Source organism: Hippocampus bargibanti, linkage group LG11, assembly GCF_051943395.1.
Source record: "Hippocampus bargibanti isolate YZ-2025 linkage group LG11, ASM5194339v1, whole genome shotgun sequence".
NCBI lineage: Eukaryota > Metazoa > Chordata > Actinopteri > Syngnathiformes > Syngnathidae > Hippocampus > Hippocampus bargibanti.
Window position 1 is genome coordinate 7,253,559 of NC_142744.1, and position 72,089 is coordinate 7,325,647.

Sequence of the window (72,089 nt, forward strand, 5' to 3'; positions counted from 1 at the left end):
AGCCAGCTCTATTGCTAAGCTACCTTGATAGCTAAGCTAGCTTGATAGCTAAGCTATCGTGACAGCTCAGATAGCTCGATAGCTAAGCTAGCTCTATAGCTAAGCTACCTCGATAGCTAAACTAGCTTGATAGCTAGCTTGCTAGCACTTGTTTTTTCTAGCTGGCTAGCTCGTTTTATCTAGCTAACTAGCTTGTTTTATCTAGCTAGCTGGCTAGATAAAACAAGTGCAGACTGGATATTGCTGGTGTATCGAAACTTCATAACATAAATGGGTGATTGTTTTTATTTATTTGTTTTTGTTTTTTTGTTTTCCTTACGACATGATCGAAGTAAGAAACAATTACAGCTTGGTGCCTTGTGCACCTGTCTTGGAAACGGGACATCACCAAGCTTGAGTTTTGATCTGCCTGAACCACAAATAAACGCCTTTGTTCTTTCAAAGGCGCGAGAGGCATGGGCACCTCAACACATTGAGTGTGTTGGTGTGTGTGTGTGTGTGTGTGTGTGTGTGTGTGTGTGTGTGTGTGTGTGTGTGTGTGTGTGCGTGCGTGTACATATGTGTGTTTTCGAGAGAGTGAGAGGAGACAAAAGGCAAGAACAAGCAGGCTCAGATCAAGGGTGCACTTCTTAAACGTCTTTGAGTGGGAGACTGAGGCTCAGCTACCCACAATGCTTTGCTTCACCTTTTGCAGCCCACTCAGGTTTTTGGGTGCGCTCACTTTCTGGCCTCCCTCTTCAGTCATCACCAGCTATTCTCAGAGAGAATCGGAAGGTAAGTTGGCGTCAACATGGCTCTCTGATCTTCCACTTGTGTACTTTTGCATTTTATTTGGCAAAGTGTGCAAGAATCGGTCTTGGGTGCCATTGGGGAATCGTTCTTCCTTTTCTACTCAATCTCACTCGGGGGGGTTATTTTAAGATGCAAACAAATGTGTGTTTTCACATTGAGAAGGTAAGCCGTGACATCTCTCTCTCTCTCTCTCTCTCTCTCTCTCTCTCTCTCTCTCTCTCTCTCTCTCTCTCTCTCTCTCTCTCTCTCTCTCTCTCTCTCTCTCTCTCACACACACATAATCCTTAAAGAACAACCGACACCATTTTTTTGTTTCCGAACTGACATCAAAAAAACGTTTTCTAGCATCTAAAATAGCCAAAACACGCAGGCTGATATTTTTAGTCAAATGCAAAACACCAATAAAAATGAGTTAAAGTGTCCTAAAACTACTTCAAAATGACCTCGGAGATGACGAGTTTCAGAAGGTCCCGCCCCCTTGTTCGTGATGTCACGGCAGGACGTCTTGTCTTGCTCTAGAATCAAAACAATGGCTTCAGATTCGGAGAAGATGCTTTCTTGTTACTCATCCAGTTATGAATATGATTCAAATAGTTCTGAAGAGGAAAGCATAAATGTTTGCAAACCATTAAAGAAGTCCTTCCATATCAATTCGAGCTGTCAGGACTCCAATGTAGTGTCCCAGAAAATGCACAAGATGGCGCCCAAGCTCCGTTGGAATTGGGCTGATTTGTCTGCTGGGAATTTGTGTCAACTAGTATCAAATAGTAGTCTTGGTGCAACACACAACGATTCACCATCGCGTTATTTATGTTTTCCTTCCAATTTCGCCATCAACACGGACCGACACGATGTTTTCAGACCAAACAAAGTACCCAAAATGCATTGTGTCGCTTTCTCGGTCAGGGGCGGTCCTGACGTGACGTCACGTCAGGAAACATCAAACTCGAAAACAAGACTTTCTGAATATTCAGGGCCAGTCTTAAAATGTAAAATATAGCTATATGCGGTGGAATCTTATTAAAATACGCTCAGTAGAAGTCATTTGAAGTGATTTTACAAATTATGGACACACCTTATCCGGCGGCGTCGGTTGTCCTTTAAAAGTCTGTCAGTGTCTTGCGGCACTGTTTATCTCCGGCAGCATGAAGAAAACATCACCATTGATTTCTAATCCTAATCCCCCCCCTTCTACTGGTTCACCGCTATTGATCATCTATCCATCCATTAATGAGATGAAGGGAAATAGCAATGGAGGACTGATGAAGGACGAAGCGAACACGTACGCTTCTGGTCGGATACGCTGAATATCGAGCGTTCGTGATATGGATGAATGCGTTTGACATACAGAAGGGCACTTTTGTGCATACACACACACATGTACACACACATATGTACACACACACTCATACACACACAGTATTAAATTGAGTCCAAATAATGGTGACGCTCTGTTCTGTGATAATGAGCCCCCCTTCGATGGTGATTGAACACAATCCCAGGATCGTTTTCTCAACAACTTGATCCTAAAACAACAGCAGTGAAGCTGCGCAGATAGAAAGTAATTGTGGATAATAACGCATGCTTGCCCTCGGTGGTCTGTGCCGAGCTGCGATTGGTTTGAATTCACTTTGAAGTTCAAAGTGAACCTGAGAAAAAAACAACAACCATCGCCTCCCCAAACGCCAAAAACGAATTTCTATACATGGTGGGTTTTTTTTGGGCCAAAACTGCTTTACGATACATGGTATTTTTTTTTCAGCTAAAAACATCTTACTATATATCAGGGGTGTCAGTCATTTTTTGCCACGGGCCACATTGTAATTATGGTTTCCTTTCGAGGGCCGTTATGAATTTGGGGAACCCATTAGAATGTTTAAATCCCTTCAAATATTACATAGAGAGCACACAGCAAATTAATGACTAACTTGTTTTCAAATCTGAAGTCAAGAATAATGACTTTTATTGTGGTTGACATCCAAAAATATGAAATTTTGGTTCAGATTTTAGCAACCATCATGGAATTTAACAAGTTTGATTTGCTTTCGCGGGCCAAAAAAAATGATGTGGCGGGCCGGATTTGGCCCGCGGGCCTTGACTTTGACACCTGTGCTATATATGGTTGTTTTTTTCCGGCTCAAAACGCCTTATTATGCATGTTCGTTTTTTTGGGGCAAAAAAAAAAAAACAACTCCTTACTATACATGGTTGTCTTTTTGGGCAAAAAATGCCTTACTATACATGGTCTTTTTTTCAGCCAAAAACACTTTACTATACATGGTTGTTTTTTTGGGCAAAAAATGCCTTACTATACATGGTTGTTTTTTTTTCAGGCTCAAAACGCCTTATTATACATGGTTGTTTTTTCGGCTTACTATGCATGGTTGTTTTTTTTTGGGCAATAAACGGCTCACTATACATGGTCTTTTTTGGGCAAAAAAACTGTTTTTTTTTTCAGGCTCAAAACGCCTTATGCATGGTCGTTTTTTTTGGGGGGGAGGGCAAAAAAACGCCTTACTATACATGGTAGTTTTTTTTTGGGCTAAAAACGCTGTACGATACATGGTCTTTTTTGGGCAAAAAAACGCCTTACTATAAATAGTCATTTTTGGGGCACAAAACGCCTTATTATGCATGGTCGGGGTTTCTTTTTTTTTTTTTAGGGGGGCGGGGGGGGGGGGGGGCAAAAAACGCCTTACTATACATGGTTGTTGTTTTTGGGCAAAAAATGTCTTTTTTGAAAAATGTCTTTTTTCAGCCAAAAACACTTTACTATACATGGTTGTTTTTTGGGCAAAAATCGCCTGACTATACATGGTAGTTTTTTTCGACTAAAAACACCTGACTATACATGGTTGTTTTTTTTCGGGCTCAAACGCCTTATTATACATTGTCGTTTTTTTTTTTCAGCCAAAAAACACCTTACTATACATGGTTGTTTTTTTGGGCAAAAAAAACGCCTGACTATACATGGTCTTTTTTTGACCAAAAAACAGCTTACTATATGGTTGGTTTTTTCGGGCTCAAAACGCCTTATTATACATGGTGGGGTTTTTTTTTCGGCCAAAAGCATCTTACTATACATGGTTGGGTTTTTTTGGGCAATAAACGGCTTACTATACATCGTCTTTTTTTTGGGCAAAAAAACACCTTACTATAAATAGTAGTTTTATTTCGGGCTCCAAACACCTTATTATGCATAGTCATTTTTTTTATTTATTTATTTTTTTTTTTTTTGGGGGGGGGGGGGGGGGCAAAAAAACGCTGTACTATACATGGTAGGTTTTTTTGGGGGGCAAAAAGCGCCAAACTATACATGGTTGTTTTTTTTTCGCTAAAAACGGCTTACTATACATTGTAATCTTTTTCAGGAAAAAAACGCCTTATTATATCTGGTGGTTTTTTTTCCAACTAAAAACGCCTTACTATACATGGTAGTTTTTTTCTGCAAAAAAACGGCTTACTATAAATGGTCTTTTTTTTCGGCAAAAAACACCTTACTATACATGGTCGTTTTTTTTGTGCCAACAAAACGTCTTCCGATACATGGTCGCTTTTTTTTTCGGTCAAAAACTCTGAGTTGGGTTTTTTTCCGGCTAAAAAAGCCTTAGTAAATATGGTGGGTTTTTTTTCGGCAAAAAAGGTCTTACTCTCCATGGTCGTTCATTTGAAGCATAGTTTGTCAATGACGGTTTTTGGCAGACAGATCAAAAACAGTGGAAAGTTTTGGGGGTCGTTTTTTTTCCTTGTCCACCCTGACATTTTCCTGCCCTTGTTTATTTCTGATTAAAAAAACCTCTGTCGCGGAAGTTGGCACGCGAAGTTGAAGGAGGTCGAAATAGAAGTGGAATGAGAGTAAATATTGGATTTGCGTAGCTAGGAACATGACTCCAAATTAATGCTAATGTCGCTGCTCGCGTACGGATGTGTAAACAGGCCAGCTGTTTTGCTGGCAAGTGACGAGTGCATGAGGCGCGAATGCGTCAATGTTGTTTTTACACATTTTTTCCACGGTAGGTAGATTGAATGCAACAATGCATAATTTTTAATAATTGATATGAATTGTACATTCATTCACCAAAAAAATGTGACGAGTGTTTGCTTTTTGAACGTTGGATTCGTTTGCTTCTAGACATTTTTGCTCATCATCTGGCAGTGAATGACTTCATTTTGATTTTTAGTCGTCATCGTCGTACGTGGATGTCTTATAAAAGTTCCAAAGCGTAATTTAAAATCTTTGGACAACAGGTCAGATTGAAGGTCATTCATTAGGGTGTAAAACTATCTTCTTACTTTATTGTCTCTGTGTACACACGCTGTCAGTACTCAAAGAGCTTATGAGGGGAAACACCTGCTGTCGATGTTGGGGGGTCCCAAGATGCCGTCTGTACTGTTTGCTTCCCGACTTGTCGGATTAATGTTAATCACAGTGGTATTCCTTTTGGGATCCGTGAGCAAACAATCCGGGCCACGTTCGAGGCCTGGTGGTCACTGCTTGTTTCAAGATCTTTTCACTGACATCTTCACACCCCACGCACAGTGTCAACGTTTTAGGAACAGTCGCGTGAGGCCAAAATGGCCCAAAAAATGCCATTACACAAACCCATTTTTTTTAGATATTCATATTTTTTACATTTTAATCCTATCAAAAGTAAACACGGTGAAGCTGCCTTTGACTGTCATGCTGCACATGTATGAAATATTTTAAAAATGTTTCCGCAAAGCTAGCTATCTAATTTCTTATGCTTTCTTAGCAAACATGTCAAAGACATCAATGTAAAACCGCTACCGATGCAAACAAATAAATGCGCGGTGGCAGCAGAGACGAGCCAGCCAAGACTTGTGTGCCCTGCCTGCATACTGGAATTAGAGCGACGTGGCTTCCCATTCTCGATAGTCACACACACAGACCCCCGAGAAGCTTTTTGAATTAAAAACTTGTGAGGACCGACCAAAGTCCTTATTTGTCAAAAATGTCCCCACTACGTTGGCTATAAAATCATAGTGGTCCTCACAAAAATAGTCATACAAAACACACACAAACAAACAAACACACACATGCACGCACACACACACGCACACACACACACACACACACACACACACACACACACACACACACACACACACACACACACACACACACACACACACACACACACACACACACACACACACGCTAGAAGCATTTCGAATGAAGAACTGGTGAGGACCGACCAAAAAGTCCTCACTTCTCAAAAATGTCCCCACTACGTATGGTATAAAATCACAGTGGTCCTCACAAAAATAGTCATACAAACACACACAGAAACACACCACACACAGAAACAAACTAATACACACACAGAGACACACAGACCCACTAGAAGCCTTTAGAATGAAAAACCTCGGAGCACTGACAAAAATGTCCTCACTTGTCAAACATTTCCTCACTACGATTGGTATAAAATCATAATGGTCCTCACAAAATAGTCATACAAACACACACACACACACACACACACACACAGACCCTTTTGAATGAAAAACTTGAGGACCGACTAAAAAGTCCTCACTTGTCAAAAATGTCCTCACTATTTATAGTACAAAATCATTGTGGCCCTCACAAATAGTCATACAAACACACACACACACACACACACACACACACACACACACACACACACACACACACACACACACACACACACACACACACACACACACACACACACACACACACACACACACACACACACACGCCCTCTAGAAGCTTTTAGAATGAAAAATTTATCAGGACTGACTAAAAAGTCGTCACTTGTCAAAAATGTCCTCACTACGTATGGTAGAAGATCATAGTGGTCCTCACAAAAATAATCATACAAACACACACAAACTAACACACACACAAACAAAATAACACATCCACACACACACATAGACCCTCTAGAAAAAGTCCACACTCGTCAAAAATGTCCTCACTAAATATGATATAAAATCATAGTGGTCCTCACAAAAATAGCCATACAAGTTCACACAAACAAAGTAACACACACACACACACACACACACACAATACAGACGGCCTTGCGATGAGTTGCCGTGGGAATGCCCGGGGCATTGTCTCCATGTTTGAGGGTGATGCTTTTAATCCTGAAACATATCTGGATTTTGTGTTGCGCGTCTACAGCCCCGCGTGCGCCCGTGTGCAAAACTCAATCTCACAGCCATTAAATCACGGCTGGCTGCGCAGCAAAGACGCCCCGCTGCCACTCCCACATGGAAGAGTAGGCAGGATTAGCCGGATCCATCGAGCCCTAATCTGGGGACAAAAAGCCACAATGGCCTCCCATTGGGACACGGAGACAGAAAAGATTCCATTTGATCGGCCTCCCTCAATACATCAAGAGTGTCTTTTGCGGTGAACATTACCACTGCTCGCTGGACCGGCGGTCAATGTGGATTCAAGGCCTCGCCGGTTTGCCTTTGAGCACAATTTGGAACGGATACGGGTCATGATTTGTCACAGTCGTCGCAAATGAAAATTATCCAGCTGCAAAATAATGCATGTGGTTAAAAAAAAAACTAAGTATTTGCGCGTTAACAAATGATAGAGAACAATAAATTATCATATTTAAAAGTTTCATGCTGTTATATGCTTAGTCAACATGTGTGACTTGAATACACAATTGAAGCACAGACAACCTGGGGTCAATCTGAGGTCAACAGACACAGCTTGGTAAACTGTCATCTTCATCTAGGACACAGGTGTCAAAGTCAAGGCCCGCGGGCCAAATCTGGCCCGCCACATAATTTTTTTTCGGCCCGCGAAAGCAAATCAAACTTGTTAAATTCCATGATGATTGCTAAAATCTGAGCCGAAATGTCATATTTTTGGATGTCAACCACAATAAAAGTCATTATTCTTGACTTCAGATTTGAAAACGAGTCATTCATTAATTTGCTGTGTGCTCTATATGTAATATTTGAAGGGATTTAAACATTCTAATGGGTTCCCCAAATTCATAACGGCCCTCGAGAGGAAACCATAACTACAATGTGGCCCGCGGCAAAAAATGACTTTGACACCCCTGATCTGGCCTTGGACAGAATTTAGGACTTGGGAAACTCCCTTATCACAAGAATAATATACGACTTGAAACTCCTTCACAGGAAGAGCTCATTAGCCAGGTTACACATTTATCAGTTCATGGAAAAAAACCAATGTTTTATTGCTTATAGCTGTTCGTGCTTAGAACCGTTCCAGGGGCGTGGTATTCCAATCAAGAAAACTATGTTTTACTAATGTATCACTTAAATTTGCATATACTCTCAATAAATAGCTTGGCAGAGGGCTGCAAAGATTTAGGCGTCTGTCATGAATGGCTGCGACTCCTACCTACAGAATATTGAGTCCTAAAACTCAATATTCTGTGCACTAGAGTGGACACATTTTTCCCAATTTCGAGCTCCGATAACTCCAGACCTATCCAATTTAGGAATTAACCCTTTTTCTGATGAAACAAGAGAGTCAAATGTTTCTTACACTGTATTGAATGGTTACATAGTCCGAAAACTCAATATTCTGTGGGTCCTGAAATTTGAGTGCAAATGTCAAAAACCTTGGCACTGGAGTGGACACATGTTTCCCCATTTCAAGATCAGATAACTCCAGACCAATATAATTTAGGAATTAACTCTTTTTTTCTGATGAAACAGGAGATTCGACGTTTTTTTTTTTACGTTGTATTGAATGTAGTCCTAAAACTCAATATTCTGTGGGTCCTGGAATTTGAGTGCAAATGACAAAAACATTGGCACCGGATTGGACCCATTTCCCCCATTTCAAGCTCAGATAACTCCAGACCCATATAAATTAGGAATTAACTCTTCTTTTCTGACAAAACAAGAGAGTCTAAGATTTCTTACGTTGACTTGAATGTTTAAGTAGTCCAAAAACTCAATATTCTGTGGGTCCTGGGAATTCGAATGAAAATGACAAAAACCCTGGCACTGGACTGAACACATTATTAGCACATTGTCTGGCAGTGAATGAGTTAAATAGATCACGTATGTACATTTTGGCACCTCTGCCTGCCATTCACACACCGTTTAGCAGTCGACTTTCAATCAGCGATACGCCGTCACAAAAGGTGGCTTGGTCACGTGACATCACTCGCTCATTATTGTCAAGGCGGCTGGTTTCTGCGCCTGGAGCACAACGAACTACTCCTCCTCTCTCTCTTTCTTTCTCTTACTTAGCGGCATCTGCCTCATTAACCACCATCAGCGTTTCATTTCTGGAGACATTGGGAGTGAGCCATGAAGGGATGGGGGAGGGAGGCCAGAGGGGGGGGGGGGTGTTTGTGCATCTCCATGAGTGTGTATGCAGCCAAGTCTCATTAGGCAAGAAAAACATTGGCAGAGATGCCCGAATCCAGATTGTATAGTTCCATCCCTTTGTGTATCCAAAGCATCCTCCCAATCAGCATCCGTCGTGTTTGTCCGTGCAAGAAAATAAATGTGCGTGGCAAACGATATGGAAGGACAGATGTGTGCTGATTGGACACGTTTGCGCAGCGAACTCAGCCCAATTTATCCCGGCGAAAGCGCGATGCCGTGATGCCGCGTCAAGACAGCCCGCAGCTTTTTCATCCCTGTTTGATCACAAGCTTCGCTTTCAGACACACACAACACACACACACACGCACACACACACACACACACACACACACACGCACACGCACACGCACACACACACACACACACACACACACACACACACACACACACACACACACAACAATCGTGAGTGAGCGGCGTTCCACTAACGGTTTTCACCTCGGCTTTCAATTGGGGTTTATTTCCTCGTTACCGGCACAGAGGCTCGACGTTTAGAGGAAATGCATTTTTCAGTCAAACAGGGAAAACAAACACTATCCATCCATCCGACTATCCACCCATCCCATCCCATCCATTTCACCCAAACATCCATCCACCCATCCATCCACTGTATCTATCGACTTTATCTCAACCATCCAACATTCCATCCATCCAATCCATCCATCTACTGTATCAAATCCATCCATCCATCTACTGCATCTAATCCATCCCTCCACCCATCCATCAACCATCCATCTACTGTATCTATCTATTGTAGCTAATCCATCCATCAATCTACTCTATCGACTGTATCTAATCCATCCATCCAATCCATCTACTGTGTCTAATCCATCCATCAATCTATCTACTGTATCTAATCCATCATTCCCGTCCATCCATATACTGTATCTAATCCATCCATCAATCCATCCATTGTATCTAATCCATCCATCTATCTATTGTATCCAATCCATCCATCCCTCTACTGTATCTAATCCATCCATCCATCCATCCACTGTGTCTATCTACTGTATCTAAACCATCCATCCATCCACCCACCCACCCACTGTATCTATCTACTGTATCTAGACCATCCATCCATCCAACCATCCACAGTACTATATATATCCACTGTATCTAATCCATCCATCCACTGTAGCTATCTATTCTATCTAAACGACCCATCCATCCATCCATCCATCCATCCATCCATCCATCCATCCATCCATCCATCCATCCATCCATCCATCCACCCAGCTACTGTATCTATCTACTATATGTAATCCATCCAACCATCCACCCATGCATCCACTTTTTCTATATACAGTATCGTAACCATCCATCCATCCATCCATCCACTGTATCTATCTACTGTATCTAATCAATCCATCCACTGTATCTACTTATCTAATCAATCAATCTACGGTATCTAATTCACCCATCTACTGTATCTATTTACTGCATCTAATCCATCCATCCAACCATCCATTCACCTACCCAATCCACACACCCATCCATCCAGTTAGCTAACTGGTGCTCTTTCTCTCCGATGTAAATCGAGTTGTAAATAGACAAAGCAGCAATACTCACACTGGCAGGCGTGTATTATTTATCCTCTGTATTTTGCCTCTCTGCAAGTATATCCTATCCACTGAATGATGTTACCACTTTATGCTTTAACTGTTACGTGTCCGTCATCCTGTGGCCGATAAACGGATCACTGAAAAGAGTCAATGTAGTCAATATTATACAAATATGTCCATTGATGGAATTTGGCATTTATTGTAATGCAACATGGCAATCAATTCAGTTTTCCCCTCATCGCTTCTAATTTACAATATACAGTAAAAACTACATACAAAAAAAGGCCATAAATAAAATATTTCATGGAGCTAATGAGAGACAGTCAAGACTGACATGACATTCTAATGCAAATGTCTAATCAATACAATTCAACCGAAGGAACTATAAAAAAAAAGAAAAAGAAAATGTATGTTAGTCTGCAACAAGTAACGACAAATTTGGCCCCGACTGCTCCCAATTTCATTTTGCAAATCAAGAATGTTGAAAGACGTGCAACATTTGGACACAGGAGAACTGTTTGTGAATTTACATTGTAATCACACGCATGCACGCGCGGACACACACATACATGGGCACTGTTGTTCAAGTCAAGCCCAAAGCAGCAAAGAAAGTCCCGAAATAAAACTGGAAGCCATTTTGCTTTTACGCCAGCTTTCACAAAACGGATCATAAAAGAATGCTAAATTAAAAAGTGAAGAAGAAGATGGGGATTGAGTCTCAGTAGCAGTCTGTGGCCAACATCCAGATTGCGTGTGTTCTTTTTAGAACGCAACGCATGGATGGAGGTTGACACAAGTGCGACTTTCTCACGTCTCACGTCCATTCTACTCCTGATCCACAGGTGAAAAGTCCCCCCTAAAGTGCACAGGTGAGGTAAATGGAATTCGGGTGTCTTGATCTGTGACTCAGACCGGAACCATTGTATGTTGCATGTGCTGCATTTGAGACAATATTTCTTGCTGGGCACTGGCAACGAGTATGTCCTGGTGTGATGGTGTGATGATTCCCAATCTGTCCATCTCCCTGTGGGCACAGAGAGAAGGAAAAAAAGTAGTGACGTTATTAGTGTCAAGCGTGAAGTTGAAAACCAAACGTTGAAGACATTGTCACACAAAAGTTGCACTCACTGGTGTGTGAGTGCCAGTAGGTTGTCGAGGTTGGAATATCCTCCTGCTAGTAGTGTCTCTGTGTACCTTTCCAAACCAATGGACTGGAGCCACTCACACAGTGCCCACTTGGACGTACACACTTCTGGTAGTACCGAAACACACACTTCCGGACACGCTAGTGACTCCAACACTGCGGGTCTGTGAGGACACAGAGTGAATACATTGAAATTGGTGTAAAAGATCACAATTGAATCAAAATTGAATGCATTATTTAGCTCGCTTTGCGCCTCTCCTTCCAAACAGCAATTCCCTTTGACCTTCGACCTCCAACGCCATTCCATCAAGCCATAAATGATTTAAATAAAGTGACTTTATGATACAATGCAGTGTATTTCTTTCATTACAATACAATAGCACATTTATTATACATAGAATAAGGTATGTTGTGTGTAGTTTTAAGGCTTATTTAGTTGAAAAGTATATTTTATGGAAACCCGGGAACGGATTATTCCCATTTTAATAGTTTCCTATGGGAAACTTTTTTTTGAGATACACACTTTTCACCTTACACACTCTGTCTGGGAACCAATTAAGTTCGTAAGTTGAGGTCTCACTGTGTATATATATATATATATATATATATATATATATATATATATATATATATATATATATATATATATATATATATATATATATATATATATATATACATTATATACATATAGATAGATAGATAGATAGATAGATAGATAGATAGATAGATAGATAGATAGATAGATAGATAGATAGATAGATACAGTAAAATCTCGTTATATCGATATCGGATATATCGATAGTCCCGGTTATATCGATACTATTTCTATGCACGCACGGAGAAAATTACATGCAAACAGGGTCGGATATATCGATAGTCCCGGTTATATCGATATTTTTTCGGACTCCCTTGAATATCGACATAATGAGACTTTACTGTATATATATATATATATATATATATATATATATATATATATATATATATATATATATATATATATATATATATATATATATATATATATATATATATATATAGATAGATAGATAGATAGATAGATAGATAGATAGATAGATAGATAGATAGATAGATAGATAGATATAATATTTTTTGGGGTGAACATGATTGTACACATCATACCTTTCCCCTCCAGTTCGGCGCAGAGTCCCAGGGTTTCGAATCAGTTTATCCAGCATGTTGAGGATCTGGCTGAAAGTGGGTCTTTCTGCTCTGTCTCGTTCCCAACAGTCCAACATGAGCTGGTGCAGGACCACCGGACAGTCCATGGGAGCAGGAAGACGGTAGCCTTCCTCTATTGCTTTTATCACCTATGCGAAAGACACAAATTGGTAGATTAAAAAGAATAATAATAATAAACGCTTCAGATGGTGAATTACAATCCCTTCAAATTAACAAAACGGACCTTGAACCTTATCACGTGTCAAAGTTTTTTACGTTGCTTTCTATTTCTGTGTCTGTAAATTGTCATTGATTCATTGGCCTACGCCGGCTTGAAAGCTAAAGTAACAAAAATCACTGCGAGGGTGAAAAGGTTAAACACACACCTTGTGCTTTGTTTTGCCTTCAGAAATCCTTTCCGGTAATATCAGAGACGAGGAGCCTGTTTCATGTATTCTTCTACATCAAGGGGGCCTCATTGAAGTTTGCATAATTGGCGTCTACGGGAATAAACGTCCAAACCGAAACCAGTTGTGGGCAAAATGTATTTTTTTTTGTGGGGGGGGGGCTTGGCTTATAAAATGTGACGGTCTAAATGTGGCCTCTCCAACTCTTTCCTGTGTCTGTGGCTACCGTCATGAAGACGTTTGAAAAACATTTTATCAATTAAAGAACAACAGACACCTTCGGACAAGTTGCGTCCATAATTTGTAAAATCACTTCAAATGACTTCTACTAAGCGCAATTTACAAAGATTGCGCCGCATATAGCTATATTTAAAAATATCAGCCTTCGTGTTTTGGGTATTTTAGATGCTATAAAACGTTTTTCTGATGTCAGTTATTAACCAAAAAATGGTGTCAGTTGTCCTTTAAGGTGACCTGACGAAATATTACTGGTAGCCATTTTTCACAGATCAGTAAAAATATAACCCGGTAACTGTTGTTATTTGCCTTTATACACAGGAAAAAATGGTCTGTTTAATCTCCTCAATGTTATTTTGTCACACAATAAAATGGCCGACAGCCAAATGGTTTTATTGTGTGCGGCCAACTGACATTATAACTGAGTAAAATCAATGAAACATTTTATTTATTTATTGGGGGAGGGGTGTACATGCGTCACTGTTTGAGTTTGTGTACAGATATTTGTTGGACAACTTCAAGATGGCGCCGCGAGAGTGGCTGCCTTTCCAGCATCTCCTGTATTTTGATTTTTTTTACTTATTTCCTTCCTTTCCTCTCCCTTTCATAACTTTGCTCCTGTGAAATGTAAATTTCTCCACTTCGAGACGAATAAAGGCTAATCCAATCCAATCCAATCCAATCCAATCCAATCAATCAACACAAACTATTGATGCTACCTGTTAGCTTATGATACACGCACGGTGTGTTAGCATTAAGCTAAACCCACTCTCAAGGAAAGCTATGCGGTTGTTTTAAATCAATCACATGTACTCCATCTCTTTATTTTTTGTCCTCAAAAGCATCACAGAATAATCAAACAAACAATCACTCGTTCATGGCCTTGGGGAATCCATATTTTGTTATGAAGACAGGATAAGCGTTTGGAATTGCCCTTTGATGGTCCTGTAATGTCGAAATTTCAAGCCTTTGACTAATGGATTACAAAGAAGGCTTTTGATGTGATGTTTTCCTTACAGCGCCATATGTGAAACTACTTTATGAGTCTATTTACATCCCCGAGGTCCAATCAACATACTAATGCAGATTTATCAAGGGTGTCTTTTTGATTTAAAGAAAAAAATGTGCATTTGAGAGTAGCGATCCAGACACAACGCCTCCGCTGTACCTTTTCCAACCATTTTATAATAATAATAATACATTTGATTTATAAATTTATAAGCGCCTTTCAAGACTCCCAAGGTCACTTTACAGTCACAGGAAAAGTTTTTTTGTGCGTGAGCAGCGGCATCCAAACATGCAAGCGTTCACTCAACCCGGAAGTCACTCAAATAGATAGAAAGCTAGCTAGCTAGCCAATAGAGAGCTAATAGATAGATAGGTAGCTAGCCGGTTAGCTAGACAACTATATAGCTAATAGATAGCTAGATAGCCAATAGATAACTAATAGATAGCCAGATAGGTAGATAACTATATAGCTAATAGCTAGCTAGCTAGGAAGCTAGCCAGTTAGCTAGATAACTATATAGCTAATAGATAGCTAGCTAGCCATCCAGAAGGCAAATAGATAGCTAACTAGGCAGATTTTTTTCCTGTGGGTGAGCAGCGCCAGCCACATGCGCCAGTGTTCACTCAACCCGGAAGTAACTCAAATAGATAGAAAGCTAGGTAGCTAGCTAATTGTGGAAGTAACTCAAATAAATAAAAAGCTAGCTAGCTAGCTAGCTAATTGATAGCTAATAGCTTGCTAGCGAGATAATTAGCCAGATAGCCAGATAGCCATATATCGAATAGATAGCTAAATAGATAGTTAGCCAGATAGCACACCACAAACACACCATGAGGCCAAAAACAACAAATTACCATGTGTTTCTCGGCATGCTACGTCTGGGTGGGGGGGTTCATTTGTGCAAGACACAAAACAATATGTGACAACCCCCCTCTATAATAATAATAATAATAATAATAATAATAATAATAATAATAATAAATGCTGGTCATCTCTTCACTTTTGCCAGTCACCCCGATTGTTTTCTTCATCTATTGTTAAAGCGTTGTATCAATTAATATGTATCGTATTGTACACATTGTGTATCAACAATATCATTTTGCTTTCTGATATCATGACTTGTTTTTCAGTTTCAGTTTCATATCTGGTGAAAAGTAAGCTTTTCATCCACCTGAAACACACCGATGGAGTTTTACTCTGTCTTCAGATAGTTAAGATGACTTGTAGGTCAGATAAGATAAAAATACTCACATCCTGGTTGTTCATGTCCCAATAGGGCCTCTCGCCGTACGAAATCACTTCCCACATGACGATGCCGTAACTCCACACGTCACTGGCTGTGGTGAATTTCCTGTAGGCGATGCCTTCCGGAGCCGTCCACCTGATGGGAATCTTTCCGCCGGGGGAGAGGTAAGTGCCAAGGGCTTCCTGAAATAACGACAGGTAAACTTGTTACCATTCAGATGACAGTGTGAAAGGACAACCGACGCCTCCGGACATGTTGTGTCCATAATTTGTAAAATCTGAAGCCATGGTTTTGATTCTAGAGCAAGGCAAGACGTCCTGGCGTGACCTCACGAACAAGGGGGCGGGACCTTCTGAAACTCGGCATCTCCGAGGTCCTTTTGAAGTAGTTTTGGGACACATTAACACATTTTTATTGGTGTTTAGCATTTGACTAAAAATATTAGCCTGCGTGTTTTTGGGTATTTTAGATGTTATAAAACGTTTTTCTGATGCCAGTTAGGAAACAAAAAAAATGGTGTCGGTTGTCCTTTAAATTGTGATGTTGACATGAATAGTAGAGTTTATGTTTTTACCCGTGTGGTGTATGCAGCTTCCGGGTCATCTTCCAAAATCCGACTGAGGCCAAAGTCAGACACTTTACAGACCAGGTTGCTGTTGACCAGGATGTTTCGTGCGGCGAGGTCTCGATGAACGTAACTCATATCCGACAGGTACTTCATACCGGAGGCGATTCCGCGCAGCATGCCCACCAGCTGGATCACCGTGAACTGGCCATCGTGTTTCTGATCGGTGACAAGAGCCAATGAAACGTGAACAACACTTGACGTTGAAATGACATCTCGCTCTTACATCAAAAGGAGTGTGAAATGAGAGGAAGAACATACCCGAAGAAAGGCATCCAAGGATCCGTTTTCCATGTATTCCGTAATGATCATGAGTGGTTTACCTAAAGACAAAAGACGTATTCGGTGGTTTGATTTGTACCAATGATTCTTTTTTCTCCCAGTACGAGTACATTTATTTCATTATTTTTGTCCAATTAGATTTCAGCTTCTTGGTGTTGCCATGTTAATGCTAATTTCCCCATTGTGGCACGATAAAAGGCTTACTGATTCTGATTAACTCATTCACTGCCATTCCCGAAATTATTCGGGAATTGAAAAGTGTGACGTGGAGCGCCATTCCCGAATTTTTTGTTTTTTCTTGCAAGGGTGCCGATAAAGCACTGGTCAGACCACTGGCAATGTTTTTTAACTTTCACGAGGGGGCTAGCATTTCCCTTTTTTCAATGTTAGCGCTGTGATCCAACTTCAGCTGTTGTTAAAGTATTGTACTGTATTTTGTACAGCCGCCGGCATTTCAAGCTCAGATAACTCCAGACACATATAACTTAGGAATTAACTTTTTTCAGATGAAAGAAGATAGTTTAATGCTAGGGTGTCAAGCTGATTTTTTACTACTACTACTACTACTACTACTACTACTACTAATAATAATAATAATACATTTAATTTCTAAGTGCCTTTCAAAACTCTCAAGCACACTTTACAGTCACGGGATAAGAAGTTTTTTTTTTTTTTTTTTTTTTTTTTTTAGGGGGCGGGTGAGCAGCGGCAGCTATTCGCGCTAGAGTTCACTCTACCCGGAAGTAACACAGCAGCAAAGTTATGAAAGGAACAGGAAAGGAAAGAAAGAAGTAGAAAAACTCTTGCGGCGCCATCTTTAAGTCAAAAAGACAGAAAAAAAACTACATAACAAATAATATGACAACACAAACGTTCTTCAGCACTTGAAGTACCCTCTTTATGACATGAAGCAGTTCTAGATGAAAGAATTTCTGATGAAAGAAGCCAGTCTAAGGTTTGTAACGCTCCACTGAATTTTTATGGAGTCCTAAAACACAATATTCTATGGGTCCTGGAATTTGAGAGACAATGATAAAAACCCTGGCACTGGACCACCCCTCCCCACGGACTCACATCTGGTGACAACTCCTTCCAGCCTGATGATGTTCGGGTGGTCAAACTGCCCCATGATGGACGCCTCCGACAGGAAGTCTCGCCTTTGCTTGTCCGAATAGCCCGCCTTCAGGCTTTTAATGGCCACGTACACCTCTCGCTTTCCGTGTAAACGCAATCGGCCGCTGCACACCTCGCCAAACTCTCCTACGCGGAAAATGGCAAGGTCAGCGCACGTGGGCGCAGGTTCATGATGGTGCGCGCATTATTAGCCGGCTCACCCATGCCGATAACTCTCTCGATGTGAATGCAGCTCACGTCAATCTCCTTGGCAAACTCGTGGATGGCCTGATCTGGGTCCTCGTAGGTGAACGGATCCACGTAGATCTTCACGCCTGCCGCAGAGGAGAACAAGCAAGGGAAAGTGTGAGGGAGGCATAGAGGTGGAAAGATTCCGGGAAATGGCCATTAATTTAGGAAATAGTCCAATTTGGAAACTTTCCATGGCAATGAAGGGCAATGAAGGTCATTTTATGAATTAAATATGAAGATCATCATGCAAAATAATGAGCCCTCTTAACAGACACTCGAGGGTTTACAGTGTTGGTTTTGATTTTATTTTAATTTTTCATTTAAATGTATTTATTTTTTTAACTTTACCCAGGTGATGGTTCAATGCCAGAAACACAGAACAAATAATAATAATAATAATAATAATAATAATAATAATAATAATAATAATAATATGTTGTATTTATAAGCGCCTTTCAAAACTCTCAAGGACACTTTACAGAGACAGGATACGTTTTTTCTGTGGGTGAGCAGCGGCAACCACACGCGCAAGTGTTCACTCAACCCGGAAGTCACTCAAATAGATAGATAGAACGCTAGCTGGCTAGCCAATAGATAGCTAATAGATAGTTAGCTAGCTAGATAGCTAGCTAGATATCTATATATTATTGTTAATACATAGATAGATAACTAGATAGCTAGGTAGCCAGCCAGATAGCAAATAGATAGCTAACTAGGCAGATGACTATATATATATATATATATATATATATATATATATATATATATATATATATATATATATATATATATATATATATATATATAAAGAGAGAGAGAGAGGGCGAGCGAGAGAGAGGGCGAGCGAGAGAGATACAAAACAAATGTAGATATATGAAGTCATTCAGAATTGTATTAGTCAGCGTTATGCAAAAATATAAACTATCCTACCTACATACATTCGATTTCCTGATATGCTGCCACAAATTTATCCCCGCATAAATTCCTGTTCAAAAATCATGGACACTTGCAAAAAAAAGATGCGAAGGAGGATGAGAGGTGAGAGTGATGTTTTGGCTACACATTATATAAATGACTTAGTAGAATAACACTTTAAAGGGGGTAGCAGTATTTGCATGTAAAATCTACCTGGATTAAGATGTTTCTCCTCTTCTGAGTCTTGCTTGGTTTTACTGTACTTGCTCCTCCTGCTCGCAAAAAAAATAATAATAGTGACACATATATCACACTAAAAGCAAGCCAATTACACTTTTCCCCCTTTTTTTGGGTATTGGAGGGGGTGTGGGAGTGATGACAATGACAGCAGGAAGGACACAGCGCGAGAACATGAAAGCGTTTGGGTAATGGGGGGAGCAGGAGAAAAGGGTATCGGTGGCTTGATGGGGGGAGGTTGACATCAGGTAGGTTGAGATAAAAGGTGGTTTTCATGAAACAGAGAGAGTACCCCCCCAAAAAAAACCTTTGTGGATGAACAGGAACAGGTGTGTTTAATGTCCTTTGTGCGCACCTGCTATGGCTTTGTGTGCATGCACACACACACACACACAGAAACAACGAAGAGGAGACAGTGATGACAAGTGAGGGACAACGGGATTATCACTGTCTCCACTCTAATCGCCTTTCCAAAAAAAAGCTACAGGTAACACACACGCCTTATTTACAATGGCGTGGGCGTTTTTCTTCACAATAGTGATGCCATTTAAGGAAAATGCATTATGCATTACAAAGACACTCAACGGGCACTCCATTAGGCACACCTGCATCATCGAATGGGAATGGGAAAGGATGGATGCAGAAATTGGGGGCTTTAAGAAAAAAAATCATAATAAATCCTAACAAACCCTAATTTTTAATTAGGATTCATACATAATGAAGATGGAATTATTGGGGACCAAAACATTGGTTCTTCAATGGAACCAGACACACTTTTTGTGGAAAGAACTAGCTAGATAACTAGCTAGATAGCTAGACAGCTAGCTAGCTAAGTAGATAATTAGCTCAATAGCAAGACAGCTAGATAGATAGTTACACAGCTGGACATATAGCTAGACAACTAGATAGATAGCTTGGCAGATAGACAGATAGCTAGACAGCTAGTTAGAGAGCTAACTAGATAGCTAGGTAGACAGCTAGCTAGCAAGATAGCTAGGTAGCGAGACAGACAGCTAGACAGATAGCTAACTAGCTAGCTAGATAATTAGCTAGATAGAAAGACAGCTAGACAGATAGCTAACTAGCTAGCTAGATAATTAGCTAGATAGAAAGACAGCTAGCGAGCTAGATAATTAGCTAGATAGCAAGACAGATAGCTAGATAGTTAGACAGCTGACAGCTAGCTAGATAGCTAGATAGCGAGACAGACAGCTCGACAGACAGCGAGACAGATAGCAAGTCAGCTAGCTAGCTACCTAGATAGCAAGACAGCTAGATAGATAGTTAGACAGCTAGAAAGCGAAACAGCTAGACATATAGCTATACAGCTAGACAGCTAGTTAGATAGCTAGCTAGCTATATAGATATCTAGGTAGCTAGATAGTGAGACAGACAGCTAGACAGACAGATACATAGATAGACAGATAGACAGACAACTAGCGCACTTGCTTGCTTGCTACATACCTAGCTAGCTAGCTTGCTAGCTATCGCTAGCCGGATAGATTGTTCTCCTCAAGGGACATCAAACATATACCATATGTCATAATGGGAGATGTTTGATATTCAGCCTTTCGTGGTGGCTGAATAAGGGAAACCAATTCACAATGCCTCTCAGAATAATACAGACATTAATTGTGTGGCTCCATCAAAACATTTTTATCTCTGAGCGCCCTCCATGGGATCTCATTGTGAGTGTAATACTGTGGCCAGTGTTGATGATTGTGAAGTTCTCAAATGTGAGTGTGCACCTGCTTGTCTAGTGTATTTGTGTTTGTGTTTGTATGTGTACCTGCGACTAATGATCAAAACAGCTGCAGATATAAGCAACAGAATTCCAACCCCGCTCACGGACAGCAACAGGAAGGTGGAGTTGACGCCTTCTCCGATCAGAGGGAAGGGATCTAACAGGTAAAAAAAAACATGTTTCATGATCATTACCCCCCACAACAAACTGGAACAGGCAATAGTTGTCATTACCTGAATTGGTTGCAAATTCAAACGGGGTGCTGAACTCTCCATAGCCGGCGGCGGTACGAGCCCGCACGTGAAAGACGTAAACCGTTAGCGGGTTGAGTCCCGTGACTTCAGCCTTTCGAGAGAAGGTCCTCATTATGCGGTAGGACCTCTCCCTCTGATCCTGATTCGTGCAGACAAAGGTGGCATGCTTTGAACGCCTGAACAATGAAATATTGGCATTCCGGGCAACTTGATGGTCTCAATTAACATGCCGGACGCTCACCTTCTCGTAGAACTTGACCTCGTATTCCAGGATGACCCCGTTGGGTTGATCGGGCTGTTGCCATGACAACGACAAAGTGTGCCTCGTGAGATCCGTGGCATGAACGGATGACACTCGAGAGGGAGCTGATGGACAGAGAGATTAAAATCAAATTAAATTAAATATATATATATAAAACAATATATGAAAAAAGCAGCTTGGTGGTCAAGTGGACAACTCTTATGTTGCATCTCATTCAAACTGCATATGTGCACCTTATATCGTGAAGGCCGCAATTATATATAAGTACAGTGATACCTTGGCTTATGAACTTAATTGGTTCCCAGACAGAGTGTGTAAGGCGAAAAATAATTTCCCGTAGGAAACCATTAAAATGAGAATAATCCGTTCACAGGTCCCCATAAAACATAAATGTCTACTTTCTAATTTTCTAAGCCTTAAAACTACACAAAATATACCTTATTTTATGTATAATAAATGTGCTATGGAATTATAATTAAAGAAATAAACTGTACTGTATAATAAAGTCATTTTATTTAGCTTTGTGATGGTCGTTGATGGCTTGATGGAATGGAGTGGCCGATTTCATCAGCATTAAACACTTGATGAGGAACGTAGCCTTCTTTCACCATCTTGAAGAATGATCCCTTGGAGGTGCTTTCTCTGCGATAATTTTACCTGGTTCCTAATCAATTGTGTTCTGTTCAGCTGGGTTGATAGCTTTTCGCATCAAGTGTACAGATGGCTTGTGGGGTTTGTTTGTGGAGCCTGATTGATGGGATATTTTAACCTTGCAGTCTACAGTCTGCCTTTGACTTATCAAAGTTGAAACTCTCACTGTCGTCTGCCTGTCTCTTTAATGTTTAAACCACCCCCCTCACTGCTGCTTTCTTGACCAATCACGTGGCTTTAACCGAAGACTGGGGGCGGCGGAATAGAGGACAAAAACAGTCGGATGCCATTTTGTTGTTAGAAGAATGGGCTCGTTTGCGAACGACACATCACTCATTGAGGCAGCTCCGTGTAGGAAAAAAAGTTCGTATGCCAAGGCAAAATTTTCATAAATGTCACATTCGTCAACCGAAAAGTTCGTAAGCCAAGGGGTTCGTAAACTGAGGTATCACTGTAATATATGGCGAACCTTTCTCACAATCCCATTGACCCAGTGCTCATGAGAACTAACCTAAATCTTATTCCGTCCTATTCCAGTGGGACAAAACACCTCACTGGCTCTATAGGTCTCCATCGCTCCATTTTCCACAGGTCCTTTCCGTGTATGTGAGTCATGACGCGAAGCCATATGGCCGTGCAGGTTGGGCTTGACACATCACAGGCACACGCTCATGCTAACTTATTTCCCCGGGGCACCTCAAACTTAGCAGGTGAGTTACTTTTCAAAAAACCAAAATGCTAACGCAAAAACTTCAAGCTAAGACACCTGAGAGGTGGTCTAGAAACACTAAGTGAGGCCGCGCGCGGGAAAGGACAAAGTCTCGGCAAACACCCCATCAACTAAAATGAAACACACCATAAAAACGACAGAAGTCATTTAAAAAAAAAATGGTTCGCAAAGGACACAATCTTCCAAGTTACTCTTTCGATTTTTACATTGTGTTTTTGTATGCGCGGTGTTCACTCTTTGTATTTCAGCCAGTGATGTGAATTTCCTAAAAGACCCCTATAATTAATTCGTCTATTATTTAGCGTAGGAGGACAGCGTAATAAGTATGGCAACTATGGCAGTGAGGTACGGCAATTCCAAATGAAGAAAGCGCAACGGAAATGATTTTTATCGCTTTCCACGTGCCAGATTTTATTGCGGCTAAAAATACATCCCAAAAACTTTAATAAAATGACAATAACAAGGTGGGTTTTTTAAAAAATAAGATAATAATCACATTTCCCCATTGTGGGACGAATAAAGGTCTGATTCTGATTCTGATTAGAATCGCTCCTCCATGCAGCATTAATAGTTCATGATTCAACCTGTCTATCTATCTATCTATCTATCTATCTATCTATCTATCTATCTATCTATCTATCTATCTATCTATCTATCTATCTATCTATCTATCTATCTATCTATCTATCTATCTATCTATCTATCTATCTATCTATCTATCTATCTATCTATCTATCAATCTAGTTATCTGTGTATTTATATACAGTAAAGTCTCGTTATATCGATATTCAAGGGAGTCCGAAAAAATATCGATATAACCGGGACTATCGATATATCCGACCCTGTTTGCATGTAATTTTCTCTGTGCGTGCATAGAAATAGTATCGATATAACCGGGACTATCGATATATCCGATATCGATATAACGAGACTTTACTGTATTTGGTTGTTTAAATATCCATTTGCTTGTTTATTTACATATTTATTTATTTACACAACTATTTATTCACATATATATCTAATCATTTATTATTCATTTATTTGTGTATTTATCCATTTGCTTGTTTGTTTACATATTTATTTCTTAACATATTTATTTATGCATTTATTCATTTATGTACATATCTATCTATTCGCATATTTATTTACATGTCAATTTAAATATTGACATATTTATCTACATAATCACTCTTGCATTTACATATGCATTTACATATCTACCATATTTATTACTTATTATTTATATATTTACATATTTATTTACATGACTATTTCCATATTTATGTATTTGCATATTTATCCATTGGTTTGTTTACATATCTGTTTCTTTGCATGTTTATTTACATATCGATTTAGACATGTACATATGTAAAATATGTACATATTCACATATTTATACTTGTATGTTATTTATCTATGCTTTTCTGTGACTGTAAAGTGTCCTTGAGAGCTTTGAAAGTCACTTGACATAAAAGGTATCATTATTATAATTATATATGTATTTTCATATTTACGCATTCAGCACATTTATTTACATATTTATTTAACATTTATTTACAAATGTACATATTTATGTGCATATTTGTTTATTTATTTACATTTGTTTATTCGTTTACATTTGTTTTTTTATTTGCATATTTGTTGTTTGTTCGTTCGTTCCTTCATTCGTCTCTTTATTTATGTATTCATTGGATGGTTTATTTACTGGGTGTTGTTTGGACATTTGTATAGTCGTGTTTGGATCCGTTTTGCAAAACTGCATTTCGGCGCCAAGTTTGAGAAGCTGTATGGCATCCGCACTGCTACAACGAATACAGTTAACATTTTAAGCTATTCATGGCAAGGTTCTCGAAACAGGATCTGGTCTAGACAAAACATACACTGAGAACCCACGCACAATCCATACGTCCGACGATGACTTTAGCGCCAATCAAAAAAAGCTCTTACCAGCTTGATTGGTGGTCACGGAGACAGATACACTCTGGGCGGCTCCGGCAGCACCGTCCTGGGAGACGCCATTACGCGCCTGCACGATGAAAGTATAGTGAGTGTGGGCTCTGAGCTCGCTCACCACCACTCGGGTGCCCATCAAGCCGGTCTGGTCCGGAGAGAAAAGCACGTCTGAGCTGCACGCCTGGCACAGCTGAGAGGTCGAAGCCACTCTGGAGGAATCTCTCTGGTAGACGCCTCTCTCCATATGGACTTGAGGTCCCACGAACCCCTGGTCTGATTGCATCCCTTGTTGAGCATCGGGTTGGGAAGTACTACGATTCCTGAGGATGGTTTGATCACCCGTCGGAGGGTAGGTGTCGCTTTGACAAACGAGACATTCCAGGCTGTAGCTAAGGTCGCTACGACCTCCCAGCCAGCGAGGGGGGCTCCATTCCAGGAGCACCGAGGTCTCGTTCACCACGGAGATCAGCTGCTGTGGTGCTGACGGAGGCTCTGAGGAAGGAGAAAATGACAAGATGTTTAACGTTCAAATGCAAAAATGGCTCCCGAGGTTGCCAAAGTGTGACCAAAAGAACTCTCGATCCTTTGAGTGTCAACTGCTGCTTTTACTTTTTTTTTTTGTAAACAAATGTCAGCATCAACAAAGAAATCATTAACAAAATAAGAAAAGAAGAATACACACATTAAGACTAACATTTGACAAAATATACCAGTGAAAATAAATCTGTGTCATACATTTCCCTCATGGTAAGCTTTTAACTCATTCACCTCCATTCCTGAATTTATTCGTGAATTGAAAAGCATGACGTGGCGTGCCATTCCCCAATTTGTTGGGGTTTTATTTTTTCTTCTTCTGGCAATGATTTTCCCCACCACAAGGCAGCAGCGTTTACCTTTTGGACAGCCGCCCCCATTTCAAGCTCAGATAACTCCAGACACATATAACTTAGGAATTAACTCTTTTTTTCAGATGAAAGAAGATAGTTTAATGCTAGGGTGTCAAGGTGATTTTTTACCACGGGCCACATTGTAGTTACAATTTCCTCTCAAGGGCAGTTATGAATTTGGGGAAGTCATTAGAATGTTTCATCCTCTTCGCATATTACATCCAGAGCGCACAACAAATGAATGAATAACTACTTTTCAAATCAAGTCAAGAATAATGACTGATATTGTGGTTTACATTGGACAATTTGAAATTCCGGTTCAGACTTTAGCAAGCATCACTTGACATTCTTGATTTGCTTTCACGGGCCAAATAAAATGATGTGGCGGCCCAGATTTGCTCCCAGGGCCTTAACTTCGACACCTCTGGTTTACGTTTTCTTACGCTACATTGAATGTCTATGTATTCCTGAAACGCAATATACTTTGGGTCCTACAATTTGAATGAAAATGACAAAAAACCTGGCACTGAAACGGAGACCTATTTGCACATCGTCTGGCAGTGAATGAATTAATAATTCCAACATGGCTACCCTGACTTTATTTTTTTTTTGTTTGGAAATGTTTAATGTTCAAATGATTTTAAAAACATTGCCTGACAGATCATAAAAAGTCAATGACTGAACCCATTCTTATGTATTTCTGTTATGACAAAAAAAACTCAATGTCTTAGAACAGATGGGAGTTTATTTTGCCGTTGTTTACAATAGCAGTGGTTTATTTTGTAAGAGCTTTGTTTTGTTTGTTTTTTTGAAGGGGGGGACAGGTGAGAGTTATCATTTTTCCCAAGCCAATAAAACCCTGTGCTCCATTCAAATGTAATTATTTGCATTTATTTATTTATTTATTTATCTATCTATCTATTTATTTATTTATTTTTATGTTACTGAGGTCTCCAATACAGGACCTCACAGAGACGCTCAGATAAGCAGACCAGGAGAAAAGTAACATTCATTTATTCACGTCACAGTCCGAGCCGCCTAACAAGATGCGGATGCTGGTTAAGTCATAAGTAATAAGATCACGAAACCATTTAGACAAGTGTGTATCTGCCTCTGTTTTGCATCTGGTGTGGAGGAGGCGGAGGGGATGCTTGGGGTTAGTGAGAAACATGTTGTCTGTTTGTTGAGCGAAAGTCATTGCGTCGGCATGTTGGGCATGATGACAACAAATGGAGCAATGTTTTCTTACGGGAACAAGCCATAGAGGGAGGATCGCTGTCAGCACGAAAGTATCCGGAGTGGCAGTCACAAACGGTCGCCCCTTCTCGAAGGGAGTAGCTGTGTGGAGGGCACTTTGAGCAACCCGCGTCAGATGATCCGGACTTGTAGAAACCAGCGGAGCACGCTGCAGAAAGACACGGAGATATGCCAGTTATTGATTTGTTCTTGCATCACACGAAAGTTGAAATTATATTTTTGACCAAAAGTCCTTGTTCAGGGAAAAAAACAGATTCAACACATTACAGAAAAAAAAGAGTTGAATTAATACAAAATGGATGTGAAGGACATGATTTATTAATATACATACAAAAAAATGTACATAAGGTTCCGAGGTTGTATCTATATCCCTAGCTATCTAGCTAGCTATCTATTTGCTATTTATTAGCTATCTGGCTGGCTGGATAGCTATATAGCTAGCTAGCTATTAGCTATATGGCTATCTATCTAGCTAGATATCGTTTAGCTATGGCCTTGAGAGTGTGGAAAGGTGCTTATAAATACAATGTATTATTATTATTATTATTATTATTATTATTATTATTATTATTGATCTATTAGCTAGCTACCTAGCTAGTTATTAGCTATCTATTAGCTAGCTACCTAGCTTTCTATCTATTTGAGTGGTTGAGTGAATGCTGGCGCATGCTGTTGCCGCTGCTCACACACAGAAAAACCTATCCTGTGACTGTAAAGTGAACTTGAGAGATTTGAAAGGCGCTTATAAATGAAATGTATTCTTTTTTTTTTTTTTTTTAATTATTACGATACAAATGCGGCTTCAAATTAGTGAAGATGCTAATGGTAACGCTAATGCTTGGAATCCACCGGGTGGTGGTTTCATGTTGCAACGTGGCGCTCTAATGCAGACCAAACATGAAAGATAGTCAATTAATTGTGTCTTCTTTCTTTGACATGCACACACTCGTGGTTAACAATGAGGCACTCTGAAGGTAAATGCGCCAAAGGATCACACCAAAGTTGAAATCATATTTTTGACCAAAAGTCCTTGTTAAAGGAACAAAAAATCCCACAGATTTGACACACCACAGTAAAAAAGTGTTGAATGAATACAACATGGATACAAATGAGGCTTTAAATTAGCAAAGATGCTAATGCTAATACTAATGCTTGGAATTGGATTGGATTTGCCTTTATTAGTCACGCAGTGGAGAAATTTACATTTCACAGCAGCAAAGTTATGAAAGAAATGAAAGTAGTATACTGGGTATACTACTGGGCATGGGTGAATATACTGGGTGGTGGTTTCATGTTGCAATGAGGCGGTCTCACAGTCAATTAATTGTGTCTTCTTTCTTAGAAATGCACACACTTGTGGTCAACAATGAGGCACTCTGAAGGTAAATGCGCCAAAGGAACAAATGAAAGAAAATGAATGAAATGTCGATTTTTTTGGGGGGGCAGCGAATAGGAGAACATTTGGCGTGACAAAGGCAGGCAAGAGGTTGTCTAACAGATGCTTGTTTTTGCCCCTGGGGGGACAACTCCACAAGACACCTGTAATATAGTCTTGCCTTGCCCAACCTCCAAGCAATATCATCAAAAACGACTCAGGCCAAGTGACCTTTGACCTGTCATACATTTCTCTTTGTCTTTCATATCGACTAGCTTACAAAGGCCAAACAAAAATATAATTAAGACAAAGTAATGTCTCGGTACTGCTGACTCTTAAAGACAACCTCATGGGACTTTCCCAAAACGAACAAAAGAGAGACATTTTGACTTTTTTCATTTTTGACTTTTAGCGAGCACTCGGATGAAATGCATCAAACCTCACATAGGGTCCCGACCGCCTGCACGAGTGTAAGTGACATTTACACAGAAGAGAAGAGGAGGGCCTCTCTCCAGGCTGTGTACTGACGGCTTTGGGTATTGACAGGGTAACAAAGCTGTCAATGAGAATATAATTATCCATCTTGACACTTACTGGTGGGAGCCAATCAGATTGGAGAACCCCCGCACCCCTACTCCCCCCCTTTGAATTCCTGAGGAATAATCCTCAATTTGTTCCGATTGCGATCATTTAGCGTTTTCATCATCACACCATATTCATCTTTCCTGGTACTCAACCCGTTCACATTTCCAAAGACTTTGGAGGACTCCCAGTGCGTGTGCATGCACGTGCGTATGTGTGTATGCATGCATGTGTGTGTGAAATTGCGTTCCCATGGGGTAAATCTCTCACACACCACGTCCCCACGATTTTAAAAAACGTGTGTATGTGTGTATGTGTTTGTGCATGTGTGTGCGCGCATGTGTGTGTGCGTGCGTAAGTGTGTAAAATCGGGTTCCCATGGGGTAAATCTCTCACACACCACGTCCCCACCATGTAGAAAAACGTCTGTGTGGGTGTGTGTGTGTTTGTGCATGTGTGTGTGTATGTGCATGCCTAAGTGTGTAAAATTGGGTTCCCGTGGGGTAAATTTCTAACACACCACGTCCTCACCATGTAGCAAAACGTCTGTGGGTGTGTGTTTGTACATGCATGTGCGTGCATGTGTGTGTGTGCGTGCGTGTGAGAAATTGGGTTCCCATGCGGCAAATCTCTCACACACCACGTCCCCACCATGTAGCAAAACGTGTGTGTGTGTGTGTGTGTGTGTTTGTGCATGCGCGTGGGTGTGAAATTGGGTTCCTATGGGGTAAATCTCTCACACACCACGTCCCCATCATGTAGCAAAACATGGGTGTGTGTGTTTGTGCATGCGTGTGCGGGCATGTTTGTGTGTGTGCGTGTGTGTGTGTGTGTGTGAAATTGAGTTCCCATGGGGTAATCTCTCACACGTCACGTCCCCACCATGTCGCAAAAATGTGTGTGTGTGTGTGTGTGTTTGTGTGTGTGTGTTATGATGAGTGGGTGACAGGGAGGAAGTCTTAATTCACATGGACCATCCTGTCCTATTTGGGTGAGCCTGTATACCTCCCCCTACTTTTCACAAACTGGCTTTTCACTACCTCCTTCTTGGCTTCCTGCACATTTCCTCTGCGGCGTCCATTCGTCATGGCTCGGATCCCCCGATAAGTCAATGTGAATATGAACGCGCTCGTCCGTACGCCAAACAACGAGTAAGCCGGGTTTTTATGGCTTATTGATGGCAGAATAGCCCGCAAGGAAACCCGTTCTGCAAATTTATGAACATAAATCCGATCAAACAATCAAGATAAAATACGGGCCAAGCCTGAAAACGAGAGGCGTAACGTGACAAGAGATAAGATATTGAGGTTTTTTTGAGGGGGAGGTTGATTCCAGGGCTCTGCAATGATCTGGTCCGAAAAGGGGAATGGTCAGAAAGACAGAAGAAAGAAATTGAAGCCATAAACTTCCTATTTCAGCCTACTCTCGTGCCCTTACGTTCTCTCTGTTGTCTGTGGGCTTTTCAATGGCTTTTGCAGTGGTTTCAAAGTGTCCGAGAGGAGGCGGTTAGGGGGGATGGCTGACCTGGACTAAGAGTTCAACTGGGCATCGTTAACCTAGCGTGAACCCTCGTGCGAGTGAGAGCTGTTCTAATTGACGGACTCTTATCGCGAAGATCGGCATTATTGCCCAAGTACAGACGACTTTTATCGTGTAAACGGATGCAAACATTTTGATGACATTGACTTCGCTATTCCTGATCCAAGTGAAACGTAAATAAAATGTCGACGAGAAAGGGGTAAAAAACATGGAGATGAGATTTTTGAGATTAACTCATTCACTGCTATTCACAAATTTATTTGGGAATTGGTTTTGTTTTTTTTCTTGTTTAGGCCTCTGACAATGTTTTTTCCCCTTTTTCCATGTTAGGACTTTGTTCCAACTTCAGCTGTTGTTAAAGCGCTATATAAACTAATATGCATGTACAGTATTGCATTGTATCATTTCAAGCTCATATAACTCCAGACCCAAATAATTTCGGAATTAACTCGTTTTTTTCTGATTAAAGAAGAGAGTCGCTGAATTGAATGTTTATGTAGTCTTAAAAGCTCAATATTCTGTAGGTCCTGAAATTCAAGTGACAATGACAAAAACCCTGGAACTGGACACATTTTTGCACGTCTGGCAGTGAATGAGTTAAAAAAGGGTGGAGGAATCTAGAAAAAAGGGAGGAACGATCGAATGAAGACATGCAGGAGAAGGCGCCCTTTGATTACTATCGGTATTGTTATCATTTGCATATGCAGTCTTCTATCATCTAAAATGCAAATGTGGCTCATTGCACATCTGACTAAGAGGCTTGTCGGCGCACTGTATGCATGACTGAGAGTGTGTATGTGTGTGTGTTTGTGTGTGTGTGTTCCTCTCAAAGCCCTTATCATCTGTCAACAGAGCCTTGTTCCCACCCAGCGGACAGTTGAGGCGCAGGAAGTACCCCAAGCTGTTTCATGTCTGACACCTGTCCGTGTGATGGATGGATGGATGGATGGATGGCGTGTGGGAGGGATTTACAGAGTGACGGATGGATTCACGCACCGATACAGCCTCACACGAGAAGGAGGCTATACGTTTAACTCATTCACCGCCATGCCCGAATTTGTTTGGGTTTTGTTTTTTCTTGTTTGAGCGCAGGGGGCAACATTTCCCGTTTTTCCATGTTTGCGCTTTGTTCCAGCTTCATCAGTTGTTCAAGCTCTAATATTGCATTGCATTTTGGACATCCGTCCTCATTTCAAGCTCATATAACTTCAGACCCATATAATTTAGGAATTAACTCTTTTTTCTGATGAAAGAAGAGAGTCTAAGGTTTCTAACGCTCTATTGAATGCTCATGTAGTCCTAAAACTCAATATTTGGTGGGTACTGGAAGTCACGTGACAAAAAACACATTTTTTGGACATCGTCTGGCAGTGAATGAGTGAAGAAAATAGCATAGCGGTACCGAAATTAGCTGGCTATCTATTAGCTATCTACATAGCGAAGTATCTATCTGGGTAGCCGTGAGCTAGTTATTAGCTAGATGGCTAGCTTTCTATCTATTTGAGTTACTTCCGGGTTGAGTGAACGCTGGCGCGTGTGGCTGCTGCTGCTCACCCACAAAAAAAAACTTTTCTGTGACTGTAAAGTGACCTTGAGAGTTTTGAAAGGCGCTTATAAACGAAATGCAGTATTATTATTATTAGAAATAAATCACGGTGACTATTCTTTATTTATTTATTTTTCAACTTGGATATTTCCCTGATCATTGCAACCGAAAGAAGGCAGAAGGAAGGATGTGATTTTTATATCGGTGGACCCTCACGTGTGGGAGCTTAGTGAATAAATCCAAAAATGACATCACGGCCTAACGGATGTCTTTAGTACACACAGAGTTGTGCAAAATTTTCAAAAATGGGACTTTGAAAAGAAATGCAAGCCAACAGTCCCTACATTAGCATGTGAAATGTAGGAAGGGGGCTCTCCAACAATGACCCCCACAAAGGTCGGCCTACCCCGTTTGTTTCACACAAAGCTCAAACCTCCACCCCGCCATGACCGCGAATCGTCGAGTTGGAGGAAAGACAAAGACGGGATAATGACGCACATTTTCCCCGAACATCTTAACGATCGCTTGTGCCATTCCGGATTTCTTTCCAAATTTTTGGCATTTACGAAATACAGGACGCCGACAACATACACTCCTACACATACACACACACACTTTTGTAAGCATTGCTGGGCAGCGCTCCACAGTGTGTGTTCAGATGCCAAATAAGCAAAACCATTTTGTGGCCAAAATTTAGAATTAAAAGGGGAACTACACCAACATCCGCTCACTCGCGGATGTTCTTATAGATCCTTTCCGACACAAATGAATAAACTCCATACCTGTGAACCTGCGAGACACTGTGGCCTTACGAACGGCTCAATTTTGCCTCACTTACTGAGAAAAAAAAACATACGCGTGTGTAATATTTCATTGTGCAATGTTATCAACGAAATTTCACCTGTAAACATGAAGACTTTTAACAAGTTACAACATATTTCTAGCAATCATCATTGCATTGTGGCCTTTTTTTTGCTGTGGACAAATTGAATTAGTCCACAGCACATAGAGAATTTGAATTTGTGTTCTAATTATGTACAGTGATACCTCAGCTTCCGAAAGCTTTAGTTCACAAACGTTTCGCCTCACGAACATTAAATTCGCGAGCATATGGCGTCGGCTGACGAACTAGTTTTCGGCGGACGAACCAAACCACACAGCGCCACGGTGGCTGGCGGACTAGTTTTTGGCAGAAGAACACCAAACCACACGGTCGAACAGCACCACGGTGGCTGGCGCACGAGTTTTCGTCACCCCCTTTCTTTGAGTGCGGACGTGGTTTGTTATCGAGTGGAGTACTTTTGCTATTATGGGACTGAAAACGACCCAACCACAGGCGAGTGTCAAGCCAAAGAGGACACAAAAGAAGATGACGCTCGAAAAACACGAACGAGGTGTGCGTTTGTGTGACTTAGCGTCCCAGTACCAGTAAGTCGACCATTGCTACGTGTGGCTAACACCCTTAGCCACACGTAGCAATGGTCTGTGTTGTCTAAGCAATGGTCTCAGGCAATAGAAGAGGGTAAAAAAAATATGTTGATTTGGATTAATGAAAAGCAGCTAGCAGGGGACAGCATGAGTGAGGGTATTATCTCCGAGAAAGCACGGCAACTTCACTCGGATGTCATCAAGAGGCAACTACATCAAAGACCATCACAAAAATAAATAAAATGACTTTATTATACAGCAGAGTTTATTTCTTTAATTACAATGCAATAGCACATTTTTATACATAAATTAAGGTATCTTTTGTGTAGTTTTAAGGCTTATTCAGTAGAAAATTGTGTTTTATGGGGACCTGGAAACGGATTATTCTAATTTTAATGGTTTCTTATGGGAAATAAATGTTCGGCAGACAAACTTTTCGCCTTACACACCCTTTCTGGGAACCAATTAAGTTTGTGAGCTGAGGTATTACTGTATCATGTTTATAAAAGCGTATGGATGATATTAAGGCGGAAAAAAACATGACCAAATGTTTCATTTAACTGATTTCAAAATAAAATTCCATTTGACCAGAACTTTCTCGTGACTTTTCGCACTGACTTTTTTTCTTGATGGTCGACTTCGCTTTTTACTAGCAGCGATATTTGTTATAGTTAACATTACTGCTAATATTTAATGACGATAACGGAGTCAAAAATATTTCAAAATTATATGTAACAATTTTTGTGTTTCAAGTACAAACTTTCTTATATGCCGTCCACATCTAAAAATGTCAAAAAAATTATACAGAATGCAGCAAAATACGGCTGATTGACAGGTATAAATTTGGCCCGATGGAAGCTATCATCTCCTTCTTGTACGATGTACGATGCTTATTTTAATCCAACCCTCAATCCCAAACACCACCCCCCTGACCTCCCAACACACTCATTCTGAATCCTGAAACAAGAGAAGACTCAGACCGTCTGGTGAAATGCTAAACGCTGATTTTTTGCTGTTGATACAAGGTGACGTGGAGAATAGCGGGAGCTGTGGCAAAGGAAGAAGGGATTAGTTGTTGAATGGTGCGAGAGGGATATTGAAAAAAAAAGGGGCCAGTGACAGCAGAAGGTAGAGCCGCCCTACCCCCGTCAGAGGGGTCATCACAGTGTGCAAAGGAGACCAGTAGAGAGTCCACGAACCCACCCACCCCTTTTTTACACCCCCGTTTAAAACCAGGGGTCGTGACTGAGCCTGATGAAGACGTCAAACGTTCTTGACTGACAGCCAGGCACACACTCCCATATAGGCAGAGTGCAGGGTCACGACCGAGCGAGATGAAGTCGTCAAAAGTTTGACAGCTGCGATCCGTCTGGAAAGATCGGAAACGAGGGCGGGGGGAGACGCGAGGAAGAAACAACAGAGAGAATTTGAAATGGGAATGGCTCGAGAATGGAAGCGGAGCCTCTTGTTTTTTTTTTTTTGTCTCCCCCTCCTCCTTGCGTTTAGCTTTCTGATGCTGCCCGGGGCCGCTCACTGCCTGGGAGGCTTGGAATGCCTCTTTGTGTACAGTCTCTGGCATTCCCAGTCCCCACCGTCGAGACAGATTTCATGCTTGTGCTTCTTTTCTAGCGCACCTGCAGTGTCTCATCGACCACGGGGAGAAAATGGAATGAGACGGTCACATAAAAACAAAAAAAAAAGGCTGCATGAAAGAAAAATTGCCGCATCACGATTTCCATGAAAGAAGAGACTCCTTGGACTTTTTTTACACAAAACACAGCGGCAGTTTGCTTTCACGCGGTATCAAATTGGAAATCTGACAACATCAACATTTGTCAAGTGACGATAATTACGTCAACGCAATCGAACGGGACAAGTGTAAAACACTTTTTTAAATCAGAATTACATGGTTTGTATCCATAAAGACATATACGTGTGTGTATAAGTCTGGCGTGCAACTTGCAGGACATACAAAGAGCAGATTTAAACAATTATAGCATAAGATTTAGGCTGCATGGCTTGAGGAGCCCGTGATGAGAAGAAAGGTGTGTTCGCGCAGAGCGCCGATGCATATGTGGAACTAACGCGGCTTGGAATTGAAGCGAATTTTATGTGAGACAATCTTTTTCTACAGTGTGAAATGTAAATTTTTCTAATGCGAGACTTAAAGGCTAATCCAATCCAATACAATCTAAAAAAGATTTTGGGAAAAACTGCTTTGTTCCAGTGTTGAGTCACATAAATATAATGTGATTGATTGACAGGAAAAAGAAACGGATGGTAATGGTGTCCATTTTGCAGCTTGAACAGCGATATTCAATTGTGGGATTAACTCTCCGCAAGTTTCATAACTGTCAACCAGATGTATTTTGACGTATTCTGTACGATTTTTGCACATGTTTAGATGTGTACGGCAAACAACAAAGTTTGTATGGGAAACGCAAAAAATATTCAATATAATTTTGAATCCCGTTTTCGCCATTGAATAGGAGCAGTAATGTTAATAAAGAAATATCGCTACTTGTAACAAGCAAAGTCGACCACCAAGAAAAGAAGTCCGTGTGAAAAGTATCAAAAAGAAACAAAAGTTCCGAGAAGACAAGTTCCGGTTAATTTTATTTTGAAATCGGTTAACTTAAACATTTTCCTTTTTTTGCCTTAATATCATTCATATTTTTTGATAAGCATTATACATCGTTGGAACGCAAATTATTTTTTGCTCTACAACAAAGAACATACTTGATTATTGCTAGAAAGATTTTGTAACTTGTTAAAAGTATTCATGCTTACAGGAAAATTTTTGTGAATAAAATTGCGCAATAAAATATGACACACATGTATGTTTTTTTTTTCTCAGTAAGGAAAAATTGAGCTGTTAGTAAGGTCACAGTGTCTCGCAAGTTGACAGGTATGCAAACTCGACTACGTTTTCATTTCTCTCTCGGCTAAAACGACAGTGTGTATCTATCCCTCAAAATACACAAGCCGCTTAAACTCACGGGATGCATACATATGTGCGTATATAAAGTCTGCGGGCCTGGTATTAGAATATTAATGGTAAAAAGTAAGAAGCCGAAAATTGTTTGGGATCATGGTATTTCAGTTGATCACAATTTGCATTTTGACTTTTGCCTGAAGATTTGCGTGTAAATATAGCCTGCCATTAATGAAATGTATTTTCCGAGGATTACTTTGCTTATTTTGGGCAAAACAATGCCAAGTCACATCCGTGGTAAAAACCTGTGACTCTGCAAGAATCGAAACATGGGCGTGGAAATATCCTATTGGACCCTCCGCACCCTGCCCACCACCTTTTCTAGCGACTCACTCCCAGGCAGGTGCTACCAATCCATGCACATCAAATCCAAAACAGCTTCTTCCCCCAAGCCATTAACTTTCTAAACAGTGAGCGAAATATAACTGAATAGTGCCTTTTAGCATTTTTTATGATGATACTAGTGCAGCATGTTCCACCGGAGACAAATAATAATAATAATGATAATAATGAAAAAGATAATAATAATAATAATAATAATAATAATACATTTCATTTATAAGCGCCTTTCACAACTCTCAAGGTCACTTTACAGTCACAGGATACGTTTTTTTCTGTGGGTGAGCAGCGGCAGTCACACGCGCCAGCGTTCACTCAACCCGGAATAACTCAAATAAATAGAAAGCTAGCTAACTAGCTAATAGCTAGCCAATAGATAGATAGCTAGATAGCTAATAGATAGCTGGATAGATAAATAGCTAGCTGGATAGATATATAATAGATAGCTAGCTAGATAGCAAATATATAGCTAGCTAGATAGCCAGTCAGTTAGTTAGATAGCTAATAGACAACAAATAGATAGCCAGCTAGATAGCCAACCAATTCCATGTGTGTTCTACATACTTGGCAATAAAAATATTCTGATTCTGATTTGACTGACCTGCCAGCAGTCCATACCTGTCCTTTTAAAAGTGCGTGGCCCATGATATCACTCAAAATGCGACAAAGAACACTCAGGACTGTTGGCGCAAATGAAGTTCTCCCTACAGAGCTTCTCACAACGTGCTGCTATAGAAGTACACTTGAAGTAGCAGGTGTCTCTTGGGCTGAGAAAGCGCAGGCGTGAGAGTGAAGAAAATCCAGAAACCCTTTGACCTTGACGCCGGGTGGGAATAGAGAACGTCTGAATCTCCTCTCTAGCACCCCCCACCCTCCTCACTGCCCCTTCCTTGGTTCCATCTCCGCACCGCTGCAAACTTAAAATGGGAGAAGGTGCATGTCTGACACCACCGGGGTCAAAGACTTCACCGGGGGGCGGCATTTGCTATTCACACGCACTTTGATGGATTTCCAACTAGGCAAGCTGAGGCCGGTCAGCGAGCTGACAAGCGGCGGGAGGGTAAGGAAGGGAGGGAGAACGCGGCTGATAGATAGATGGTACTTCACATCTGCTCCTGGTTCAACAGAGTCAAGGGTTTCTCCTAAATCTCGTCGGGGAGGAACATCTTTCAGACCTCAAGGTGCACCCGTCTAACCTCCTCCCTCCTTTCAGAGTGAACAAACGGGGTAAATGGGGTGAAGGTAGTTTCTGAAGGCAGAAAAGAGGAAGTCACGGAATGCCTTGACGCGGTGTCAGCCATCTTGGTGTGTTTGCATATTAGCCGCCGCGCGGGCCTCAATCATCATTGTGAGCCTTTAGCCACCCTCCAACTATTTACGTTTCTTTTTGACACCATTTCCCACCCTATCCTTCTCGACAGACTTTCCACCCTAGGCATCACCCACACCCCACTCCGCTGGTTTCATTCCTATCTCTCTGATCGCGCACAATTCATCCAAATCAACTCGTTCACCTCACGGTCCTCTCCGGTGTCCTCTGGTGTGCCTCAAGGGTCTGTCCTGGGGCCACTTCTCTTTATTATCTACCTACTTCCTCTTGGCAATATTTTCCGTAAGTTTGGCATTCACTTTCACTGCTTCGCGGATGACACCCAACTCTACCTCTCCAGCAAACCCGACGCCTCTCTTCCACCTTCATCCCTCTCATGTTGCCTCTCAGAAATTAAATCATGGCTTTCCCATAACTTTCTCAAGCTCAACAGTGAAAAAACTGAACTTCTTCTTGTCGGTACCAAATCCACCCTCCACAAAACTAAGAGTTTCTCCCTCACCATTGACAGTTCTACCGTGTCCCCCTCCCCTCAGGTCAAGAGTCTGGGTGTCATCCTCGATAGCTCACTATCCTTTCACTCCCATATTAATAACATTACTCTGTCTGCTTATTTCCACCTCCGTAATATTAACCGTCTCCGTCCCTCGCTCACCCCTCACTCCGCTGCTATCCTTATCCACAGTCTTGTCACCTCCCGCATCGATTATTGCAACGTACTTCTCTTCGGTGTCAATCAGAAATTTCTCCATAAACTCCAACTCGTCCAAAATTCTTCAGCCCGGATCATCACTAGAACCCCCTCCTTTCACCACATCACCCCTGTACTCCAGCAACTCCACTGGCTACCGGTGAAACATCGTATCGAATTCAAAATACTTCTGTTTACTTTCAAAGCCATCCATAACCTTGCTCCTCCCTATCTTTCTGACCTGCTTCAAATCTCTGTTCCCTCTCGGTCCCTCAGATCCTCATCCTCCCTTCACCTCTATGTGCCCTCTGCCCGTCTCACCACGATGGGATGCAGAGCTTTCAGCCGCTCTGCTCCCAAACTCTGGAATTCACTCCCACCCAACATCCGTAATATTGACTCCCTCCCTATTTTCAAGGCTCATCTCAAAACCCATTTGTTTAAAATTGCTTTCAATGTCTGATTCTCTCTGCTATTTTATTATTTATCATTTTACTTATGGTTTTATTGTTATGTGCTGTGTTCTATTGTTTTTATTGTAAAGTGTCCTTGGGTGTTTTGAAAGGCGCTTGAAATAAAATGTATTATTATATTATTATTATGATTGAGTTTTGAGCTTTTACAATAAAAGCATGCCTACAAGGACATGCAGACTCGACAAAGCGCACTAAACGTACTCAAACCAAGCTGGCTATCTATTTGCCATCCATTTGCTATCTATTAGCTATCTGGCTAGCTAGCTAGCTATGTAGCTGGCTATTTATGTGCTATATGGCTATGTACCTAGTTAGCTAGCTGTCTAGCTGGCTATCTATTAGCTAGCTATCTATCTATTTGAGTTATTTCTTAGTTGAGTGAACGATGGCGCATGTGTCTTCCGCTGCTCACCCGCAGAAACACTGATCCTGTGACTGTAAAGTGACTTTGAGAGTTTTGAAAGGCGCTGAGAAATGAAATGTATTATTATTATTATAAGGTCTTGAAGAACATTTGTCTCCCACACACATAAACACACTAAAATTTGGCTAATACTCTCTATTGAAAAGACGCGAGAGAGAAAAAGCTGTTTTCCAGTCTGTGGATTGCCAAATGGAACCAACGGCAATTCCCTTTATGTCGCCGTTTCTCTCTTAGTCTCTCTTTCTTTGAAATGTTGAATTATGGCGCTGTTTGTTATACAATTAGCCTTCTGGGATAGGCTCCATAAATAAAAATGGAGGGAGCAGTTCAACCAGAGGCTCCCCCAGGTCCCCCCTTGACTGGTCTCTGTCCATCTGTGTGGGAGTGAATAGGGGGAGTGACACCGTGTTGTTTGAATGTCTCCACGGAAGACTTTTGTCGAATGCTGCATGTGTATATACACACACACACACACACACGCACACACACACACACACACACACACACACACACACACACACACACACACACACACACACACACACACACACACACACACACACACACACACACACGCTCTCACCATAAAAGTCACGTGTGAACAGTTTGCATATTTGCCACCATAAAATTCGGACCAGACTTAAACCCCTTTCACCCATTTTTTTTTGTCCAGATGGCAATTCACAATGAGTCCTAAAGAACTTGAGTGTATGGAACACCAATGACCAAACTATTTCAACTTAACTCATTCACAACGTGCTGCTATAGAAGTACACTTGAAGTAGCAGGTGTCTCTTGGGCTGGGAAAGCGCAGCAAGATAGCCAACAACCAGCCAGCCAGACAGCTAACAGACAGCCAGCTAGACAGCTAATAGCTAGCTAGCTAATGGATAGCTAATAAATTGCTAATAGATAGCGAGATAGCCGACAGCTAGCCAGCGAGACAGCTTTACAGCTATCCAGTTAACAGCTTATAGCTAGCTAGCCAGATAATAGATAGCTAATAAATAGCTAATAGATAGCCAGCAGAAGTTGAAACAAACCGCTAACATGGAAAAAAAGGCAAATACTGCCCCCTCGTGGAAGTAACAAAAAACATTGCCAGATGTCTGACCAGTGCTTTATCGGCACCTAAGCAAGAAAAAACACAACCCGAATAAATTCAGGAATGGCGCTTCTACGTCATATTTTCAATTCCTGAATAAATTTGCGAATGGAAGTGAATGAGTTAATTACGTTTTTCAATGTTCACGAATCGAATCTATACCTTCTTCTTTCACCAGCCTTTTTTTCACATAAATATCTGTACTTCCACTTAGGCGAAAAGAAGGAATCTGCTGAATTGCGCCCGTCAAATCCAATTTGAAAAAAAGCAGAGTGCAATGTTTATTGCTGTCATTATCGTTTCGGCTATAGATAACAGATGGCGATTTGCCTATGTAACTTGGGAGCCTTCAACTTAGTTTACTATGTATGTAATGACAATATGAGGAGAACAGCTGAATTAATGTGCCACGTTTACCGAGAAAGCCTCATCACTGTCGCCTCGGATGAGTCATACCATCATAATAACGACAAACAAGCTGCTTACCTTTACACGAACTCCCTTTTTCTTCATATCCTGCGTGGCAAAGACATCCACCGATCGGAACCAGCCACTCCCCATCGGCACCGCAGTACATTTTGGGCTCTTCTTTCTCCTGCGATTGGTCAACGCAAGATCCCCTAACCTCCACTAGGGATGAAGTGTCAGCTCCGGTCACCGTGTCCGGGAAGTTTGCCAGATTGCGAATGGTCAGCGGGCAGGTTTTGTAGAAAACTCGCACAGACACCAAGGCGATGCATGCGCCAACGTCCTGGAAGGCTAAGTAGAAGCCCTTCCTGCTTGTCACCCTTACGTCCCGCACTTCGGTGTTGAGTTTCATGATGCGGTCGCCAACGTCCACCTAGACGTGCAAAGATACGATTTGTGCAATGCTTTAGCGTGGTTCATAAAAAAGTCTTGTTTGTAAAAAAAACAAACAAACATACCAAGAGTATTGATTTGTGAAAAAAAATATTGAATTGACCAAATTGCCCAATCACACGTTTCAGCCCAAACACATTGATATACTGTAATAGTTTTGTTTTGCCTGATTGTGTGTGTTTTTTTGTTTGGATGATGCAATAAAGGCTCGAGATTAGTAACTATGAGTGACAGATCATCTCCGGGCATAAATATGAATTCTATTCTCCCTTTCTACTCCTTTTCCTATCAGGGAAAGTGTTGCCACCATGTGTATTTTATTTCCTATTTTCAAAAATGGAATAAAAAAAATAATATTTGCAGAGCAATATTAGCAGTGAAAAAATTCACATATTATCTCATTCACTGCCAGACGATGTGCAAAAGTGACTCCACTCCAGTGCCAGGGTTTTTGTCAATTTCATTCAAATTGCAGGACCTATAGAATTTTGAGTGCTATTACAACATAAACATTCAATTCAGTTTAAGAAACCTTAGACTATTTTGTTTCATCAGAAATAAAGAGCTAATTCCTAAATTGTATGGGTCTGGAGTTATCTGAGCTTGAAATAGGGGAAGCTGTACAAGAGGCAAGCGCTGCCTCCTCGTGGGAGGGAAAAACATTGCCAGAAGTCTGACTAGCGCTTTATTGGCACCCCCCGCAATCTACAAATTCGGGAATGGCTCTCCATCTCATGCTTTTCTGAATACATTCGGGAATGGCAGTGAATGAGTTAAAAAAAGGTCTATGAAAGCAGTGTTGAAACAATAATGGCATTCCAGTACCAACTGGACCTGTCCAGGTTGAAAAATAAATAAAATCAGTCACCGTAATTTATTTCGGTACCGCTAAACTATTTCCTTAACTGCCAGACATGTACAAAAATGTGTCCACTCCAGTGAAAGGTTTTTGTCATTTTCCTTCAAATTTCAGGACCCACAGAATATTTAGTTTTAGGACGACATAAACATTCAACGTAAGAAACTTTAGACTGTCTTATTTCATCAGAAAAAAACAGTTAATTCCTAAATTATATGGGTCTGGAGTTATCTGAGCTTGAAATCAGGGTGGCTGTCCAAAATACAATGCAATACATACATATTGGTTTATATAGCGCTTTAAGAACAGCTGAAGCTGGAACAAAGCGCTAACATTGAAAAAACACGTAGCAAGAGGTCTGGCCAGCGCTTTATCGACACGCAAGCAAGAAAAACAAAACAAATTCAGGAATGGCGCTCTACCTCATGTTTTCAATCCCTGAAAAACATTGTGAATGGCAGTGAATAAGTTAATGATCTCCAGGAACATCAACTGATTCCTTTATGACATTTTTTGAGTTTGGTGCAGGTAATAAATAAACATCTCACATCTCCACTTTCATCCTCAACAACATGCATTTCATTTCATGGCATTTAATGGAAATCAGTAACACGGTGGTTGTGCAAATCCCCCACGCTAACAAATAATCAAACACTAATGAAAACATCAACCCTTCTTCGGAGAAGTAATTAGCAAGGCCTGAGAAATATTCCTGCACGGTCCAGCAAAGATAAAAGTGCTTGTTCCACAAATAAAAACATTACAGCTAAGTGTCTCTGGAGGCTTTTTCTTCGAGATAAAAGTGAATTAAAGCGAGCGGGGGCAAACAAATGAAGAATTCGCTCCTCACCTGAGTGAAACTCTCGTCTGCTGCCACCGTGTCCACTTTAATGAAGCTGCTCTCTTTGATGAAGTTCTCCCTGTCCTCGTTGGATTCGTGGTAGTATAGATTGAACGTCTCCTGCAAGACAAAAGGGGGGGATTTAAAGAAGAGAAGCTGTCTTATTCATCTCCGTCACTGCTCATTTTCCCTCTTTATATGATAATGAACCAAACTGAGCAATGGCGGGTGGTAAAATATCATAAATATCCATCAAAAGCTGCCTCGGGAAATTCAATACACGCTGGGGTCTACACTAGGGGATACATTCCAGAAATGCCACAATAAGTGAGACCATATGAATTGTTTTATCACTGGCACAAGCTTGAAACAACATTTCACAAAACTTAAATGGATAGAATACACAACACACCCACATCAAAGCATAAAACGTTGAAAATGAATGAATTGTTGTGTTTCTTAGAAGCACGATACAGACGCTCTCCTACTAACGAACGAGATACGTCCCAAACGGTTGTTCATAAGGCGAATGTGTTCATAACTTGCTTCAGTGCTATATTTTGTATGTAATGTATGTTTAGGGCTTATATAAGCCTTTTTAAGGCTGGGGTCTAAAAATCGCGGCCCGTGGGCCAACTGCGGCCCCCTAAAAGAATATTTTGCGGCCCGCCTTGATATGAAAGATTAATGTTAGCATGATTGATACGAATGAAACTTGTGTGTGAAGCTGAACAAGTCGGCAAGAGAAGCCATGTTTACGACAGTTCATGTTCAATATTTTATTTATGTGAAGAAAGCTAAAGATTAAAGAACTGTTAATACAGACATTTGAAACTTTATTAAAATAATTAGTTTTCCTGTGGTTTTCTCAGTCGTCTGTATCTGCTTTATGATCATTTATTTATTACTGGTTAATTTATTTTTATTCATTTTTCCATTTAATTCATTTTTTGTGTGTTAAAAATAAAGATTTTGGGAACATTGGAATGTTTTATCTATGCTCTTCTTGTGGAAATCATGATGCGGCCCAGCCTCACCCAGAATCTGCCTCCAGCGGCCCCCGGGTAAATTGAGTTTGAGACCCCTGGTTTAAGGTTTATATAAATATGTTTAAATGACTCTCACTTTTTTGTTTCCTAACTGACACCAGAAAAACGTTTTATAGCATCTAAAATGCCCAAAACACGCAGGATGATATTTTTATTCAAATGCAAAACACCAATAAAAATGACGTAAAGTGTCCAAAATCTGCAAAAAAATTGAGCTGCGAATTGGGCATTTTCATGGAGTCCCGCCCTCAGTTCGTGATGTCATGCCAAGACGTCTTGCATTGCTGGAGAATAAAAACAATAGCTTCAGATTCGGAGAATATGCTTTATGCTTTCTTGTTACACATCCAGTTATGAAAATGATTCAAATAGTTCTGAAGAGGAAAGCATACATGTTTGCAATCGATTAAAGAATTTATTCCGTGCCATTTTGAGGCAACATTGAGGGGAAATGTCTTACCCTCAAAGAGGCAGAAAATGGCGACCTCCTGTGAGGAATTAATTAGCCCGTTTCCACAGGCTGATAAATTCCGTCCATGGAGCTTGGACACCCTCTTCTAGCTCTTTCTGGTGCAACACAAGGTTTTCAGACCAAACAAGCATTGACGTGATGGAAGGACTGCTACAATGTGTCCTTTTTTTCGGTCAGGGGCGTTCCTTCAGTGACGTCACGTACGGACTCATCACCAACTCAAAAACAAGACTTCCGGAATATTCAGCATGAGTCTCAAAACATAAAATATAGCTATATGCGGTGGAATCTTTGTAAAATACGCTCAGTAGAAGTCATTTGAAGCAATTTTACAAAATATGGACACAACTTGTCTGGAGATGTCGGTTGTCCTTTAAGGCTTGCATAAGTAAGTAACCTGTATTTGTTCGTACTGAAAAATAAACATGTAATAAAATACATGGTCGATTAAGATATTTACATGTACAACTGGAGAGAATACTACATTTGTTACTACAAAAATGTTCATATGTACCATTGTTTATAACTCGAATGTTCGTAAATCGGGAGCATCTGTATATTTTTACTAAAATTATTCATCTTAGTTTCGTTTTAGTGTTGTTGTTTTTTTAAGATAAGTAATATTGGTCTAGATAAAAAAAGAACAGGTCACAAAGTATTGTGTAATACAGCAAACTATAATTCAAAAATGACTTTTTGACCTTGCTCTTTCTGCATGGCTGTACGGTAAAACTGAAATACAGACGCTCCCCAACTTACAAACCTTACAAACGAGATACCAATGTGTTGCTTCAGTGCTATATTTTGTATGGAATGTATGTTTAGGGTTTATAAAAGTATGTTTAAGGTTTATATAAATATGATTAAGGATTGTATAAGTAACCTGTAACCTTGGGTTGTACTGAAAAATAAACATTTCATAAAATACATGCTCGATAAAAATATCGATGAAAAGGTTTCTTCAGCCGTCAACTATACTTCTTTGAAGGTATTGGACATTTCACTCCTCATCCAAAAAGCTTCGTCAGCGAACTATAAAGATACGTAACTGGAGAAAATACTACATGTGTTACTACAAAAATGTGTACCGTTGTTCGTAACTTGAATGTTTGTAAGTAGCGGAACGTCTGGATGCCATTAATAGGTTTTAACAATAGCTGAAGCTGGAACAAAGCGCTAACATGGAAAAAAAGGGAAATGCTGCCCCCTTGTGAAAAAGAAAAAATATGGCTAGAGGTCATGGCCAGCGCTTTATCAGCACCCAAGTATGAAAAAAAAACCCAAACAAATTCGGGAATGGTGCTCTAAGTCATTATTTTCAATTCCCGAATAAATTTGTGAATGGCAGTGAATGAGTTAAAAAGTCATGACATCACCACATTATATACTGTTTTTTGTCGATGGCTTTAGCGTCTCCCATTGTGCCTTAGCATTCTGCTAGCTGTAGTTATTTAAAAACACGATATGTAATTCTCTTTGTTGTTTGTTTAGCTTGATGGTGAACATTAACAGAAACTGGAAATAAGCTTCTTCTTGAATAGCTTTGATGAGCAGAATTGAGTTTTTACAATACAATACAATACAATACACATTGGTTGATATAGCTATCATGAAGCATCTCCAAAAAAAGTAAGATAACGTGCATCTTAGGGATACTACATACTGTAAGATCCCATAAAAAACATTGAAAATTCCACAATATACCAAAGATACTGTTGGATTTATTCAGAAACTTCATACCTTGCAGGTGCCGGTGACCCCCGGCAAGCTGTTGCAGTCTCTGAGCGTAAACTTGACCTCCACGTAAACCCTCTGAGCACCAGACCTGGCGATCCAATCCGTCCTCAGCCAGTTGTTCTGGTTGGGTTGCAAGACATTACACACCTGGTATGTCCTGATGGGTATGTTCTTCTCATCCATGATGCTCACTTCTTCCCACTGCAATTGCACAAGATTACTTTTTTAGTCTCTGTGGCTGTTTCGTAGTAGCACATCCAGCATCACAAAAATCAAGAGAACAAAATATTAGGCTTCAGATAGATCAAATATCTACCGCTTATCTAAACCACTCATCCTCAGAACGGTCTTTGGGCAGGAGGCAGGGGACACCCTGAACCGCAGTATATGAAATATACTTTTCAAATTAAAATACAAATCTTTAAATGCAAACTATGGCAGTGCGTGATGATTATCGTCCTTATGTTGGCTGTTTTTTTAACTCATTCACGGCCATTCATGAATTTATTCTGGAATTGAAAATATGATGTTGAGTGCTGTTGCCGAATTTGTTCGGGTTTTATTTTTTTCATGCTTGGGTGCTGATAAACCGCTGGCCTTTTCCACAAGGGGGCAGAATTTCATATCTTTTCCATGTTAGCGCATTGTTCCAGCTTCAGCTGTGGTTAAAGCGCTATATATAACCAATATGTATACAGGTAACATCTGACTTACGACTAGCTCGACTTACGACCACGACCTCCATTTTTAAAAAATTAATTCTACGCCTGGCGCTGCAACGCGCTAGCAGCCCAGCAATATGTTCAACAATTTTGGCCAGCCAGCCAGCATCTCACTATCGCACAGCAATCGACCGTGTGATGGCACCAGAGGGGGTAGTTTGCGAGTCATTCAGCCTGCGAGTCTCTATTCAACATTTTGAATGGATTTCGATTCACGACCCTTTTGACTTACGACCGTTTGGTCGGAACGGAACTCGGTCGTAAGTTGGATGTTACCTGTATATTGCTTTGTATTTTGGAAAGGCCGCCCCCATTTCAAGATCAGATAATTCCAGATCCATATAATTTAGTAAGATACTCTTTTTTCTGGTGAAAGAGGATAGTCTAAGGTTTCTAACGCTGTATTGAATGTTGATATAGTCCTAAAACTCAATATTATGTGGGTCCTGGAATTCAAGTAACAATGACAAAAACCCTGGCACTGGAGTGGACATACTTTTGCACATGTCTGGCAGTGAATGAGTTAAATATAAAACATCACAATTCTGCTTCGGTATACCATTTGTTGCCAGTCATCTTTTTTCTTTCTTTTTTTTCAGCCACATTTCCATGCAAAGCAGAGCAGGCTCAGCCTTCACTGCATCATCCATCTCAATCGAGGCAGCCACTTGCCTTGTACCGCGACCCCTCAAATGACCGCCAAGCTTCCCAAACTCCAAATTGGCTTTTTATTGCCACTGAATAATAATCTGCTCTCTCCCTACAACCCACAACCACACACGCTTAAATGTGCCATGTCCAACGAGGGACAACGGGAGGGGGGGAGTGCGTGTAAGAAGGAATGAGTGAGCGTGTGTATGTGCGCAATAAACTCTCATCAATATGCCATCAGTGCTCAACGCCTCAGTGAGCTAATTATGACCTTTAGTGCTACACATCAATTAGTGAATTGATGATTAGACATTGTATGCGTCGGTGAGGTCACTCTGCCGAACTAACTATAATTAACTCATTCACTGCCATTCACAAATTTATTCTGGAATTGAAAATGTGCTGTCATATTATTTGTTATTTAGTTTTTTTTTTTGTTATTTTGACTTCAAGACGGCGCCGCGAGAGTGGCTGCCTTTCCAGCAGCTCATGTATTTTGTTTTTCTACTTTCATTCCTTTCATCACTTTGCTGCTGTGAAATGTAAATTTCTCCACTGTGAGACTAATAAAGGCATATCCAATCCAATCCAAATCCAATCCAAAATATAACGCAGAGCACCATTCCTGAATTTGGTCGGGTTTTGTTTTTTCATGCTTGGGTGCTGATAAAGCGCTGGCCATGGCCTCTGACAATGTTTTTGCTTTTCCACAAGGGGGCAGAATTCCACATATTTTCCATGTTAGCGCTTTGGTCCAGCTTCAGCTTTTGTTAAAGCGCTATATAAACCAATATGTATATATTGCATTGTATTTTGGACGGCCGCCCTCATTTCAATCTCATATAAGTACAGACCAATATAATGAAGTCGTGCTGCTGTCAACTCAGTCTCGAAATTTATGTTTGTGACCAGCAGATTTTCGCAAAGGTTCCAGCAGCCCAGGCCTTGATGATGTCATAATTGTTCCGGAAAGTTACAGTACGGAAACTAGAGATCAGAGCAATGAAACGGTTTCTCCCAACCCCAAATTGCAATCAGACAAACTGATCTATAAAATGAAATGATTTCCACGTTGTCAAGAAATATCGTCAAATCCCCATTCTTTGCAGACGCGTGCATTTTCAAACCTCTCAAAACAAATTTCAATATACAGATGCTCCCCTAGTTATGAACATTCGAGTTCCGAACAACGGTACATATGACCATTTTTATATGACCATTTTTGCGGGTATGTCGAAAAATGTTCATACAGAGATGATGTAAGTTAGATTTTGTATTGCGCGCCTTTTTACTAGCAGACGCTCCCCTACTTACGAACATTCGAGTTACGATCAAATGTACATACGAACATGTTGTTAGTAACATATCTAATATTCTCTCCAGTTGTACATGTACATGACTTTATAGAACAAATATTTTATTAAATGTTCATTTTTCAGTACAAACCAATACAGGTTACTTATGCAAGCCTTAAACATACTTATATAAGCCCTAAACATACATTCCATACAAAATATACCACTGAAGCAATTTACGAACAAATTCACTTTACGAACGACCGTTAGGAACGTATCTTGTTCATAAATTGGGGAGCGTCTGTTTCAAATTTGGCTGAAGCCTATGTCAGTTCATTTTTGAGTGAAGGCCACCCTGCACTGTCAATTTCCTGGGGCGCATAAAGACAAATAATCACTTAAACCAATAGAAAACCAAGAATGGTCAATAAACCTAAAATGTGCATGTTTTGAGCCGCCAAAAGAAACTGGATTATCTCCATAAATTCAATTGCATGTATATGAGTCTGGGTTCATAATAAATAAAACAGGTTTTGTGTTATTATTGCTCCTGATATTGCGCTGGGAGTATTATGTGAAAGATTTGTTTCTCGACATTATAACCTGAAAACTGTTTTCCACAGAGAATAAGAAAAAAACCACTTCTAGTTAAAAGCTACAATAGAGAATTGAGCTTGAGGAGATGAAAATTTTATGACGGTTATGATGGCCCATGCTTCGGAGGGTTAATGTGCAGCGCAAGAGTGTGAGAGCATCTACAAGGGCATGAGTGCGCTTCTCGCGTGGTAGGCGTTTTTTAATTTAATTTTTTTATATGTGGGTGTTTGAAGGATTGGACGTAAAGAAAAAAAAAGAGGTGTGATGCCTCCTCGTCTCGACTCATTTGGAGTCTTTGTTAGCTGAAGGAAAATCCCAGCTGTCAGGCGGGCGGCGGGGGGGAATAAAGCTTTAGGCTTGCAAAAGAATCCCCTGTGATATGTGTATTTGAAGCAAGAAGATGCAGAAAGTGTCAGGAGGGCTGAGGGGAGCTGAGGGGAGCTGGGGGGGAGGGTGGCGCTTGGAATCAAAAGCTCGGTGTGTGCGGACCAGGACCCTGCCAATCAAGCAGCCTGTGAGAGAATGAGTGTATAGAGAGCAGAGAAACCGGTGTCAAGTTCGCTAATAACTCTTAAACTAACAACGTGGTGAGAGTCACTGCATGGTGAAAGTAGAGATTTTTACAACAAATTCTGGTGAATGCATTCTAGTTAAAAAAAAAAAAGTCTAAAGAAATGACACCCACCACCCGGCTGCTTGTTGCCACGTGGCGTGCCTGCCAAACACAATGCCAACTAGCTCATCTTAGCACTTAGACTGTGTGGAATGCTCGTTTTTCAAATCTGTGGGGTGAATATTTTGTTTTTAGGACTCATGTGTGCACGATTGTGTGTGTTGTGCAAAAAGACAGCAGGTTGTCTAAAGTGATTTTGATTTAAAATAAATAAATAAATAAAATGGACAAATAGAAAACTCCCACTCACCCCTCCTTCAGAGGGACTCGCTGCCCATTTCAGCTCTCCTGGCACTGTCCTGGTATCCAGCAGGGTCACTAAAATAACACATACACTGTTAATTTCAATTTTAAAAAAAGAGAAAACATACAAAGAAATGTATTCTTTGAAAAATACTCAATATAATAATTTCTTAAATAATTAATTAATTATCATTCACTGCCATTCACGAATTGATTCGGGAATTGAAAATATGACATGGAGCGCCATTCCCGAATTTGTTCGGGTTTTTTCTTGTTTCGGTGCCGATATGGGCTGGCCATGGCCTCTGGCAATGTTTTTTTTTCCTTTCCACAAGAGGGCAGTATTTCCCTTTTTCAATATTAGCGCTTTTTTTTCCCAGCATCAGCTGTTGTTGAAGCGCTATAAATTATGGTATGTTGCAACAGGGAGACTTGGAAAACATGTAGGACAGCGGCCCTCGAGGACCGGAGTTTGACACCCCTGCGCTATATAAACCAATATTGCATTGTATTTTGGACAGCCACCCTCATTTCAAGCTTATATAACTCCAGACCCATATAATTTAGGAATTAACTCTTTTTTTCTGATGAAAGAAAAGAGTCTTGGTTTTCTAACGCTGCATTGAATGTTTATGTAGTCCTAAAGCTCAATATTCTGTGGATCCTGGAATTCGAGTTACAATGACAAAAACCCTGGTACTGCAGAGGACACATTTTTGCATATGTCTGGCAGTGAATGAGTGAATAATAATATTAATGGATGTAACTAAGTAAGCTTCACTCAATGTATTCTTTTTTTTCATCAAAAGACAAAGAACACAATTGATTGGGTTGGCCAGCGAACACTAAAACACAAAAAATCCATATAAAAGTTCATTTAATTCATGTATTTAATATTTTATTTTACAAACCCTAACAATATTCAGCACGTGTTCCCCAAAAATTGATGGATGGATTAATAGATGGCTAGATAGCTACATAGCTATCTAGCTATCTAGATAGATAGATATATACACATATACATTCATAAAATTTATCAATATGGGATTCGACTGGTCCTTAACTGCATATACGGGGAGGTCAGCCGAATATCTATCTGTGCTGATACACCATTTATGTTCAAATAAAAGTCATTTTACATAGTTTGTTAGCACTAAGCTAAGTAGACTATCGTAAAGCTGAGTGGTTGTTTTTAACTGTGAGTGGCTTTAAAAGGTGCCCCTCCTTTTGAAGTCTTCTATCTGTCATCACAAGCCACCACTTAATAGAGAAATAAGCCATCTATCTATCTATCCATCTATCTATCCATTTTCTGAATCACTTATCTGAGACTAACAAAAATATTGGCCCACCTTGCGGAAAACAAAATGAGCATTTTGTAACGTCCACAATTAAATCCACATTTGTGGCAAGACATTTTTACAAGTTGGAGTGTGTCTGGGGAATTTTGTAAAGCCAGAGATCACTGATGTTGGGAACGAGTGTCATCCTGGCTCAGCATTCCTGTTCTCACTCATCACTGACATGGATGACTGTGTTGACTAAATCTAACCTTTTGGACCTTTGACAAAAATGCTATGGCCATTCCCATGCCCCATCCATTAACCTCTAAGATTTCTGGACAAGGTAAAAACTGATTTTTTTTGGCATTCAAATCCAAACGGTAAACTTGTATCCTCTATGTACTATGTACAATTAGTGATTTAAAACTATAGGTAAGGCATACGTGAGCGACAAGGTTATAACATGCATAATATTAGAAGACGAGCAATTCACGTGACACATCCCAAAAAGCTTCGAGATGCATCACAGCCCAAAGAAGCAAAAGAACGCTGCAAATGTTGCAATCTGTCAACTTTTCACAGCTTTTCTGGATAACAAAAAGCGAACCATCAGCGCGTACGGAGCGCACGCAGCCAAGCCAAGACCTTACCTTCATTGGCCGGATAATTCCTCGTCCTTGAACTTGAAACAAGAGTTATTATCCACAAAAACACGGTGAATGTTCGCCCTATATGCTCAGCCATGTGTGACGAAGGGATGCGTGCCCGTTGGCCGCTGGCTGTGCGCGCTGTCTGCGGAGGATCCATCCCGATGGGAAAAGTGTGTGTGAATGAAGAAGCCAAGAGTGTGTGTCCGTGTGGGGTGGGGTGTGTGCGCGCGTGTAGTGGGAGTGAGTTCGATGCTGTGGATCGTGGGGCGGTCTCACACTCGCGTGCTTGGCGTAATGGTCTTTCAAACTACACGAGCCAAATGCTATACACACACTAAAGGTTACCATGAACGAATTGTAAGTTATAACAACGTGTGTGTTGGTAAAATGTTAACGTTTTTTTGTCACGTATATTTGAAAAATGGACGCTCTATTTTTAGTTTCAAATGCCTCCAAACTGGACCACAGATCGACGATAAATATTTCATTCGCTCTGTTTCTTGAGCTTAATTTATTTTTTATGAGAGAATCCGTGGAGAGGAATCCGTAAAAACACCACACAAAATTCACACGATTATGCTTTTCGGGACATCAGGAATAATGTGTCATTTCGAGCGTTTGAAGGTTTGAGGTGACTTCCGGGTTAGCTCCACAGCACTTTCAGTACACGTAACTACAGCGCCCCCTTTTGGTAGTCATTTTCATTTAAGTTTTACAAATGTTAATCATTTCATTTTTGACTCTCGTCTTTGTGTTTTCTCTGTACTCGTAAAAAAATTGTACTCGTAAAAAAAAATGTCGAGGAACGGTCCATCCCGGAAAAAATATCTGCTCAACTGCGACCATTTAGACAAGGAAAAAAATAGTACAGGACAGCTTAGAAACATGACAAAGCAAAACAAAGAACAGTCCCGTGGCCTTTTCTCAACACCCTCCGCTCCCTCGGAGAGGTTTGAGACAATCGCTCTTATGTAGACCGAGTAGGTGAGACGATTTGGTGGGAGTGGACCCCCAAAAAATCAGGGAGGAGGGAGGAGCAGGGTGTATTTGGCAAATTGTATTAAATAAAGTCTGCAGGAACAAAATCTCAAACTATACTATAATAAAATAATAATAATAATAATAATAATAATAATAATAATAATAATAATAAATAATGTTCCAGCTTCAGCTGTTTTTATAGCGCTATACAAACCAATATACTGTATATGTATCGAATTGTATTTAGGACAGGTACCCTCATTTCAAGGCCATATAACTCCAGACCCATATAATTTAGGAAATAACTGTTTTTTGTGATGAAAGAAGAGGGTCGAAGGTTTCTAACACTGTATTGAATGTTTATGTAGTTTATTCGAGTGACAATGACAAAAACCTTGGCAATGGAGTTTTTCATGTACAATATTGGAGTACTATTATCCATAAAAGGCATTTGTTCAATTTTTGGAGAGGCTAGAACAGGGATTCTATGTATCTCAAAGCAACACAGTATCAAGGTTGTTCTTGTCTGTGTTTGCATTGTCATGCTCCAGTTTCCATCTTGTTTTTTTGTTTGTGCACTTGCTTCGCCGAAACCATGTTGATCCCGTGTCAGGCATTCTAATAAGCCCAAGGAAGAGCATCTGGTGCTTTGTGATGTTAAAATAAAAAGCAAGTCTCGCATTCGATGTGCTACTTCACCACCCCGCATCTACATAAGACCATTTTCACGTTTCTTTCTCCCCCAATGCCGCGATCGACTGCGCAATCACAAAGGCCAAATTAGCCCAAACGGGGAACCTGATTTCGCCCGGGGACGGTTCGACCAATGATGTTGGGGGGTAAAAGTCGAAGGCCTGTGGTGTAAATGCCGTGGGTGGGCGGTCCTTGAACGAGCTGTTGTTTCTGGCCATTTGTGTCACCAAAGTTTTGATTGATGACTGTTGGGATGTATTTCCCACTCTCTCTGGAGGACCGGGGGGGGGGGGGGGGGTTCCACAGTGGGTCCCTGGCACTCCATGGTACAAATGCATCGAGAAACACACACACACACACACATAGTCTTTTGTTCAATTTTAGTCCCCAGATGGCTTCTGCCCACACATCTGTATTGTAGGTCTCACACGGATAGTGTCTATTTGTGTATTTTGTCTGTTAACACGGACACCCGCAGAATTGCTCAGTATCTAACACGATACAGATCAATATGGGAAGGACGACTGGAAGGAAATAAAATCATTTTCAGAATGTAAACGTGAGAATATGCGTGAGAGGGGGGGAAAAAAACCCAAGGGACGCGAGGTGTGTGGGCGGCAAAGGAAACGAACAAAGGAGGTTGGGAAAAAAGAGACTAGGGATAGCATATTGGCAGTGAGGAGCTGATTGGATGGGTGGACGTCGGTGGAGTATGGATGCTGATGATGGTGATGGTAGTGGGGGAGGGGTGACGGTGGAGGGGTGCTGCGTTGGGCATATGAAAAGGATCTTCCCTCAAAGCCTCGCTGAAATATTCCTGGAGCGGTTTTCGCATTTCTTTCAGCCTGCAGCTCAACATGGAAGGCCGCCATCATTGTGGGAGATAAATATATTGACAGCCTTATTTACACCATTTTAAAGACAGGTGGTAGGAAAAGAACACCGATTAACGGAACATTTTAATTAGAAATGGCTTTTTGTGTCCCAAAATATATGTTTTAAACTGCGTTTAACTTTCTGAAATACTAAAGTTGGACAAAAACATTCTTAACACGCCTACTGCTGAAGGTCATCTGTCTGTCTGGCTAACTAAATAGCTAGCTAGCTAGCCTGACATGGTAGATAGATATCTCTAGATAGATATACAGTGATACCTCAGCTTACTAACTTAATTGCTTCCCAGAAATTTCCCATAAGAAACCATTAAAAACGAGAATAATCCGTTCCCAGGTCCCCATAAAACATACATTTCTATGAAATAAGCCTTAAAACCACACAAAATATACATTATTTTATGTATAATAAATGTGCTATTGTATTATAATTAAAGAAATAAACTGTACGGTATAATAAAGTCGTGTTTTTTTACCTTTGTGATGGTAGTTATCAATGGATGACGAACTTCAAGGTTTCCTCTTGATGATATCCGAGTGAAGTTGCTGTGCTTTTTTGGCGATAATACCCTCACTCACAATGTCCTCTTCTAGCTGCTTTTCATTAATCCAAATCAAGTTTTTCAACCTTTTCTATTGCCTGAAACCGTTGCTTAGACAACACAGAAACACCCTTAGCCACACGTAGCAATGGTCGACTTAGCATACTGGTAGTGGGACGCTAATTCACACAAACGCACACCTCGTTTGTGTTTCTCGATAATCTCCTTCTTCTGCTCGACCGTAATTGTTTTGTGTCCTCTTCGGCTGAACACTAGCCTGTGGTGGGGTATTTTTCGGTCCCATAATAGCAAAAGTATCCTTGATAACAAACCACGTATGCACTATAGGAAAGGGGTGATGAAAACTAGTCCGCCAGACACTGTGGCGCTGTTCGACCGTGTGGTTTGGTGTTCTTCAGCCGAAAACTAGTCACCGTGGCGCTCTGTGTGGTTTGGTTCGTTTGCGGAAAACTAGTTTGTATGCCAAGATTATATTCCCACGAATTTAATGTTCGTAAAGCGAAAAGTTCGTAAGCTAAAGCGTCCGTAAGGTGAGGTATCACTGTCTCTATCTAGCCGTTGGTCTCTCTATCTATCTAGCTAGCAAGCTAACTACTGAGCTAGCCTGATGTGATAGATAGGTCTAGCTAGATAGTAAATCAAATTTAGTGCTGAAACTGTGCTGCCTAGTACAAACCAGCCTTTCGTGAAAGAGTGAGTTTTACGGTTGGCATCTTGTGCTCATGAGAATGTGTCTCTGTGAAGGTGGTGGTAGTGGTTTGTGTGTATGTGTGTGTGAGGGTTTTCATTGTTCCTCTCCTTCTTATCTACTGCCTTGGCGAAGACCCTGGACCGCATTCCCCTCTCAGCAATGTGACCCGGCTTCTCAGATAACAAATCACCCTAAAAATAGTTCTCGGTGCACCTCTCCACTGTTCCCCTCACCTTTCCTGACGTGAGGTATCCGCTGTAGTGTGCCAAAGCTCTGCCAGACTAAAGCACCTCAAGGCACCTTCTGATGTCCCACAATACAGCATCCCCCTCATACCCCCCGTCACTCTCTCCCGTACCATTTTTCTTTTCTTCTCATTCTGGACAGCAAAAGTGGAACTCAGACTGTTACCTCCCAAGTTTCCTTATCGTTTCGTTACAATAATTCCTCATCACCCCCGCAGTTCTTGCAATCACCCACACCGCGGACACGCAGATGGGATGTAGGAGGAGAAGGAGAGGACACAAGCTTCTGGGCTCACTAACAATTCCACATCAAGTCATTTACCATCACACACACACACACACACAACAAGAAGAGAATTGTACATTGTTTGGCTTATTGTACAGGTTTGACTGTCAAGAGGAATTTGCATAAAGGGGTTGAAGTTGACGTTAAAAGCATTTTGAGAGCTTTTCATCTTCTCTGGTGTGAACCGCTATTACGATACAGTGATACCTCGGTTTACGAACCCCTTGGCTTACAAACTTTTCGGTTTACGAACGTTAAATTTATAAACATTTTACCTTTGCATACAAACATTTTTTTCGGGATACACACGGAGCTGCCTCAATGAGTGATGTGTCGTTTGCGAATGAGCCCGTTCTTCTAACAGCAAAATGGCAGCCGAGTGTTTTTGTCCTCTATTCCCCGTCCCCAGTCTTCGGTTAAAGCCACGCGATTGGTCAAGAACGCAGCAGTCATTAAAGAGACGGGCAGACGACAGTGAGAGAGTTTCAACTTTGACAGTTCAAAGGGAGAGTGGAGACTGCAAGGCTAAAATATCCCATCAATCAGGCTCCACAAACAACCCCACACGCCATATGTCCACTTGATGCAAAAAGCTATCAACCCAGCTAAACAGAACGCAATTGATGAGGAACTAGATAAAATTATCACAGAGAAAGCACCTACAAGGGATCATTCCTCAAGATGGTGAAAGAAGGCTAGGTTCCTCATCAAGTGTTTAATGCTGATGAAACCGGCCACTCCATTCCATCAAGCCATTAATGATCTTCACAAAGGTAAATAAAACGACTTTATTATACAGTACAGTTTATTTATTTAATTATAATACCATAGCACATTTATTATACATACAATAAGGTATTTTTTGTGTAGTTTTAAGGCTTAGAAAATTAGAAAGGAGAAAAATATGTTTTATGGGGACCTGGGAACAGATTATTCTCATTTTAATGGTTTCCTATGGGAAATTAATTTTTGGGATACACACTTTTCGCCTTACACACTCTGTCTGGGAACCAATTAAGTTCGAAAGCCAAGGTATCACCGAATTGTATTTTTTGTTTGTTTCTTGGTTAAACTTAATGTTTTCTTTTCTTTTTGGAAAGATCTTGATTAAAATGTGTGTTTGTGCATGTGTGTGTCTGTGTGTGTGTGCGTGCACGCACTCTCGCCTTTTTTTGGGCCCAAGCCCACGCAGGTGACAAGAGGGCACTTTGCGTGGGTGGACAACTCCATGGTGATCCTTTCTCTTCACCATCACCCTCGCCCCCCCCCCCCCCAAAAAAAAAAAAAAAAACAAAACAACCCCCTCCCATCTTTTCCCACCATGGCAAAAAAGAAAAAGATAAGCTTTCTCAAAAATATTCAGCTGCAATGCCAAATTAGGTTAATGGTCTTCCTGTTATTCAAACTTCCAAAACTAAATAAATTATTCAAACTGTGCCCAACTTTTATTCATTTATTTTTATTTGCTGAATCACTCGATGGAAAAACACCAGAAAGTGGTCAACAACTTTTTGTCTGTTAAGTTCTCTAAAAGAACTTTGCTTTCAAAGAAGTATGGAACTGTATAGTGCCACTTAGCAGTTTTTTTGACAACGATACTAGTGCAGCGTGTTCTACCGGAAACAAATTCCTTGTGTGTTCTACATACTTGGCAATAAAGATGATTCTGATTCTGATTCTGATTCTGATTCTGAAGTACAGATGACGGCTGAAGAAACCTTTTCATCGATTAAGTTCTTTAACTCAATCACTGCCATTCCCGAATGTATTCTGAAGTTGAAAATATAACGTAAAGCGCCATTTTTGAATTTGTTCGGGTTTTGTTTTTTCATGCTTGGGTGCCGATAAAGCGCTGGCCATGGCCTCTGTCATTGTTTTTTTTCTTTTCCACCAAGGGGCAGCATTTACCCTTTTTCCATTTTAGCGCTTTGTTCCAGTTTCAGCTGTTGTTAAAGCGCTATATAACCCAATATGTATGTATTGAATTGTATTTTGGACAGCCACCCTCATTTCAAGCTCATATAACTCCAGACCCATATAATTTAGGAAAAAAACATTTTTTTTTGTGATGAAGGAAGATAGTCTAAGGTTTCTAACGCTGTATTTTATGTTTATGTAGTCTGAATACTCAATATTCTGTGGATCCTGGAATTCAAGTCACAATGACAAAAACCCTGGCACTGGAATGGACACTTTTTTGCACATCTAGCATTGAATGAGTTAATACATACATTTTTAACATAATTTTAGTTGAGTTTACACTTGATTCAAATGACAGTAAAGTCTCGTTATATCGATATCGGATATATCGATAGTCCCGGTTATATCGATGCTATTTCTATGCACGCACGGAGAAAATTACACGCAAACAGGGTCGGATATATCGATATTTTTTCGGACTCCCTTGAATATCGATATAACGAGACTTTACTGTAATAAGATTATATATATTTTTTTTTTTCCTGAGAACACCGCAAACACAAACACAATGTGCTCTGATATAATTTTAGCTCGACGATACCCACTGAGCAAAAACCAAAATTACTAAAAGTAGGTTAAGGCCTCCGCATATTAAAAAAAAAAAAAAAAAACACAGGCGGAAACGCATATTAAATGCAACAAAGGTTTGCCTGCTAAATGATCAAAACACTGTTCTGTGTGTCCCAACCCCAATTTTGTTACAGCTTTTCAAATTAACTTCTCATCAATGCTGTTCATACACTCCACTTCAAAAAATGAATCATTATTTTATCACTACTAACCCGTCTACATGAGAAAAGTCGCTGCTGCCAGAAGGCTCACATGGAGTTATATTTATTTTTGTATTTTTACTTCCTGAGACGGACATACTGGTGATAAGAGCTTGCACTTCGGCAGCTGAATAAGAATTGGGCTGTCATACCATACGATTGTCCAGTTTATCAAGTTCCCTTTCACTTTATCGGTAAACACAATAGCTCACACAACAAAACAAGGGTGAAACTAAAATCCTACACAATCGTATATTTTGGAGAACACAATTCCACGTTTGTGTCATTTTATCTCACCGCAGTCCTGTGACACAACCTCCCCTGACTTCGAAGGCTCCAAACAAACAGCGCCGCCCGGTGGCCGGAGACTGCATCGATGACGTCGTCTGTCTAATGGCAGGAGACGGAGGAAGGTGAGACACGTTGACGTGTGGGACTCCGGAAGGGCAGAGAAGGGCAGTCAAACGTTTGAGAATAACATGAGTCACCATTACCCGTCCAGTCATCTCGTTTGAAAGTTAACTACATTCTTTTGTAAAGAGTTATAATGGCCACCACAGAGAACTTTGACAAACGGATTAAAAAAAAAAAAAAAAAAAAAAAACAGCCTTTTAATTTCTATTCGTTATTTTCTGTTGCTTTGACTGTGTTTAAATGCAGGGCCGTGCATGTCACCCCTAGGCCTTCAGTAGTGCCATGTCTGAATCACTCCACAGCTGGGAGTGTGGTGTGATTTACTACACGTCCACTAGAGGGTGCTGTTGACCAGGAACTAACTGGTGACTTGAAGAAACTTAAGAAATGCTGTCATTAAAGTGTTCAAATTCTTTCTATGAACATGTGGATTCATGATAACGTCATAAAATTGAAATATCATTTGCTATTTTTGCTAGCTTCGGAGCTGTCCAACCTTTCTGAATGATGCCCATCTATTCTTGAAAATTGCTTTAACAGTGATTCTGTAATCAAATCAATTTCTTCTTCTCCTTCTTCAGCCATTGTGGGTTGAGAAAACCACTATTGAATCCTAACAAGAAAATGTCTTTGCTTGCGCAGCTCGCTACAGATACAGTGTGCTAGCTCTGGCCAGTATGCGGTTATCAACAGCGGCTAGTGATACTATGATTGGCTCAATCTTGTGACTAGCTAATCAAAAAACTGATTTTTCCTGCGTCTTCCAGCAGGCCTTGGGTTGCCAAGTCGAACTCTGATTGGTTAAAGCAAAAGTTGCATCAACATTGATTTTTATGCTTCGGGCCTGCAGAACTGATTGTGAAGGCGCCCAGGTCGATATCTGACCCTGGTAAGAAATGATGGCTGAAATGTGATTGGTTAAACGCTTAAATATGAAAATACATCTTGAAGCAGAACAACAGGGGAAAACTGTAAAGTGTCCTTGAGAGTTTTGAAAGGCGCTTAGAAATTAAATGTATTATTATTATTATTATTATTATTATTATTAAATCAATGAAAAGAAGCTGAAAGACAATTTGGAATTATTTCATAAGAATTCATGGACAAAATAGTATTCGCATTTGTCTGTGATTCAGATTTTTTTAGGCCAGCAGAGAAGGCCACTCATTTAAAGGACAACCGACGCCTTTGGACAAGTTGTGTCCATAATTTGTAAAATCATTTCAATTTCAAATGACTTTTACTGAGCGTATTTTACGTCACGAACTGGGGGCGGGACTTTCTGAAAATCCCCAGTTTCGAGCTGATTTGTGGCAATTTTGGACATTTTAAGTCATTTTTATTGATGTTTTGCATGTGAATAAAATATCAGCCTGCGTGTTTTGGGTATTTTAGATGCTATAAAACGTTTTTCTGATGTCAGTTCGGAAACAAAAAATGGTGCCGGTTGTCCTTTAAAATAAATAATATTTATGTTGTGGATGTGCAGACAACTATGCCGTTAAAGAAAAGATGTGCATGTTCTACATTTGTAGTTGTCACGTTATAGCAGATGAAATGGGTCACGTTGCGAGGGGTGTATTTGAATTAAAAAAAGAATAAAAAAACACAAGATTGCTGATGTGGTAAAGCGCGCATATCTGCACTCCAAGACACAGCATGAAATGATGACAGGGGATATTAGTCTTGTCTACCCCGGGGAAAAGTAACACAAGACAAAGGCAATATTATGCGCAAATGCGCCATTGAAATTAAAATGGTGCAATTATGCATGCATTATGCATGCATGCGATGTCTAAATATTCCATAAATGACAGTTAGGCACGAGGGACGTGAGGGTTTATCTTCCTGACACGACGAGGAAGTGCTGTGATGTCGCGTATGTGAAAATATTCACGGTGTGATTATGAACCTGCACGCTTGCTTCATCATCACGCCGTGAATATGAGACAGATGAGCGCGCCGGTAAACCAAACGAGCGGAACCGAGAGCATTTCATCAGGGCCAATGAGTGCGGTGAAACTTTGAACAACTCACGTCAACACACCTCGCAGTTGCTTTTGGCTTTCATTGTGTGATTATTACACTTCCTGCTAAAAAAGTAACACCCACATAGCCTAACACATCCACTGTCATTCACGAATTTATTTGAGAATTGAAAATATGACATAGAGCGCCGTTTTCAAATTTGTTTGGGTTTTGTTTTTTTCATGCTTGGGTGTCGATAAAGCGCTCGCCATGGCCTCTGGCAATGTTTTTCCCTGCCACAAGGGGGTAGCATTTCCTTTTTTTTCCATTTTAGCGCTTTGTTCCAGTTAAAGCGCTATATAAATCAATGTATTGTATTGTATTTTGTACATCTGGCCCCATTTCAAGCTCAGATAACTCCAGACCTATATAGTTTAGGAATTAAGATGCCCGTTCACCACGTCACCAATAACAAGAAGCAACAGCACAATGCCAATTGAATTGAAGCAAAAAAACGCGGCGATAAAAAACATTCATTCATTCACTGCCATGCACGAATTTATTCGGGTATTGAAAATAGGATGTAGAGCACGTTTCCTTAATTTATTTGGTTTTTTTTTTCATGCTTGGGTCTCAATAATGCGCTGACCATGGCCTCTGGCAATGTTTTTTTTCTTTTCCACAAGGGGCAGCATTTCCCTTTTTCCATGTTAGCGCTTTGTTCCAGCTTCAGCTGTTGTTAAAGCCCTATATAAATCAATGTATTGTATTGTATTTTGTACATTTGCCCTCATTTCACACTCAGATAACTCCTGACGCATATAACTTAGGAATTAAGTCCTGGAAGCCTGGAATTCGAGTGAAAATGACAAAAACCCTGGCACTGGAGTGGACACTTTTTTTTTGCGCATGCAGTAAATGAGTTCACATCCATAGACATAACTCAAACTTTCAATATACAATATAGTATTGTTTCATCTTTTTAGCATTCATATAATGTGCTGGTTGGTGTCCACTTGTATAGTTTCAGTCAGGTAGAAAAAAACAGAGTAAAAACAGAGAAAAAGCACTCTCCCCAACACCACATAAACCTTTCAAATCAACCCTCAAAGTTGTTATTAACATAATTTTTTTGGACGCAATTAATGAAATTGCTAATTAGAAGTTATGAATATATTGAAACGCAATCATGCTAATCGTCACTTCTGTGGTCAATCTGTCTGCCTTAATGTTGAATAATTATGATTTTAAAGCACTGAACGTGGAGTACATTTATTTATTGAAATAAATAAATGCACTCCACGTTCAGTGCTTTTCAGTCAAGTCTATAAAGTGTGTGCAAAGTGGCACCCGCCTGCAGTATGAAAAAAAAGATGCCATATCAGCTGAAGGGGGCCTTAAAAATGTTTAATGAGACGTCGTTCCTGCTAGTTCATGCAAATGCGTGACGTGACTGTCAAAAAAGCTGCTCCGTTTGCTATTTCTGCTCAGGAAGCCACGGGGCTAAATAATGCTGCAGTCAGTCAGTCACGCAAGGTGACTCAAGCCCAGTCACTCGCTGCAGTAACATGTATTCACCGCTAAGTGGCAGAAGAGATCCAAAATTGTAACCCTTGAATCAGTTTCTTTAAAATTATTCAAGTCATTTGAAGTGAAAGCGATAATAGGAATGATATTGACATATGTGACATTATGCACATTTCACCATGACGTCCCTGATTCACTGGTGAAAAGGAGGCTATGATCCTCTCCTCTTTCATTGAGAACTGCTTCATACAACAAAGAGGGTGCAGAAAGTGCTTGAAATTGAATGATTGTGTGTCTTTTGTGTTGTGTTATTTTGTTATTTTGTTTTTTTTGTTGTTTTGACTTCAAAATGGCGCCATTACAGCAGCTCCTGTATTTTGTTTGTCTACTTCTTCCTTTCCTTTTCCTCTTACTTTTATCACTTTGCTGCTGTGAAATGTAAATTTCTCCTCGGCGAGACTAATAAAGGTACGTCCAATCCAATCCACTGGTGAAAAAGACGCTTTGATCCTCCGTTCTTTCATCCAGAACTGCTTCATCTACAAAGAGGGTGCAGAAAGTGCTTAAAATTGAATGACTGCATGACACTTTTGTGTTGTGTCACATTATTTATTATTATTATTTTTTGATTGTTGTTTTGACTTCAAGATGGCGCCGCGAGAGTGGCTGCCTTTACAGCCGCTCCTGTTTTCTTCCGTTCCTCTTACTTTCATCACTTTGCTGCTGTTAAATGTAAATTTCTCCTCTGTGAGACTAATAAAGGCTAACAAAGGCTAATAAAGGCTAATAAAGGCTAATAAAGGCTAATAATAATAATAATAATAATAATAATAATAATAATAATAATAATAATAATAATAATAATAATAATAATAATAACAATAATACATTTCATTTATAAGCGTCTTTCAAAACTCTCAAGGTCACTTTACAGTCACAGGATAAGTTTTTCTGTGGGTGAGCAGCGGCAGCCACATGCACTAGCGTTCACTCAACCCGGAATAACTCAAATAGATAGAAAGTTAGCTCGCTAGCTAGCTAATAGATAACTAATCAATAGCTAGCTAGCTAGATAGCTAATATATAACAAATAGCTAGCTAGCTAGGTAGCGAGCTAGATAGCTACCTAGGTAGCCAGCCAGATAGCTCGCTAGATAGCCAGATAGCTCAAGTAATCCAATCCAATGCAAAATGGCCGTTCATGTCAATGATTTTCTAACGGAATACTCTGCCATGACCTCATGGGATGTAGTCCAGCCATAGCTGATTTAAATGTAAAAATATATTTTTTTAAACATGGCAAATCAATTAGAATGTATTTTTAACCTTAGCAGAGTGGTTTCAGCCGGTTAACGGACTGCATTTGAGAGCCGAGAGAACGGCTTGATTTTAAACATTTGTCATTTTCTTTTATTGTTCACAACACTCTTTCATTAATGTGTGCCAAATTTACGAGATATTTTCACTCTACAGGGAACGTCAGGAACTCAAGAGAGACACTTTGCACAGGCAACAACGAGAACACCTTTGATGCATCTGATAAACACAACATTTCATGATCACGAAAAGGTATTTTTATTTAACGGAAACAATTTTCACCACTACATTGTGCATCTTTCATTCAAAAACATTTTGAACCGGTAAATAACAGAAAGATATAAATAAAACTGGTGCCAATAAATATTAAATTAATACCTGTAAGTATGTTTTAAATACATGAAATCAGTATAAGGCTGTTGTGTTTGTCTCTCTGTGATATACAATAGTGCTGTTTACTCGAGCTTTCCGTGCTTCCCTGTAAAATACACACAGAAAGTACATCAATGTTGGATATGAGATATGCGTAAAAAAAAACGTTAAAAAAAGGACAAAAATCAACTCACTCAAGCTCCATGACCTTCTTAATGATCCAGTCCTGCTTCCAGTGGCTACACATAACTCCATCAGTGGTCTCAAATCTGAGCGGCAGATAAAAAGAAATGGCTGAAAATCTCATTTCAGTTCAACAAAATATTCCTCACATTGAAACACGATCGACTTTTTGGTGTTCTTACAGGATAGCGCGGATACAAGGAGGGTTCTTCCTCTGGATCCTGTAGCCAATGATTTCGGCAGAAATCGGCCCCAAGGTGCTTTTGGTCCAGCAGGAGGTCATTTTAATTCCTGTTCACATGCAAGGAATATATTTCACTTTCCGCATCGTGTGAAAAAGCGCTAACTCAGCAGGATCAGATGACTTACCGGGGCCTGCGGCAGCCATTGCTACGTAGCTTACAAAAAGGACCAAGCATGCCAGTCTTGCGGTGTATGCTTTCATGATTGTTTCTTGAGATGGTTCCAGATGACCGGTTGAATGTTTGAACATGCAGCAGGAGAGGGGTGATCCCTTCTGGTCAGATCTGTGGGTTTTTATAGGAGAAATAGGGGAAGCTGACTGACCGCAGGCAACATCTTGGGAGGGTCAGTGACGCATTTTTCTCCCTTGATTTCATCATTAACGGTTACAAACTAAAATATGATACAAATTCATCATTCAGCTGGGCTACGTGATGCATTTTAATAGGACAGAAAATGTACAGGTTGTATGATTTATTTAAAATGTTTTCAGACCTATATTGGTTCAGTATTCATCCATACGGAATAACGATACATCGAACACTTACTCAAGGACTTACTCTATTTTAGTATTTAGTATTTCTTACTTGGTCTCGGCGGCCTCCATTAATACCCAATAACATATAATAAGAAGACCATATCGGCATATTATCTACACATCCCAAAACTACAGCCACATTATTAAAATAACAAAAAACAATGCTGTTAATTTCTGCTGCTTAAATGCAGGGTTTTAATTTTTATTTACAGTATGAAAAATATTAACTCATTCAATGGCAGACAATGTGCAAAAATGTGTCCACTCCAGTGCCAGGGTTTTTGTCATATCACACAAACGGCAGGACCCACAGAATATTGAGTTTTAGGACTACATGAACATTCAATGCAGCATAAGAAACCTTTGACTCTCTTTTTTTTAATCAGAAAAGAGAGTTAATTCCTAAATCATATGGGACTGTAGTTATAAGAGCTTGAAATTAGGGTGGTTGTCCGAAATACAATGCAATACATAAATACATTATTGTATTGGTTTATATAGCGCTTTAACAACAGCAGAAGCTGGAACAAAGCGCTAACATGGACAAAAAGCAAATGGTGCCTCCTTGTGTAAAGGAAAAACGTTGCCAGAGGTCTGACCAGCGCTATCAACACCCCCGCAAGAAAAAACAAAACCCGAACAAATTTAGGAATGGTGCTCTACGTATTATTTTAAATTCTTGAATTTTATTATTATTATTAAATTTGGAATGGCAGTGAATGAGTTAATGTTTTGTATTATCGTATATTTCACTTTTATTTTAATTCTTGTGTATACTTGCTCTTTTTGTATAGGTGTATAGGTCCTCAAAATACTTCACATTTCAGCTTGTTTTTTTTGCCATCCATTTCAGGGTTCATCAATATAGAAAATAAACTGCATGGGGCCCAACATTGACCCTTGGGGGATACCACAAACAATACAATAGTATGATAAACGTGACCCAAATCCACTCTGCGTCACTGCAAACAAAGACGTCAATGACACCATAGATTACAATATCTGTTTTCAAACACATCAAAGATGATACATTTTTTAAATTTGATTCAAGTGATAAGAGGTCAGGTGACAGCAATCTTATTTTGAAATATGAATGCCGACCTATTGATGATTACAGGAAAAAAAACACCCATACACATGGTGATCACTTATAAATGTGTCATGCTGTATTTCTTGTTTCAAAAGAAAAGAAAGGGGAAGGAAGGACATCCTGAGGTTTGCACCACATACATCCGCCAAACGTTTTGGTCATTAGTCAGAAAAGATTCGGCACGAGTCTCAACTTGTTTGTGAATTACACTGAATCGTCATCCATTCATTTTCTTTTTCACTTCTTCCTCATAGCAGTCATCATTGTTCCTAACAAGTGTTAGTTAGCTAGCTAGCTAATGTTAGCTTGCTATAGTTAGAACACGACTTATTTTCAAAAAACCCAAGCAATTTTATCATTTAAACAAAGATTATCCATAAACGAAGCAAAATGAGAACACATAAACCGGGAAAGGCGCCATATTTTTCCTGACAAAACCACTTTAACACCACCACAATGCGACATCATTCTGCCATGTGTCCGTACAGTAAATCAAACGCAGCCAAAGTTTCTGAATGAAACATTTAAATTTGTTTCAAGTGAAAATGAAGAAGTGCCACCCGCAAGAAGGAAGGAAGCATTCATAAAAATTAAGGAGCCACTTCTCTGAATAGTATCATGTGATTTCTTTATTGTAAATGAATGAATAAAGATTCAGTTCATTTTTCATGGGCCGCGCGGCGATAGTGGAGATGGTTAAATTACTGACTCATAATAATACAGTAAAAGCTGGGCCAAAACAAACATGCGTATCATACCTCTGAAGATGGAGGTTACTGATTCGCTGTGGCGACCCCTTGAAGGGAAAAGCCGAAAGGAAAAGAAGAAGAATAATACAGTAGACAGATGTTATTCGAAAGTTATATCAAAAAACAGCTGAGGTTGAAGTATTTTGGTAGACTGCCCCCCCCCCACGTCATTTTGATATCGACTCGTGTAGACCGTTTGGGACCACAATGCGCCTCACTGGGTGTTTTGCCTCATCATATCCAAGCAAGAGTATGTGGTGACTGCTTAAAGGACAACCGATGTCTCCGGACAAGTTGTGTCCATAATTTGTAAAATGGCTTCAAATGACTTCTACTGAGCGCATTTTAATAAGATTCCACCGCATATAGCTATATTTTTAAGACTTGCGCTGAATATTCCGGAAGTCTTGTTTTTGAGTTGGTGACGAGTCCGTACGTGACGTCACTGAAAGAACGCCCCTGACCGAAAAAAGGACACATTGTAGCAGTCCTTCCATCACGTCAATGTATTTTGCTGTATTGTTTGTTCTGAAAACCTTGTGTTGCACCCAAAAGCCGCCAGAAGAGGGTGTCCAAGCTCCATATAAGGAATTTATCAGCCTGTGGAAACGGAGGTGGTCACAGGAGGTCGCCATTTTGTGCCTCTTTTCTGGTGATCCGTTTCTCCCCAATGTTGCCTCAAAATGGCATGGAATAAATTCTTTAATCAATTGCAAACATGTATGCTTTCCTCTTCAGAACTATTTGAATCATATTCATAACTGGAGGTGTAACAAGAAAGCATATTATCCTAATCTGAAGCCATTGTTTTGATTCTCGAGCAAGGCAAGACGTCTTGACGTGACGTCACAAACTTGGGGCGGGACCTTCCGAAACTGGCCACTTCCGGGTTCGTTTTTTTGTAGATTTTGGAAACTTTAAGTCATTTTTATTGGTGTTTTGCATTTGACTAAAATATCATACTGCGTGTTTTGGGTATTTTAGATGCTATAAAACGTTTTTCTGATGTCAGTTAGGGAACAAAAAAGTGATGTTGGTTGTCCTTTAAGCTATCTTTTCAGTCTAATATAATATTCATGATTGTATCTAGCAGATGATAGATCCTTTTCAAAGTGACATCACTCCTGTTGTCTATATCTGCTTGAGACTCGCTCTCCCTCCCGCTCTTGTCTCTCGCTGTCTTTGGCTGTATTCCCTCTCGCGTGAGGAACATTCTCTAGCTGCCTGATAAATAAATATTACTTTTTGTATATCACCTTGCTTCCTGCTGATTGACTATTTTGACTACACAAATGAAGAACTGAAGAACAAGATTTCACAAATAAAATGAAGAACAAGATTTCACCTAACAATTATTATTACCAATAATAATAATAATAAGAAGAAGAATTAATATTATTATTAATACTACTACTACTACTAATAATAATATTTTTTCTTCTGCCAAGGACAGATGACCCCCTTTCCAAAAAAAAAAAAATGATAACAATGGATCGTACGTGGATAGTTTGAGATGGTTTTAGCGACGATTGAGTGCTGCATTCATGCATTTTCGGCTACTCACTCTTATATCGCTTAGTGTGCAGCGCCAGTGCTTCAATAAAGTGGATTAACTGTGAAGAACAGGATGGAATATTGGTTATTATTCACAACTTTAGGTGTATTGTAAGTGAAAAACGAGACTGTTTCAAAAAAGAGGTCATCGACACCCCCGGTCTTGTTGGAAAACAAGGCCATGGGCTGTTTTGGCCTATTTTCAGTGAGTGGAAAAAGGTTTGATTATTCCCAGGTGTTCGTGCAACTGGGTGTGCATCGTGCCAGACTCGCAAGTGCCACAAATTCACGCGTTTGACGATGTTCACTGGCTTTAAAAAGCCCGCAGCACAAACATCCACTTCACACCTGATTACGTCCGACACATGTGATGACAGCTCTTAACTTTGTCTCCCTTTTTATGGTTGCTGTCATGGTGCCCGGCGCCTTCGCTCGAGGTAGGTGTTATGTCAAGTTCGCTTACATATGAGATGATGTGCTCTTGATTTGACCAGTTTTTATTTTTCTCCTTGCCCTCATCTTTTTTTTTATGTTTTGTCAGGGGGGTTGGCGAGTTGTTGTCGCAAAATCTCAGACACGTAAGTCCATCAGCATCTGCTGACCAAATCCTATATCCAACGACCCCCATCTTGTGCTTTGCTCGCCGTGGTGTAAGTTGCATCTGAAATATTTTCCACAGTGCATCTGTTCATCATGTGTATTTGATATATTATAATGTGTCGATGACCAATGAGAACAAGCAGAATATTTAAAGCAGATGTGTCCATTCCAGCGGCAATTTGTGGCCTGCTCTACAATTATTATTTTTTTTTTACTTTTTAAAATGACTCTTATAGTCATATGTCAGAAATGTAATGAAAAGTTGAATCAAAGGTTATTTTTAAAAATGTAAAATTGTAAAAAATATATAAATGTTATTAATTGTTTTTTAATTGACTCTTATTGTCACATACCTGAGATTTTGAAGGACAACCGACACCATTTTTTTGTTTCCTAACTGACATCAGAAAAACGTTTTATAGCATCTAAAATACCAAAAACATGCAGGCTGATATTTTTAGTCAAATGCAAAAGACCAATAAAAATGACTTAAAGGACAACCAACGTCTCCGGACAAGTTGTGTCCATAATTTGTAAAATGGCTTCAAATGACTTCTACTGAGCGTATTTTACAAAGATTCCAGCGCATATAGCTATATTTTACGTTTTAGGACTCGCGCTGAATATTCAGGAAGTCTTGTTTTTGAGTTGGTGACGAGTCCGTACGTGACGTCACTAAAGGAACGCCCCTGACCGAAAAAAAAGGACACATTGCAGCGGTCCTTCCATCACATCAATGTATTTTGCTGTATTTGTTTGGTCTGGGGACCTCGTGTTGCACCCAAAAGCGGCCAGAAGGAAGCGCCATATAAGGAATTTATCAGCCTGTGGCAACGGAGGTGGCCACTGGAGGTCGCCATTTTGTGCCTCTTTTTTTTGGGTGAGAGATTTCCCCCCAATGTTGCCTCAAAATGGCACAAATAAATTCTTTAATCGATTGCAAACATTTATGCTTTCCTCTTCAGAACAATTTGAATCATATTCATAACTGGATACACATCCAGTTATGAATATGATTCATGACTGGAAGTGTAACAAGAAAGCATATTGTCTGAATCTGAAGCCATTGTTTTGATTCACAAGCAATGCAAGACGTCTTGGCGTGACGTCACAAATTTTAATATTTTGTGGGTCCTGGAATTCGAGTAACAATGACAAAAACCCTGGCACTGAAGTGGAGACATTTTTGCACATTGTCTGCCAGTGAATGAATTAAGAACAAAGCTGATGAACAATATGAATAGCTTTTAATATTTTCATATTCAGATAGGAAACCGAGGATTCCTCCGAGATTAACCAAACGCACTTCTGAGTGCTGTAGATGTGCGCTCCCGAAAATTACAGGACGTTTGATGGCTAAATTTGGATGGCTTTGTTTTTAATGAGAACTCAGCTGCAGACGTCTCAAGCGTTCCATTCATCCTTCCTGCCGCTCTAGCAAAGTTTTTTGATTCATCCCCAGAATATAAAGATGTATCATTTTCATTCCTTTCCCCTCACGATCAGAGAGGACTCCTCCCTTCCGTCTCATACCTTTGTAAAC

At 40.2% G+C, this 72,089-nt stretch overlaps 2 protein-coding genes across 2 annotated transcripts; both read right to left on the reverse strand.

Annotated features, from left to right (window-relative positions):
• Positions 1-10,925: 10,925 nt before the first annotated feature.
• On the reverse strand, positions 10,926-53,259 carry LOC148891367 (ephrin type-A receptor 4-A-like). The gene is made up of 19 exons (XM_089007851.1): positions 52,890-53,259; positions 50,964-51,031; positions 46,779-46,976; positions 43,527-43,637; positions 41,443-41,797; positions 27,119-27,274; positions 24,977-25,474; positions 21,628-21,752; positions 21,366-21,525; positions 21,178-21,289; positions 19,365-19,423; positions 18,206-18,319; positions 17,946-18,131; positions 16,851-16,912; positions 16,539-16,748; positions 15,970-16,146; positions 13,027-13,214; positions 11,865-12,044; positions 10,926-11,760 (listed from the first exon to the last, which is right to left on the reverse strand). The coding sequence occupies exons 1-19, from the start codon at positions 53,044-53,046 to the stop codon at positions 11,643-11,645; spliced, it is 3,234 nt and encodes a 1,077-aa protein (XP_088863977.1). The 5' UTR covers positions 53,047-53,259; the 3' UTR covers positions 10,926-11,642.
• Positions 53,260-65,451: 12,192 nt separating this feature from the next.
• On the reverse strand, positions 65,452-66,282 carry LOC148891368 (uncharacterized). The gene is made up of 4 exons (XM_089008507.1): positions 66,142-66,282; positions 65,955-66,063; positions 65,784-65,858; positions 65,452-65,695 (listed from the first exon to the last, which is right to left on the reverse strand). Exons 1-4 carry the CDS (start codon positions 66,263-66,265, stop codon positions 65,623-65,625), a joined length of 381 nt encoding a protein of 126 aa, XP_088864633.1. The 5' UTR covers positions 66,266-66,282; the 3' UTR covers positions 65,452-65,622.
• Between the last annotated feature and the right edge of the window lie 5,807 nt (positions 66,283-72,089).

Coding starts and splice junctions, on each gene's coding strand:
- LOC148891368 (XM_089008507.1), bottom strand. CDS start 66,265: ATGTTCAAACATTCAACCGGTCATCTGGAACCATCTCAAGAAACAATC. Junction 65,859..65,954: donor CCTTGTATCCGCGCTATCCT/GTAAGAACACCA, acceptor TCTGCCGCTCAG/ATTTGAGACCACTGATGGAG. Junction 65,696..65,783: donor AAGAAGGTCATGGAGCTTGA/GTGAGTTGATTT, acceptor TGTATTTTACAG/GGAAGCACGGAAAGCTCGAG.
- LOC148891367 (XM_089007851.1), bottom strand. CDS start 53,046: ATGGATCCTCCGCAGACAGCGCGCACAGCCAGCGGCCAACGGGCACGC. Junction 43,638..46,778: donor GGGTCACCGGCACCTGCAAG/GTATGAAGTTTC, acceptor TTTGTCTTGCAG/GAGACGTTCAATCTATACTA. Junction 21,526..21,627: donor AGGTCAAGTTCTACGAGAAG/GTGAGCGTCCGG, acceptor TGCACGAATCAG/GATCAGAGGGAGAGGTCCTA.